Source organism: Heterodontus francisci, unplaced genomic scaffold, assembly GCF_036365525.1.
Source record: "Heterodontus francisci isolate sHetFra1 unplaced genomic scaffold, sHetFra1.hap1 HAP1_SCAFFOLD_1386, whole genome shotgun sequence".
Taxonomy (NCBI): Eukaryota; Metazoa; Chordata; class Chondrichthyes; order Heterodontiformes; family Heterodontidae; genus Heterodontus; species Heterodontus francisci.
The window spans coordinates 8,394-78,079 of NW_027141735.1; the positions used below are offsets into that span (position 1 = coordinate 8,394).

General features: G+C 57.1%; 2 protein-coding genes across 2 annotated transcripts; one reads left to right on the forward strand and one right to left on the reverse strand.

Annotated features, from left to right (window-relative positions):
• Positions 1-22,498: 22,498 nt before the first annotated feature.
• Positions 22,499-26,967, forward strand: LOC137364604 (N-alpha-acetyltransferase 38, NatC auxiliary subunit-like). The gene is made up of 3 exons (XM_068027698.1): positions 22,499-22,612; positions 22,834-23,020; positions 23,751-26,967. The coding sequence occupies exons 1-3, from the start codon at positions 22,499-22,501 to the stop codon at positions 23,861-23,863; spliced, it is 414 nt and encodes a 137-aa protein (XP_067883799.1). The 3' UTR covers positions 23,864-26,967.
• Positions 26,867-43,739, reverse strand: LOC137364605 (pentraxin-related protein PTX3-like). Its single transcript, XM_068027699.1, has 3 exons — positions 43,552-43,739; positions 37,994-38,509; positions 26,867-29,415 (listed from the first exon to the last, which is right to left on the reverse strand). Exons 1-3 carry the CDS (start codon positions 43,673-43,675, stop codon positions 28,811-28,813), a joined length of 1,245 nt encoding a protein of 414 aa, XP_067883800.1. The 5' UTR covers positions 43,676-43,739; the 3' UTR covers positions 26,867-28,810.
• Positions 43,740-69,686: the final 25,947 nt, after the last annotated feature.

Below are 69,686 nucleotides of genomic sequence, written 5' to 3' on the forward strand. Positions count from 1 at the left end.
AGAGATGGGGACGGTGGAGGGGGGGGGGAGGAGAGATGGGGACGGTGGAGGGGGGGGGAGGAGAGATGGGGACGGTGGGGGGGGGGGAGAGATGGGGGCGATGGGGGGGAGAGATGGGGGCGATGGGGGGGAGAGATGGGGGCGATGGGGGGGAGAGATGGGGGCGATGGGGGGGAGAGATGGGGGCGGTGGGAGGGGTAGAGATGAGGACTGCGGGGGGTGGGGGGAGAGATGGACACTGCGGGGGGTGGGGGGAGAGATGGGCACTGCGGGGGGGGAGAGACGGGGACGGCGGGGGGGGGGGGCAGAGAGATGGGAACGGCGGGGGAGAGATGGTGGCTGCGGGGGGGGGGTGGGGAGATGGGGACTGCAGGGGGGGCGGGGAGAGATGGGGACTGCTGGGGGGGGAGGGGAGAGATGGGGAGTGCGGAGTGGGGGGGAGAGATGGGGAGTGCAGGGGGGGGGAGAGATGGGGAGTGCAGAGGAGGGGGAGAGATGGGGACTGCGGTGGGGGGGGGGGAGATGGAGACTGCGGTGGGGGGGGGGGGAGATGGGGACTGCGGAGGAGGGGGGAGAGATGGGGACTGCGGAGGAGGGGGGAGAGATGGGGACTGCGGAGGAGGGGGGAGAGATGGGGACTGCGGAGGAGGGGGGAGAGATGGGGACTGCGGGGGGTGGAGGGAGAGATGGTAGCTGCAGGGGGTGGGGGAAGAGATGGGGACTGCGGGGGAGAGAAATGGGGACTGCACGGGTGGGGAGAGAGAGATGGGGACTGCAGTGGGGGAGATGGGGACTGAGGGGGGCGGGGGGGGGAGATATGGGGCCTGCAGGGTGGGGGGGGAAGAGATGCGGACTGCAGGGGTGGGGGAGATGGGGACTGCGGGGTGGGGTGGGAGAGATGGGGACTGCAGGGGGGAGGGGAGAGATGGGGACTGCAGGGTGGGGGGAGAGATGGGGACGGCGGGGGGTGGGGGGAGAGATGGGGACGGCGAAGGGGGGATTGAGAGATGGGGACTGCCGGGGGGGGGGGGGGGGGAGAGATGGTGACTGCGGGGGGGGGGTGGGGAGATGGTGACTGCGGGGGGTGTGGGGGGGAGAGATGGGGACGGCGGGGGGCTGGGGGGAGAGATGGGGACGGCGGGTGGTGGGGAGAGAGATGGGGATGGCAGGGTGGGGGGAGAGATGGGGACGGTGGGGGGTGGGGGGAGAGATGGGGACGGCGGGGGTGGGGGAGAGATGGGGACGGTGGGGGGAGAGATGGGGACTGCGGGGGGGGGGAGTGATGGGGACTGCAGGTGGGGGGCGAGATGGGGACTGCCGAGGAGGGGGGAGAGATGGGGACTGCGGGGTGGGGGGGGGGGAGAGAGATGGGGACTGCAGGGGGGGGTGATGGGGACTGCAGGGGGGGGTGATGGGGACTGCAGGGGGGGGTGATGGGGACTGCAGGGGGGGGAGATGGGGACTGCAGGGGGGGGAGAAATGGGGACTGCAGGGGGGGGAGAAATGGGGACTGCAGGGGGTGGGGAGAGATGGGGACTGCAGGGGGGGGGGGAAGAGATGGGGACTGCAGGGGGGGGGGGAAGAGATGGGGACTGCAGGGGGGGGGGGGGAAGAGATGGGGACTGCAGGGGGGGGGGGAAGAGATGGGGACTGCAGTGGGGGGGGGGAAGAGATGGGGACTGCAGGGCGGGGGGAGATGGGGACTGCTGGGCGGGGAGGGGAGAGATGGGGAGTGCGGTGGGGGGGGAGGGGGAGATGGAGACTGCGGTGGTGGGGGAGAGATGGGGACTGCGGTGGGGGGGGAGGGGGAGATGGAGACTGCGGTGGAGGGGGGAGAGATGGGGACTGCGGTGGGGGGGGGGGAGAGATGGGGACTGCGGAGGAGGGGGGAGAGATGGGACTGCGGTGGGGGGGGGGGGAGAGATGGGGACTGCGGTGGGGGGGGGGGGAGAGATGGGGACTGCGGAGGAGGGGGGAGAGATGGGGACTGCGGAGGAGGGGGGAGAGATGGGGACTGCGGAGGAGGGGGGAGAGATGGGGACTGCGGGGGGTGGAGGGAGAGATGGGGGCTGCAGGGGGGGGGGGGAAGAGATGGGGAAGAGATGGGGACTGCGGGGGAGAGAAATGGGGACTGCACGGGTGGGGAGAGAGAGATGGGGACTGCAGTGGGGGAGATGGGGACTGAGGGGGGCGGGGGGGAAGATATGGGGCCTGCAGGGTGGGGGGGGGGGAAGAGATGCGGACTGCAGGGGTGGGGGAGATGGGGACTGCGGGGGGGGGTTGGAGAGATGGGGACTGCAGGGTGGGGGGGAGAGATGGGGACTGCAGGGTGGGGGAGAGAGATGGGGACTGCAGGGGGGGGTGATGGGGACTGCAGGGGGGGGTGATGGGGACTGCAGGGGGGGGTGATGGGGACTGCAGGGGGGGGAGATGGGGACTGCAGGGGGGGGAGAAATGGGGACTGCAGGGGGGGGAGAAATGGGGACTGCAGGGGGTGGGGAGAGATGGGGACTGCAGGGGGGGGGGGGAAGAGATGGGGACTGCAGGGGGGGGGGGAAGAGATGGGGACTGCAGGGGGGGGGGGGAAGAGATGGGGACTGCAGGGGGGGGGGGGAAGAGATGGGGACTGCAGTGGGGGGGGGGAAGAGATGGGGACTGCAGGGCGGGGGGAGATGGGGACTGCTGGGCGGGGAGGGGAGAGATGGGGAGTGCGGTGGGGGGGGAGGGGGAGATGGAGACTGCGGTGGTGGGGGAGAGATGGGGACTGCGGTGGGGGGGGAGGGGGAGATGGAGACTGCGGTGGAGGGGGGAGAGATGGGGACTGCGGTGGGGGGGGGGGAGAGATGGGGACTGCGGAGGAGGGGGGAGAGATGGGGACTGCGGTGGGGGGGGGGGGGAGAGATGGGGACTGCGGTGGGGGGGGGGGGAGAGATGGGGACTGCGGAGGAGGGGGGAGAGATGGGGACTGCGGAGGAGGGGGGAGAGATGGGGACTGCGGAGGAGGGGGGAGAGATGGGGACTGCGGGGGGTGGAGGGAGAGATGGGGGCTGCAGGGGGGGGGGGAAGAGATGGGGAAGAGATGGGGACTGCGGGGGAGAGAAATGGGGACTGCACGGGTGGGGAGAGAGAGATGGGGACTGCAGTGGGGGAGATGGGGACTGAGGGGGGCGGGGGGGAAGATATGGGGCCTGCAGGGTGGGGGGGGGGGAAGAGATGCGGACTGCAGGGGTGGGGGAGATGGGGACTGCGGGGGGGGGTTGGAGAGATGGGGACTGCAGGGTGGGGGGGAGAGATGGGGACTGCAGGGTGGGGGGGAGAGATGGGGACTGCAGGGTGGGGGGGAGAGATGGGGACTGCAGGGTGGGGGGGGAGAGATGGGGACTGCAGGGTGGGGGGGAGAGATGGGGACTGCAGGGGGGAGGGGAGAGATGGGGACTGCAGGGTGGGGGGGAAGAGATCGGGACTGCAGGGTGGGGGGGGAGAGATCGGGACTGCAGGGGGGGGGGAGAGATGGGGACGGCGGGGGGTGGGGGGAGAGATGGGGACGGCGGAGGGGGGATTGAGAGATGGGGACTGCCGGGGGTGGGGGGGAGAGATGGTGACTGCGGGGGGGGGGGGGGAGAGATGGTGACTGCGGAGGGGGGGGAGAGATGGGGACTGCGGAGGGGGGGGAGAGATGGAGACTGCGGAGGGGGGGGGGAGAGATGGGGACTGCGGAGGGGGGGGGGAGAGATGGGGACTGCGGAGGGGGGGGGGAGAGATGGGGACTGCGGAGGGGGGGGGAGAGATGGGGACTGCGGAGGGGGGGGGAGAGATGGGGACTGCGGAGGGGGGGGGAGAGATGGGGACTGCGGAGGGGGGGGGAGAGATGGGGACTGCGGAGGGGGGGGGGAGAGATGGGGACTGCGGAGGGGGGGGGGGAGAGATGGGGACTGCGGAGGGGGGGGGGGAGAGATGGGGACTGCGGAGGGGGGGGGGGAGAGATGGGGACTGCGGAGGGGTGGGGGGAGAGATGGGGACTGCGGAGGGGGGGGGGAGAGATGGGGACTGCGGAGGGGGGGGGGAGAGATGGGGACTGCGGAGGGGGGGGGGAGAGATGGGGACTGCGGAGGGGGGGGGGAGAGATGGGGACTGCGGGTGGGGGGGGGAGAGAGAGATGTGGACTGCGGGTGGGGGGGGGGAGAGAGAGATGGGGACTGCGGGTGGGGGGGGGAGAGAGAGATGGGGACGGTGGGGGGGGGGGGGAGAGTGATGGGGACAGCGGGGGGTGGGGGGTAGATGGGGACGGCGGGGACTGTGGCGGAAGAGAGATGGGGACTGTGGCGGGGGAGAGATGGGGACGGCGGGGGGTGGCGGAGAGATGGGGACGGCGGGATGTGGGGGAGAGTTGGGGACGGCAGGGTGGGGTGTGAGATGGGGACGGCGGTGGGGGGGGAGAGAGATGGGGACTGCGGGGGGGGGCAGAGATGGGGACGGCGGGAAACGGGGGGAGAGAGATGGGGACGGGGGGAGAGAGATGGCGACTGCCGCGGGGGAGAGATGGGGACGGCGGGGTGGGGGGGGAGAGAGATGGGGACGGCGGGGGGGGGGCGGGGAGAGATAGGGGGCGGCGGGGGGGGTGCGGGGAGAGATAGGGGGGCGGCGGGGGGGTGGGGAGTGAGACGGGGACGGCGGGGGGGGGGAGAGAGATGGGGACGGTGGGGGGAGAGATGGGGACTGCAGGGGGGGGGTAGTGATGGGGACTGCAGGTGGGGGGCGAGATGGGGACTGCGGGGTGGGGGGGGAAGAGAGATGGGGACTGCAGGGGGGAGGGGAGAGATGGGGACTGCGGGGGGTGGGGGGAGAGATGTGGACGGCGGGTGGGTGGGGGAGAGATGGGGACTGCGGGGGTGGGGGAGAGATGGGGACTGCGGGGGTGGGGGAGAGATGGGGACTGCGGGGGTGGGGGAGAGATGGGGACTGCGGGGGTGGGGGAGAGATGGGGACTGCGGGGGTGGGGGAGAGATGGGGACTGCGGGGTGGGGGAGAGATGGGGACTGCGGGGGTGGGGGAGAGATGGGGACTGCGGGGGTGGGGGAGAGATGGGGACTGCGGGGGGAGAGATGGGGACGGCGGGGGGGGGGCGGGGAGAGAGATGGGGACGGCGGGGGGGGGGCGGGGAGAGAGATGGGGACGGTGGGGGGATTGATGGGGGCGGCGGGGGGGGAGCGGGGAGAGAGATGGGGACTGCGGGGGGGGGTGGGAGAGATGGGGACTGCAGGGGGGAGGGGAGAGATGGGGACTGCAGGGTGGGGGGGGAAGAGATCGGGACTGCAGGGTGAGGGGGGAGAGATCGGGACTGCAGGGGGCGGGAGAGATGGGGACGGCGGGGGGTGGGGGGAGAGATGGGGACGGCGGAGGGGGGATTGAGAGATGGGAACTGCCGGGGGTGGGGGGGAGAGATGGTGACTGCGGGGGGGGGGTGGGGAGATGGTGACTGCGGGGGGTGTAGGGGGGAGAGATGGGGACGGCGGGGGCTGGGGGGAGAGATGGGGACGGCAGGTGGTGGGGAGAGAGATGGGGATGGCAGGGTGGGGAGAGAGATGGGGACGGTGGGGGGTGGGGGGAGAGATGGGGACGGCTGGGGGTGGGGGAGAGAGAATGGGTCTGCGGCGGGGGAGAGATGGGGACGGCGGGGGTGGGGGAGAGATGGGGACGGCGGTGGGGGGGGGGAAAGAAATGGGGACAGCGGGGGGTGGGGAGAGAGATGGGGACGGCGGGGGTGGGGAGAGAGATGGGGACGGCGGGGGGTGGGGGAGAGAGATGGGGACGGTGGGGGGAGAGATGGGGACGGTGGGGGGTGGAGTGATGGGGACTGCAGGTGGGGGGCGAGATGGGGACTGCCGAGGAGGGGGGAGAGATGGGGACTGCGGTTGGGGGGTGGAGAGAGAGATGGGGACTGCAGGGGGGGGGTGGTGAGAGATGCGGACTGCAGGGGTGGGGGAGATGGGGGACTGCGGGGGGCAGGAGAAATGGGGACTGCAGGGGGAGGGGAGAGATGGGGACTGCAGAGGGGGGGGAAGAGATGGGGACTGCAGAGGGGGGGAAGAGATGGGGACTGCAGAGGGGGGGAAGAGATGGGGACTGCAGAGGGGGGGAAGAGATGGGGACTGCCGAGGGGGGGAAGAGATGGGGACTGCGGAGGGGGGGAGAGATGGGGACTGCGGAGGGGGGGAGAGATGGGGACTGCGGAGGGGGGAGAGATGGGGACTGCGGAGGGGGGGAGAGATGGGGACTGCAGGGGGGAGGGGAGAGATGGGGACTGCGGAGGGAGGGGAGAGATGGGGACTGCGGAGGGGGGGGGAGAGATGGGGACTGCGGAGGGGGGGGGAGAGATGGGGACTGCGGAGGGGGGGGAGAGATGGGGACTGCAGGGGGGAGGGGAGAGATGGGGACTGCGGAGGGAGGGGAGAGATGGGGACTGCGGAGGGGGGGGGAGAGATGGGGACTGCGGAGGGGGGGGGGGAGAGATGGGGACTGCGGAGGGGGGGGAGAGATGGGGACTGCGGAGGGGGGGGAGAGATGGGGACTGCGGAGGGGGGGGGGAGAGATGGGGACTGCGGAGGGGGGGGGAGAGATGGGGACTGCGGAGGGGGGGGAGAGATGGGGACTGCGGGGTGGGGGGGAAGAGATGGGGACTGCGGGTGGGGGGGGGAGAGATGGGGACTGCGGGTGGGGGGGGGAGAGAGAGATGGGGACGGCGCGGGGGGGGGGAGAGTGATGGGGACGGCGGGGGGGGGGGGAGAGATGGGGACTGCGGGGGGGGGGCAGAGATGGGGACGGGGGGAGACGGGGGGCAGAGATGGGGACGGCGGGAGACGGGGGGAGAGAGATGGGGACGGGGGGAGAGAGATGGGGACGGCGGGGTCGGGGGAGAGATGGGGACGGCGGGGTCGGGGGAGAGATGGGGACGGCGGGGTGGGGGGGGAGAGAGATGGGGACGGCGGGGGGAGGCGGGGAGAGATAGGGGGACGGCGGGGGGGTGGGGAGTGAGACGGGGAAGGCGGGAGGTGGGGAGAGAGACGGGGACGGTGGGGGGAGAGATGGGGACTGCAGGGGGGGGGTTAGTGATGGGGACTGCAGGTGGGGGACGAGATGGGGACTGCGGGGGGGGGGAGATAGAGATGGGGACTGCAGGGAGGAGGGGAGAGATGGGGACTGCAGGGAGGAGGGGAGAGATGGGGACTGCAGGGAGGAGGGGAGAGATGGGGACTGCAGGGAGGAGGGGAGAGATGGGGACTGCGGGGGGTGGGGGGAGAGATGGGGACTGCGGGGGGTGGGGGAGGGGGAGATGGAGACTGCGGTGGAGGGGGGAGAGATGGGGACTGCGGTGGGGGGGGGGGGAGAGATGGGGACTGCGGAGGAGGGGGGAGAGATGGGGACTGCGGTGGGGGGGGGGGAGAGATGGGGACTGCGGAGGAGGGGGGAGAGATGGGGACTGCGGAGGAGGGGGGAGAGATGGGGACTGCGGTGGGGGGGGAGGGGGAGATGGAGACTGCGGTGGAGGGGGGAGAGATGGGGACTGCGGTGGGGGGGGGGGAGAGATGGGGACTGCGGAGGAGGGGGGAGAGATGGGGACTGCGGAGGAGGGGGGAGAGATGGGGACTGCGGTGGGGGGGGGGGAGAGATGGGGACTGCGGTGGGGGGGGGGGGAGAGATGGGGACTGCGGAGGAGGGGGGAGAGATGGGGACTGCGGAGGAGGGGGGAGAGATGGGGACTGCGGAGGAGGGGGGAGAGATGGGGACTGCGGGGGGTGGAGGGAGAGATGGGGGCTGCAGGGGGGGGTTGGAGAGATGGGGACTGCAGGGTGGGGGGGAGAGATGGGGACTGCAGGGTGGGGGGGAGAGATGGGGACTGCAGGGTGGGGGGGAGAGATGGGGACTGCAGGGTGGGGGGGAAGAGATCGGGACTGCAGGGTGGGGTGGAAGAGATCGGGACTGCAGGGTGGGGGGGGAGAGATCGGGACTGCAGGGGGGGCGGAGAGATGGGGACGGCGGGGGGTGGGGGGAGAGATGGGGACGGCGGAGGGGGGGGAGAGATGGGGACTGCGGAGGGGGGGGAGAGATGGAGACTGCGGAGGGGGGGGAGAGATGGAGACTGCGGAGGGGGGGGGAGAGATGGGGACTGCGGAGGGGGGGGGGAGAGATGGGGACTGCGGAGGGGGGGGGAGAGATGGGGACTGCGGAGGGGGGGGGAGAGATGGGGACTGCGGAGGGGGGGGGGAGAGATGGGGACTGCGGAGGGGGGGGGAGAGATGGGGACTGCGGAGGGGGGGGAGAGATGGGGACTGCGGAGGGGGGGGAGAGATGGAGACTGCGGAGGGGGGGGGAGAGATGGGGACTGCGGAGGGGGGGGGGAGAGATGGGGACTGCGGAGGGGGGGGGAGAGATGGGGACTGCGGAGGGGGGGGGAGAGATGGGGACTGCGGAGGGGGGGGGAGAGATGGGGACTGCGGAGGGGGGGGGGAGAGATGGGGACTGCGGAGGGGGGGGGAGAGATGGGGACTGCGGAGGGGGGGGGGAGAGATGGGGACTGCGGAGGGGGGGGGAGAGATGGGGACTGCGGAGGGGGGGGGAGAGATGGGGACTGCGGAGGGGGGGGGAGAGATGGGGACTGCGGAGGGGGGGGGGGAGAGATGGGGACTGCGGAGGGGGAGGGAGAGATGGGGACTGCGGAGGGGGAGGGAGAGATGGGGACTGCGGAGGGGGGGGAGAGATGGGGACTGCGGAGGGGGGGGGGAGAGATGGGGACTGCGGAGGGGGGGGGGGGAGAGATGGGGACTGCGGAGGGGGGGGGGGGGAGAGATGGGGACTGCGGAGGGGGGGGGGAGAGATGGGGACTGCGGAGGGGGGGGGGGAGAGATGGGGACTGCGGAGGGGGGGGGGGGAGAGATGGGGACTGCGGAGGGGGGGGGGGGAGAGATGGGGACTGCGGAGGGGAGGGGGAGAGATGGGGACTGCGGAGGGGGGGGGGAGAGATGGGGACTGCGGAGGGGGGGGGGGAGAGATGGGGACTGCGGAGGGGGGGGGGAGAGATGGGGACTGCGGAGGGGGGGGGGAGAGATGGGGACTGCGGAGGGGGGGGGGAGAGATGGGGACTGCGGAGGGGGGGGGGGAGAGATGGGGACTGCGGAGGGGGGGGGGGAGAGATGGGGACTGCGGAGGGGGGGGGGAGAGATGGGGACTGCGGAGGGGGGGGGAGAGATGGGGACTGCGGAGGGGGGGGGAGAGATGGGGACTGCGGAGGGGGGGAGAGATGGGGACTGCGGGGTGGGGGGGGGAGAGATGGGGACTGCGGGTGGGGGGGGGGAGAGAGAGATGTGGACTGCGGGTGGGGGGGGGCGAGAGAGATGGGGACGGTGGGGGGGGGGGGGAGAGTGATGGGGACAGCGGGGGGTGGGGGGAGAGATGGGGACTGCGGGGGGTGGGGGGTAGATGGGGACGGCGGGGACTGTGGCGGAAGAGAGATGGGGACTGTGGCGGGGGAGAGATGGGGACGGCGGGGGGTGGCGGAGAGATGGGGACGGCGGGATGTGGGGGAGAGTTGGGGACGGCAGGGTGGGGTGTGAGATGGGGACGGCGGTGGGGGGGGAGAGAGATGGGGACTGCGGGGGGGGCAGAGATGGGGACGGCGGGAAACGGGGGGAGAGAGATGGGGACGGGGGGAGAGAGATGGCGACTGCCGCGGGGGAGAGATGGGGACGGCGGGGTGGGGGGGGGAGAGAGATGGGGACGGCGGGGGGGGGGGCGGGGAGAGATAGGGGGGCGGCGGGGGGGGTGCGGGGAGAGATAGGGGGGCGGCGGGGGGGTGGGGAGTGAGACGGGGACGGCGGGGGGGGGGGGAGAGAGATGGGGACGGTGGGGGGAGAGATGGGGACTGCAGGGGGGGGGTAGTGATGGGGACTGCAGGTGGGGGGCGAGATGGGGACTGCGGGGTGGGGGGGGAAGAGAGATGGGGACTGCAGGGGGGAGGGGAGAGATGGGGACTGCGGGGGGTGGGGGGAGAGATGTGGACGGCGGGTGGGTGGGGGGAGAGATGGGGACTGCGGGGGTGGGGGAGAGATGGGGACTGCGGGGGTGGGGGAGAGATGGGGACTGCGGGGGTGGGGGAGAGATGGGGACTGCGGGGGTGGGGGAGAGATGGGGACTGCGGGGGTGGGGGAGAGATGGGGACTGCGGGGGTGGGGGAGAGATGGGGACTGCGGGGGTGGGGGAGGGATGGGGACTGCGGGGGTGGGGGGAGATGGGGACGGCGGGGGGAGAGATGGGGACGGCGGGGGGGGGGCGGGGAGAGAGATGGGGACGGCGGGGGGGGGGCGGGGAGAGAGATGGGACGGCGGGGGGGGGGCGGGGAGAGAGATGGGGACGGTGGGGGGATTGATGGGGGCGGCGGGGGGGGAGCGGGGAGAGAGATGGGGACTGCGGGGGGTGGGGGGAGAGATGTGGACTGCGGGTGGGTGGGAGAGAGATGGGGACGGCGGGGGGGGGGGGGGAAGAGAGATGGGGACTGCGGGGGTGGGAGAGAAATGGGGGTGGGGGGAGATGGGGACGGTGGGGGGAGAGATGGGGACGGCGGGGGGTGTGTGCGGGGAGAGAGATGGGGACGGTGGGGGGAGAGATGGGGACGGCGGGGGAGGGGCGGGGAGAGAGATGGGGACTGCGGGGGGTGGGGGGAGAGATGGGGACTGCGGGGGGGGAGGGGGGCAGAGAGTTGGGGACTGCCGGGTGCGCTGGGGGGGAGAGATGGGGGGGGTGGGGGGCGAGTTGGGGACGGCGGGGGGTTGGGGGGGGAAGAGAGTGATGGGGACTGCGGGGGGTGAGGGAGAGATGGGGACTGCGGGGGGTGAGGGAGAGATGGGGACTGCGGGGGGTGGGGGGAGAGATGGGGACTGCCGGGGGGGGGGGGAGAGATGGGGACTGCCGGGGGGGTGGGGAGAGATGGGGACTGCCGGGGGGGGTGGGGAGAGATGGGGACTGCCGGCGGGGGTGGGGGCGAGATGGGGACGGCGGGGGGGGGGGGGGGGGGAGAGAGATGGGGACGGCGGGGGTGGGGAGAGAGATGTGGACGGCGGGGGGGGGTGGGAGAGAGACCGGGGGGGGGTGGGAGAGAGATGGGGAGTGCGGAGTGGGGGGGAGAGATGGGGAGTGCAGAGGGGGGGGAGAGATGGGGAGTGCAGAGGAGGGGGAGAGATGGGGACTGCGGTGGGGGGGGGGGAGATGGAGACTGCGGTGGGGGGGGGGGGAGATGGGGACTGCGGAGGAGGGGGGAGAGATGGGGACTGCGGAGGAGGGGGGAGAGATGGGGACTGCGGAGGAGGGGGGAGAGATGGGGACTGCGGAGGAGGGGGGAGAGATGGGGACTGCGGGGGGTGGAGGGAGAGATGGGGGCTGCGGGGGGTGGGGGAAGAGATGGGGACTGCGGGGGAGAGAAATGGGGACTGCACGGGTGGGGAGAGAGAGATGGGGACTGCAGTGGGGGAGATGGGGACTGAGGGGGGCGGGGGGGGGAGATATGGGGCCTGCAGGGTGGGGGGGGAAGAGATGCGGACTGCAGGGGTGGGGGAGATGGGGACTGCGGGGTGGGGTGGGAGAGATGGGGACTGCAGGGGGGAGGGGAGAGATGGGGACTGCAGGGTGGGGGGAGAGATGGGGACGGCGGGGGGTGGGGGGAGAGATGGGGACGGCGAAGGGGGGATTGAGAGATGGGGACTGCCGGGGGGGGGGGGGGGAGAGATGGTGACTGCGGGGGGGGGGGTGGGGAGATGGTGACTGCGGGGGGTGTGGGGGGAGAGATGGGGACGGCGGGTGGTGGGGGGAGAGATGGGGACGGCGGGTGGTGGGGAGAGAGATGGGATGGCAGGGTGGGGGGAGAGATGGGGACGGTGGGGGGTGGGGGGAGAGATGGGGACGGCGGGGGTGGGGGAGAGATGGGGACGGTGGGGGGAGAGATGGGGACTGCAGGGGGGGGGGAGTGATGGGGACTGCGGGGGGGGGGGGGGGAGAGAGATGGGGACTGCAGGGGGGGAGTGATGGGGACTGCAGGGGGGGAGAGAGATGGGGACTGCAGGGGGGGGAGAAATGGGGACTGCAGGGGGGGGAGAAATGGGGACTGCAGGGGGGGGAGAAATGGGGACTGCAGGGGGGGGAGAAATGGGGACTGCAGGGGGTGGGGAGAGATGGGGACTGCAGGGGGGGGGGGGAGAGATGGGGACTGCAGGGGGGGGGGAGAGATGGGGACTGCAGGTGGGGGGGGGGAAGAGATGGGGACTGCAGGGCGGGGAGGGGAGAGATGGGGAGTGCGGTGGGGGGGGAGGGGGAGATGGGGACTGCTGGGCGGGGAGGGGAGAGATGGGGAGTGCGGTGGGGGGGGAGGGGGAGATGGAGACTGCGGTGGAGGGGGGAGAGATGGGGACTGCGGTGGGGGGGGGGGAGAGATGGGGACTGCGGAGGAGGGGGGGAGAGATGGGGACTGCGGAGGAGGGGGGAGAGATGGGGACTGCGGTGGGGGGGGGGGAGAGATGGGGACTGCGGAGGAGGGGGGAGAGATGGGGACTGCGGAGGAGGGGGGGAGAGATGGGGACTGCGGAGGAGGGGGGAGAGATGGGGACTGCGGGGGGTGGAGGGAGAGATGGGGGCTGCAGGGGGGGGGGGAAGAGATGGGGACTGCGGGGGAGAGAAATGGGGACTGCACGGGTGGGGAGAGAGAGATGGGGACTGCAGTGGGGAGATGGGGACTGAGGGGGGCGGGGGGGAAGATATGGGGCCTGCAGGGTGGGGGGGGAAGAGATGCGGACTGCAGGGGTGGGGGAGATGGGGACTGCGGGGGGGGGGTTGGAGAGATGGGGACTGCAGGGGTGGGGGAGATGGGGACTGCGGGGGGGGGGTTGGAGAGATGGGGACTGCAGGGTGGGGGGGAGAGATGGGGACTGCAGGGTGGGGGGGAGAGATGGGGACTGCAGGGTGGGGGGGAGAGATGGGGACTGCAGGGTGGGGGGGAGAGATGGGGACTGCAGGGGGGAGGGGAGAGATGGGGACTGCAGGGTGGGTGGGAAGAGATCGGGACTGCAGGGTGGGGGGGGAGAGATCGGGACTGCAGGGGGGGGGGGAGAGATGGGGACGGCGGGGGGTGGGGGGAGAGATGGGGACGGCGGAGGGGGGATTGAGAGATGGGGACTGCCGGGGGTGGGGGGGAGAGATGGTGACTGCGGGGGGGGGGGGAGAGATGGTGACTGCGGGGGGGGGGGGGAGAGATGGTGACTGCGGAGGGGGGGGGAGAGATGGGGACTGCGGAGGGGGGGGGAGAGATGGAGACTGCGGAGGGGGGGGGAGAGATGGGGACTGCGGAGGGGGGGGGGGGAGAGATGGGGACTGCGGAGGGGGGGGGAGAGATGGGGACTGCGGAGGGGGGGGGAGAGATGGGGACTGCGGAGGGGGGGGGAGAGATGGGGACTGCGGAGGGGGGGGGGAGAGATGGGGACTGCGGAGGGGGGGGAGAGATGGGGACTGCGGAGGGGGGGGAGAGATGGGGACTGCGGAGGGGGGGGAGAGATGGGGACTGCGGAGGGGGGGGGAGAGATGGGGACTGCGGAGGGGGGGGGGGGAGAGATGGGGACTGCGGAGGGGGGGGGGGGGAGAGATGGGGACTGCGGAGGGGGGGGGGGGAGAGATGGGGACTGCGGAGGGGGGGGGGGAGAGATGGGGACTGCGGAGGGGGGGGGGGAGAGATGGGGACTGCGGAGGGGGGGGGGAGAGATGGGGACTGCGGAGGGGGGGGGGGAGAGATGGGGACTGCGGAGTGGGGGGGAGAGATGGGGACTGCGGAGGGGGGGAGAGATGGGGACTGCGGGGTGGGGGGGGGAGAGATGGGGACTGCGGGTGGGGGGGGGAGAGAGAGATGTGGACTGCGGGTGGGGGGGGGAGAGAGAGATGGGGACGGTGGGGGGGGGGGGGGAGAGAGTGATGGGGACAGCGGGGGGTGGGGGGAGAGATGGGGACTGCGGGGGGTGGGGGGTAGATGGGGACTGCGGGTGGGGGGGGGAGAGAGAGATGTGGACTGCGGGTGGGGGGGGGGAGAGAGAGATGGGGACTGCGGGTGGGGGGGGGGGAGAGAGAGATGGGGACGGTGGGGGGGGGGGGGAGAGTGATGGGGACAGCGGGGGGTGGGGGGTAGATGGGGACGGCGGGGACTGTGGCGGAAGAGAGATGGGGACTGTGGCGGGGGAGAGATGGGGACGGCGGGGGGTGGCGGAGAGATGGGGACGGCGGGATGTGGGGGAGAGTTGGGGACGGCAGGGTGGGGTGTGAGATGGGGACGGCGGTGGGGGGGGAGAGAGATGGGGACTGCGGGGGGGGGCAGAGATGGGGACGGCGGGAAACGGGGGAGAGAGATGGGGACGGGGGGAGAGAGATGGCGACTGCCGCGGGGGAGAGATGGGGACGGCGGGGTGGGGGGGGAGAGAGATGGGACGGCGGGGGGGGGGGCGGGGAGAGATTGGGGGGCGGCGGGGGGGGTGCGGGGAGAGATAGGGGGGCGGCGGGGGGGGTGCGGGGAGAGATAGGGGGGCGGCGGGGGGGTGGGGAGTGAGACGGGGACGGCGGGGGGGGGGGGAGAGAGATGGGGACGGTGGGGGGAGAGATGGGGACTGCAGGGGGGGGGTAGTGATGGGGACTGCAGGTGGGGGGCGAGATGGGGACTGCGGGGTGGGGGGGGGAAGAGAGATGGGGACTGCAGGGGGGAGGGGAGAGATGGGGACTGCGGGGGGTGGGGGGAGAGATGTGGACGGCGGGTGGGTGGGGAGAGATGGGGACTGCGGGGTGGGGGAGAGATGGGGACTGCGGGGGTGGGGGAGAGATGGGGACTGCGGGGGTGGGGGAGAGATGGGGACTGCGGGGGTGGGGGAGAGATGGGGACTGCGGGGGTGGGGGGAGATGGGGACGGTGGGGGGAGAGATGGGGACGGCGGGGGGGGGGGCGGGGAGAGAGATGGGGACGGCGGGGGGGGGTGGGAGAGAGACCGGGGGGGGGGGGTGGGAGAGAGATGGGGACGGCGGGGGGGTGGGAGAGAGATGGGGACGGCGGGGGGGGGTGGAGAGAGTTGGGGACGGCGGGGGGGGGGCGGGAGAGAGATGGGGACGGCGGTGGTGGGGAGAGATGGGGACGGTGATGGAGAGATGGGGACTGCGGGGGGTGGGGGGGGGGAGAGATGGGGACTGCCGGGGGGAGGGGAGAGATGGGGACTGCGGGGGCGGGGGGGGGGGGGAGAGATGGGGACTGCCGGGGGGAGGGGGAGAGATGGGGACTGCCGGCGGGGGTGGGGGCGAGATGGGTACGGCGGGGGGGGGGGAGAGATGGGGACTGCCGGGGTGGGGGAGAGATGGGGACTGCAGGGGGTGGGGGGAGATGGGGACGGCGGGGGGAGAGATGGGGACGGCGGGGGGGGGGCGGGAGAGAGATGGGGACGGTGGGGGGATTGATGGGGGCGGCGGGGGGGGAGCGGGGAGAGAGATGGGGACTGCGGGGGGTGGGGGGAGAGATGTGGACGGCGGGTGGGTGGGAAGAGAGATGGGGACGGCGGGGGGGGGGGGAAGAGAGATGGGGACTGCGGGGGTGGGAGAGAAATGGGGGTCGGGGGAGATGGGGACGGTGGGGGGAGAGATGGGGACGGCGGGGGGTGTGTGCGGGGAGAGAGATGGGGACGGTGGGGGGAGAGATGGGGACGGCGGGGGAGGGGCGGGGGGAGAGATGGGGACTGCGGGGGGGGAGGTGGGCAGAGAGTTGGGGACTGCCGGGGGCGCTGGGGGGGAGAGATGGGGGGGGGTGGGGGGCGAGAAGGGGACGGCGGGGGGTGGGGGGGGGGAAGAGAGTGATGGGGACTGCGGGGGGTGAGGGAGAGATGGGGACTGCGGGGGGTGAGGGAGAGATGGGGACTGCGGGGGGTGGGGGGAAAGATGGGGACTGCGGGGGGTGGGGGGTGAGATGGCGGGGGGGGTGGGGGAGAGAGATGGGGACTGCGGGGGGGGGAGGGTGGGGAGAGATGGGGGACTGCCGGGGGGGTGGGGAGAGATGGGGACTGCCGGCGGGGGGTGGGGGCGAGATGGGGACGGCGGGGGGGGGGGCGGGAGAGAGATGGGGACGGCGGGGGGTGGGGAGAGAGGATGTGGACGGCGGGGGGGGTGTGGAGAGATGGGGACGGCGGGGGGGGTGGGAGAGAGATGGGGACGGCGGGGGGGGGTGGAGAGAGTTGGGGACGGCGGGGGGGGGGCGGGAGAGAGATGGGGACGGCGGGGGTGGGGAGAGATGGGGACGGTGATGGAGAGATGGGGACTGCGGGGGGTGGGGGGAGAGATGGGGACTGCGGGGGGTGGGGGGGTGAGATGGCGGGGGGGGGGTGGGGGAGAGAGATGGGGACTGCGGGGGGTGGGGGGTGGGAGAGATGGGGACTGCCGGCGGGGGTGGGGGCGAGATGGGGACGGCGGGGGGGGGCGGGAGAGAGATGGGGACGGCGGGGGTGGGGAGAGATGGGGACTGCGGGGGGTGGGGGAGGAGAGAGATGGGGACATGGGGGGTGGGGGCAGAGAGATGGGGATTGCGAGGGGTAGGGGCAGAGAGATGGGGACTGCGGGGGGTGGGGGGGAGAGATGGGGACGGTGGGGGGGGGAGAGATGGGGACGGTGTGGGGGGGGGGGGGAAGAGGTGGGGACGGTGGGGGGGGGTGGAGAAGTGGGAGCGGTGTGGGGGGAGCGATGGGGACGGTGGGGGGGAGAGATGGTGACTGCGGAGGGGGGGTGGGGGGGGAGAGATGGGGACTGCGGGGGGTGGGGGGGAGAGATGGGGACTGCCGGGTGGGGGGCGGGGAGAGAGAGATGGGGACTGCGGGTGGGGGGGAGAGATGGGGACTGCGGGTGGGGGGGGGTAGAGATGGGGACGGCGGGGGGGTGGGGGGAGAGATGGGGGGTGGGGGGAGAGATGGGGACTGCGGGGGGTGGGGGGTAGAGATGGGGACTGCGAGGGGTGGGGGTAGAGATGGGGACTGCGGGGGGTGGGGGTAGAGATGGGGACTGCGGGGGGTGGGGGAGAGATGGGGACTGCGGGGGGGGGTGGGGGAGAGATGTGGACGGCGGGAGGGTGGGGGGGGTGTGGGAGAGATGTCGACGGCGGGGGGGTGGTAGAGAGATGGGGACGGCGGGGGGGGTGGTAGAGAGATGGGGACGGCGGGGGGGGCGGAGAGAGTTGGGGACGGCGGGGGGGGGCGGGAGAGAGATGGGGACGGCGGGGGTGGGGAGAGATGGGGACGGCGGGGGTGGGGAGAGATGGGGACTGCGGGGGGGTGGGGGAGAGAGATGCGGACGGTGGGGGGGGAGATGGGGACGGCGGGGGGGGTGCGGGGAGAGAGATGGGGACTGCGGGGGGTGGGGGGGAGAGATGGGGACTGCGGGGGGTGGGGGGGAGAGATGGGGACTGCGGGGGGTGGGGGGGAGAGATGGGGACTGCGGGGGGTGGGGGGAGAGATGGGGACTGCAGGGGGGTGGTTGGGTAGAGATGGGGACTGCGGGGGGTGGGGGGGTGAGATGGCGGGGTGGGGGAGAGAGATGGGGACTGCGGGGGGGGGTGGGGGAGAGAGATGGGGACTGCGGGGGGGGGTGGGGGAGAGAGATGGGGACTGCCGGGGGGGGTGGGGGAGAGATGGGGACTGCGGGGGGGTGGGGGGGTGAGATGGCGGGGTGGGGGAGAGAGATGGGGACTGCGGGGGGTGGGGGAGAGATGGGGACTGCGGGGGGGGGTGGGGGAGAGAGATGGGGACTGCCGGGGGGGGTGGGGGAGAGATGGGGACTGCGGGGGGTGGGGGGAGAGATGGGGACTGCCGGTTGGGGGGCGGGGAGAGAGAGAGATGGGGACTGCGGGTGGGGGGGGGGGGGGAGAGAGATGGGGACTGCGGGTGGGGGGGGGGGGGAGAGAGATGGGGACTGCGGGTGGGGGGGGGGGGGGGAGAGAGATGGGGACTGCGGGGTGGGGGGGGGGGGGAGAGAGATGGGGACTGCGGGTGGGGGGGGGGGGAGAGAGATGGGGACTGCGGGTGGGAGGGGGGGGGAGAGAGATGGGGACTGCGGGTGGGGGGGGGGGAGAGAGATGGGGACGGTGTGGGTGGGGGGGGAAGAGATGGGGACGGTGTGGGTGGGGGGGGAAGAGATGGGGACGGTGTGGGGGGGGGGGAGAGAGATGGGGACGGTGTGGGGGGGGGGAGAGATGGGGACGGTGTGGGGGGGGTGGAGAGATGGAGACGGTGGGGGGGGGAGAGATGGGGACTGCGGGGGGGGGGAGTGAGATGGAGACTGCGGGGGGTGGGGGAGAGATGGAGACTGCGGGGGGTGGGGGAGAGATGGGGACTGCGGGGGGGAGTGAGATGGGGACTGCGGGGGGGGGGGGGGAGTGAGATGGAGACTGCGGGGGGTGGGGGAGAGATGGGGACTGCGGGGGGTGGGTGAGAGATGGGGACTGCAGGTGGGGGGTGAGAGATGGGGACTGCAGGTGGGGGGTGAGAGATGGGGACTGCAGGGGGTGGGGGAGAGATGGGGACTGCAGTGGGGGGGGGAGAGATGGGGACTCCAGGGTGGGAGGAGAGATGGGAACTGCGGGTGGGGGGGGGGGGGAGAGAGATGGGGACTGCGGGTGGGGGGGGGGGGGGAGAGAGATGGGGACTGCGGGTGGGGGGGGGGGGGAGAGAGATGGGGACTGCGGGTGGGGGGGGGGGGAGAGAGATGGGGACTGCGGGTGGGAGGGGGGGGGAGAGAGATGGGGACTGCGGGGTGGGGGGGGGGGAGAGAGATGGGGACGGTGTGGGTGGGGGGGGAAGAGATGGGGACGGTGTGGGTGGGGGGGGAAGAGATGGGGACGGTGTGGGTGGGGGGGGAAGAGATGGGGACGGTGTGGGGGGGGGGAGAGAGATGGGGACGGTGTGGGGGGGGGGAGAGATGGGGACGGTGTGGGGGGGGTGGAGAGATGGAGACGGTGGGGGGGGGGAGAGATGGGGACTGCGGGGGGGGGAGTGAGATGGAGACTGCGGGGGGTGGGGGAGAGATGGAGACTGCGGGGGGTGGGGGAGAGATGGGGACTGCGGGGGGGAGTGAGATGGGGACTGCGGGGGGGGGGGGGGGAGTGAGATGGAGACTGCGGGGGGTGGGGGAGAGATGGGGACTGCGGGGGGTGGGTGAGAGATGGGGACTGCAGGTGGGGGGTGAGAGATGGGGACTGCAGGTGGGGGGTGAGAGATGGGGACTGCAGGGGGTGGGGGAGAGATGGGGACTGCAGTGGGGGGGGGGAGAGATGGGGACTCCAGGGTGGGAGGAGAGATGGGAACTGCGGGGGGGGGAGGGGCGGAGGGAGATGGGGACTGCAGGTGGGGGGGGGGAGAGATGGGGACTGCAGCGGGGGGGGGGGGGGGGGAGAGATGGGGACTGCAGCGGAGGGGGGGAGAGATGGGGACTGCAGCGGAGGGGGGGAGAGATGGGGACTGCAGCGGAGGGGGGGAGAGATGGGGACTGCAGCGGAGGGGGGGAGAGATGGGGACTGCAGCGGAGGGGGGGGGGGGAGAGATGGGGACTGCAGGGTGGGGGGAGAGATGGGGACTGCGGGGGGGGGGTGGGGAGATGGGGACGGTCGGGGGGGGGTGGGGAGATGGGGACTGCAGTGGGGGAGTGGGGGAGAGATGGGGACTGCGGGGGGGGGGAGAGATATTGGGTCTGCGGGGGGGGTGGGGAGGTGGGGGGGGTGGGGAGATGGGGACTGCAGTGGGGGAGTGGGGAGAGATGGGGACTGCAGTGGGGGGGGGGGGAGAGAGATTGGGTCTGCGGGGGGGGTGGGGAGGTGGGGGGGGTGGGGAGTTGGGGACGGTGTGAGGGGCAGAGATGGGGAGGGTAGGGGGGGGAGAGATGGGGACTGTAGCGGGGGACAGAGATAGTCCAAGGTTGAAACATATTGCGTAGTGGATTTAATGCTACACACATTAATCAAAGCAATCTTTATACCCATTTTAAAGTTGGGTGTTGCTTCCCACACCAGGTGTCCTTGCTAGTCCCAGTCCTTGGGTATGTTCCTCTTTACCCATTGTGTACACAAGCTGTTTCACATTCTTTATTCTCAGAAACCCCTCCTGGTTTCTCATGGAGCGGTTTGGGTTTGGGGCACGCTGGGCCCATCACAGCTTCCAGTGCCCAGGGGCTGGGGGCGGGCTTCACCTTCCAGCTCCTTTGAGCTCTGCCGCTTCTTTTGCAGGTGCCGTCGTTCCAGCCCTTCCTCGTCCAGTGAGGAGGAGCTGCCATAGTCCGTCTCAGATGGTCACCTCCTCTTGCCATTGGGTTGGGTGGTCACCTGTTCCTTTTCTGGAGATTTTTTTTCTTTGTGGTTTTCCTTTGTCCCACTTGCCACTGACCTCTTTGTCCATCTGCTGCCTCCTCCTGCATTGATTCTGTCCGTAGAGGCGGGGTTTCCGGGCACGGGGCAGGTCACTGGTTGCAGCTACCTCCCTTGTCTTCTTCTCAGGTAGACTTTCCTCACTGCGGACAGGGTTGTTTGTCTCCTTCCCAGCACTAGACGCGTTCACCGTTCCTTCTCCCGGCCTTACCTTGGACCGTGCCGCCTGAGCATAACTGAGGCAACGTTTGGGGCAGGTTTTGTAGAGGTGGCCTGCCTCACCGCACAGGTTGCAGCACTTACTCTGTTTACAGTCCTTGGTCTGATGGCCTTCCTTCTTGCAGACGACTGCGCTGCAGTTGGCTGCCATGTGACCAGATTTGCCATAGGTGCGACAAGCTCTGGGCTGCCCAGCGTAGACCAGGAAACTCACTCTCAGTCTGAAATGAAGATCAATCAGTACAGTCGTGTGTTTGTGTTGTTACCTTCTCTGCAGTCTCTATCTCTGGGCCTATGATCATAGGGATGATGGGGAGAGATTGTGGATGGTGGGAGAGATGGGGATCGTGGGGTGGGGGGAGATGGGGATGGTGGGGGAGATTTGGGGTTGATGGAGGTTCCTCAGCTCTGGTCTGGCTCTGTTCTACAGTAATCGTTAGAGACTGCTGGCTGTCATTCGTCACCAACTCCATTCTCACTGTATAAGGTATATCAGGATGCTAGAGGATGGCCTAATCGTTTTAACAATTTCCAGTTTCCTGGCCCAAACCATCACCTCTTCATGGTGATGATGCAACCATCCATGACAGCGCTTCTGATATGTCTTCCTTTTTCCCTCAACCGAGGATTCCCCCCTGTGATTGACAGGGCCCTCAATCTCTCTACACCTCCATCCCTCACCAGGACGGTTTGAGGGCTCTCTGCTTCTTCCTTGAACAGAGGCCCAACCAGTCTCCATCCACCACCACCCTCCTCCGCCTGGCTGAACTTGTTCTCACATTGAACAACTTCTCCTTCAACTCCCATCACTTCCCTCAAGTGAAAAGTGTTGCTATGGGTACCTGCCTATCTTTTTGTGGGATATGTCAAATATTACTTGTTCCAGTCCTTCTCAGGCCCCCCTCCCCTCACCTCTCTTTCCGGTACATTTATGACTGTATCGGTGCCGTTTCCTGCTCTCACCCTGAACTGGCAAACTTCTTCAACTTCGCTTTCAGTTTCCACTCTTCTCTCACGGTCTATCTCCGACACTTCCTTCCCTTTCTCGACTTCTCTGTCTCCATCTCTGGGGATAGGCTGTCCACTAATAATCATTATAAGCCCGCCAACTCCTACAGCTACCTCGACTACACTTCTTCACACCCTGCCTCCTGTAAGGACTCCATTCCATTCTCCCAGTTTCTCCATCTCCGACACATCTGCTCTGATGATGCTACCTTCCATGACAGCGCTTCTGATATGCCTTCCTTTTTCCTCAGCTGAGGATTTCCCCCACTGTGGTTAACCGTGTCCGGCCATTTCCCACACCTCTACCCTCACCCCCTTCCCCTCCCTCCCAGAACCGTGACAGGGTTCCCCTTGTCCTCACTTTCCACCCCACCAGCCTCTCCATCCAAAGGATCATCCTCCGCCAGTTCCGCCACCTCCAGCATGTTGTCACCACCAAACGCATCTTCCCCCTCCCCTCCCCTTCACTGTCGGCATTCTGAAGGGATCGTTCCCTCCACGACACCCTGGTCCACTCCTCCATCACCCCCTGACACCTCGTCCCCTTCCCGTGTAATCGCAGGAGGTGTAATACCTGCCCTTTTACCTCCTCTCTCCTTACTATCCAAACCCCCCCCCCCCCCCACCCCAATAGGTGAAGCAGCGATTTACTTGTACTTCATTCAATGTACTGTATTTGCTGCTCCCAATGCGGTCGCCTCTACACTGGGGAGACCAAACGCAGATCGGGTGACCGCTTTGCGGAACACCCCCGCTCAGTCTGCAAACCTGGTCCCGAGCTTCCAGTTGCTTGCCATTTTAATTCACCCCCTACTTTCATACCCACATGTCCTCGGCCTGCTGCAGTGTTGCAGTGAAGTTGAAAGCAAGCTCGATGAGCAGCACCTCATCTTCCAATCAGGCTCTCTTCCGCCTTCTGGACTCCATATTGAGTTCAACAGTTTCAGAGCATAAATGCCATTTCTCTCTCCACCGATGCTGCCTGACCCGCTGAGTATTTCCAGCACTTTCTGTTTGTATTTATGGTAGAGGGTGGGCCTTGGTCTTTTCCCAGTTAGTAATATCCATATTCAGACAATGGGAAACAGAAGCAGGCCATTCAGCCCCTCGAGCCTGTTCCACCATTTAGTATCCATCACTTTTCTATCTGTGTGTTCAAAGGAGCAAGAACTACCAGACAGCCGTGGGTCAGCGTACTTGCACACCAGGCAAATGCTGGAGAGCTTGCTGAATAAAAGCATGCGGATCCGAATGACGGACGGCAGGACGCTGATTGGCCTCTTCCTCTGCACCGACCGGGACTGCAATGTCATTTTAGGTTCTGCTCAGGAGTACTTAAAACCAACAGGTAAACAAAGAGCCTGGAAGGGGGTCCAGTGTCGCTGTGTAAATATCTCCCTCTTCAAGTATTTCTCCAATTCTCCCTTTTTGAAAGTTACTATTGAATCTGCTTCCACCGCCCTTTCAGGCAGCGCGTTCCAGATCACAACAACTCGCTGCGTTTAAAAAAAATTCTCATCTTCTCCCCCCTCTGGTTCTTTTACCAATTATCTTAAATCTGTGTCCCTCTGGTTACCGACCCTCCTGCCACTGGAGTTTCTCCTATTTACCCTATCAAAACCCCTTTATAATTTTGAACGCTATCAAATCTCTCTTAACCTGCTCTGCTCTAAGGAGAACAATCCCAGCTTCTTCAGTCTCTCCACATTAACTGAAGTCCCTCATCCCTGGTCCCATTCCAGTAAATCTCCTCCGCACCCCTCTCCAAGGCCTTGACATCCTTCATAAAGTGCGGAGCCCGGAACTGGACACACAACTCCAGCTGATTCTAACCAGTGACTGACGAAGGTTGTTTGACAATACTCATCTGCTCCTCCCCGTACTGCCTTCAGCAGTTGAATATCTCCCTTGTGTCTCTGGTAGCCTGAACCGGCCGCACTCCTCAAGACCTTTGCGCGTTTTGATCACGACTGCCTCCTGGCTTGTATCCTAGTGTTTCCGGAGATTGTGAGAGAAAGAGGAATGAAGTTGGTTGATTAAAAAATTTTTTTTCCCTTCCCTCCTTTGTCTCGCTGCAGATTCCTTGGCGCAGGGTGAACCTCGAGTGCTGGGTCTCGCCATGATCCCCGGACACCATGTCGTTTCCATCGAAGTGGAAATGGACAGTGTGTCGAGCCCGCAGTACATGTGAGGGGGAGGTCGAAGATTCCAAACCAGGCGTGCAGCGGGCGCCTGGACCTGGGTGCCCACCCGCGTTGTTACGCCGTAGCCTCCCCTCCGAAGCTTCCACACGGCAGACCGTTTTGCATCCGTCGCAGTGCGGTGTTTTGTTTTAAATGTAAGTGTGTTTGTTAACTGACATGGGCAGCTTGGGGCAGTGCCACCCTGAGCCAGGGAGTAGATTGTAACAGGAGGTTGAATGAGCAGAGCCCTGGCCTGTTGCTTTTCCGACGCATCTTTTATTTTTTTTTGAAGCAGAGAGCGGACCGATTTGGGAGACTTTGCAACCATTTGTCCCAGTTTGTTCCTCACCCACCCATCAAATGATCGCTCATGAGGCACTCCTGCTTGTGTGTGTGTGTTATATACCCCACCTCTCTCACTGCGGTGCATTCCGCAGCCTTGACAGCTCTCCAGGGTTGTAACAAAATGGCTGCTCGTCGCAGGTAGCGAGCACTGGTGGGCTGTTTGGCCATTCAGGCATCGTAGCCCTGCCTAATCTCACTTTCATGCCCAGTGTCTAAACCGATGCCTTCAAGTCCCTGGGTAACGGGACCCCTGGCTGATGTCAACCCCTCCCCCGCCATCCCCCCGCCCAAACTCCTGTAGCACTGCGGTCGTGTGGAACTCCCCAGTGACGGCCTGCGACAAACAGCTCTCCCACGCTCGCTGGGTTAAGCAAGCTCTTAGTTCGAGCTAAGAGCTCGCAAACACCAGTGGAGCCTTAAAGCCCCCGAACCCTCAGGTAAAGAGTCAGCAGCTTTGGGAGAGGAGGGGCAAGAGGGTGGGGGCCAGGGTAGGATTTTCCCCTTTTTCAGTGAAACCATTGGAAATATGACTTGGAGATGGAGTGGCACAGAATGACGGGGCATCCGTTTTGGGCACCGACTAGTGCCCATTTCCCCGGTGACTTTGGCAGAGTGATGGTTCTTTGAAGCTTTTAACCAGGGGGGGGCGGGTGTGGTAAAGTGAGTGGGATGTTCTCCAAGTGCTGCAGGTTCTGGAACTGCTGGGGGTGTGGGGAGCGAGATGGAATTTCACGTTAATCACTTGTTCCGCTCTCGAACCATAAGGCCGGACAGGGACAAGTGGTTTATTATTGGAATCTGCTCAGGGGGACTACAGGACTGGGGTGGTGGGTGGGTGGTGGGGGGGGGGGGTGATTCGCAAGACTCTTGCTGCGGTACCGTCACGCACGGAAGGCATCGGGTCGCTCTTTGATTGTGACTCCTGTCTGCGCCGTGATCTCTCGGTAATCGCTGCTCGGGTGCAGGAGGGCTGACGGATTATGCCTGCGTCATACCTGCCGTGCCTGTTTGATGCCAGGGCTGAATCCAGCCAGTGCAGAGAGCAAGCTCACACAAGGATGATGCACTCCCCGGGTCCCGGAGCTGTAGGAGCAAATTGGAAGGCCCCTCCCACCCCCCCCCCCCCCCCCCCCCCACGCCCACTTGCTCGAGTGCCACAATCTAGTCTCTGCATCACCTGGTACATGATGCGAAGGGGCACTAACCTTGATTTAAAAGGAACCAGGCGTTTGCAGAGGGGGCGAGTGCGGTTTCTCATCTCTCCTCAGCTCCTCTCCTGATCCAAAAAAAAAACAATGGTCTGCAGCCCAAAGGCTCACAGGAGTATCGCCACTGAGCTTGTAGTTATCCTTGTCTTGACCACGACTCCCGTACTTTCCAACAGGGCTCGGGAACGGGAATGCCACCTGGACTTATTCATCCCCTCGTCCTCCCTTTGGCCGAACATGGTATCCCAGCTGTCCGCGGAGAGAAGCACTGTCAAGTGCTGCCGGTCAGCAGTGGCTCAGTGGGTCGCACTCTCCCGCCTCTGAATCAGAAGGTGTTGGGTTCAAGTCTCACTCCGGAGACACAAGCACATAATCCAGGCTGACACTCCCAGTGCAGTACTGAGGGAGTGCTGCGCTGTCGGAGGTGCTGTCTTTCAGGTGAGACTTTAAACCAAGGTCCCTGTCTGCCCTCTGAGGCAGACGTAAAAGATCCCAGAGTCGCCATTGGAAAAAGAGCAGTATCCTGGGGCCAATGTTTATCCCTGACCAGCATCAAGACAGTATTGGGTCATTTATCTCATTGCTCTTTGTGGGATCTTGCTGTGTGCCACCAAAAGATCCAACTTACAAATAAGTACTTAATCTTACCTGTTTAAGGTTTGTTATGTTTCCCCATTTTATTTGCTCAGGGTTTTCCTGTTTGAACTCTCGACAGTTTTGCTCCTGTTTTCCATTAGGCCTCCTGCCTAACCCCAGTTTCCTTTCCAACGTTACTACGGCACATCCCCAACCAAGGGGCACCGAGGCCATTGCTGGCACCGAAACCGCTTGACCGGCCGAGAGTGGCCAACGCTGCCCAGGCCGTCCGGGCAAACGTAGAGCTCGCTGGAAAGTCATTACTTCCCTGAAAGACTTGTGCCAAACCAGAGCACGTATTTATACGTCAGTAAATTCCTCGTGGTGTCACCATGGTCAGTTGATGAATGTATGATGTCAACGGAGTTGAGGGTGGGGTGAGGTTTCTGAAAGTTGAGGTCCACAGTGCCACCCAGTGGCCGGAGCCTGCAACTGCACCGTGACAGTTGACATAGAAACATTGAATGGGGAAATAATTGAAAATTCTGGCAGGTGTTCGACGGGTCGGGCAGCCTTTGTGGAGAGAGAAACAGTTAATGTTTCAGATCAATATCTGGTGAAAAGTCATTGGCCTGAAACGTTAAGTCTGTTTCTCTCTCTCTATCCACAGGCGCTGTCTGATCTGCTGAGTGCTTTCAGCATTTTCTGTTTTCATTGTAGATTTTTGCCATCCGCAGTATTTTGCATGTGTAAGATTGAATACGAACTGTTTTGAGTGACTAAAACTAGTCACGTGTAAAGTTTTGGGAGCAGAAAGTACATGAGTTTTTAAAATATACATAAACTGAGAGAAAATATGTATTTTGTAATAATTGTCATTTTTATTCAAATAATGTGCATTTAGCAAAAATATTTAAATAGTTGATTATTTGTGTCCACATAAAAATGTACAATAAAATGTATAATGCTGAATTTAAACCAAAAAAAGATCCAAGTTGTTTGCAGCTGAAACACTTCAGGTGCGGGCTATTTTTATGGATGCTGTTGCCGCCGCTTCTTGCCGGGGCACAGATTCACAAGCTGCGCTCGGCCTCAGCAAAGTTACCTGTCCTTCCCCCGTCACCCACCCCCGCCCAATCCCCCCGGAGCCTCGACAGTGATTGTCAGTGGGCAATGCGACCAGATGGGGCATCGCAGCCGAGTCCTCGCCAGCAATGAGCTGCGGGGGAAGCAATACTGGATGCTGGTTTGGGTCGGGAGTTCTAGCTTATTTTAATCCCCACCTCTACCCCATCTTCGCCGACCCCTTCATTCCCTATTCTGGGGTGCTGAAGGGAGATAGTGGTGTCGTGGTAATGTCACTGAACTAGTAATCCAGAGGCTTAGGCTAATGCCCTGGGGACACGGGCTCAAATCCCACCATGGCAGCTCAATTAATAGCAATTAATTGAAAGCTAGTCTCAGTAATGGTGCCATGAAACTATCATCGATTGCCGTAAAAACCCCCATCTGGTTCACTAATGTCCTTTAGGGAAAGGAAATCTGCCATCCTTACCTGGTCTGGCCTACGTGTGAGTCCAGACCCACAACAATGTCATTGACTCTTAACTGCCCTCTGAAATGGCCTAGCAAGCCACTCAGTTGTCAAGGGCAATTAGGGATGGGCAACAAATGCTGGCCTCGCCAGCGATGCCCACATCACGTGAAGGTTTTTAAAAGAAAAGTTATAACCGCCTCTCTAGACTGAGGGGTGAGCTGATGGCGGTCCTTACCCTATCGAACCCCTTTATAATTTTAAACGTAGAGGAGATGTTTCCATTTGGAATGAGGGGGGGTGGCGGGAGTCCAAAACTTGGGGCCATAAATATAGGTGTTAATAAATCCAATAGGGAATTCAGGAGAAACGTCTTTACCCAGAGAGTGGTGAGTATGTGGGACTTTAGAGTAGTTGAGGCAAATAACAAAGAAGCATTTAAGGGGCATGGGTCAGTTGGGCCTGATTTGGTGCTGTAACCTTTCAACACTCATAGGCGTCTTGCGATTAGAGCCCACTGCTACAGAAAATTCATCGTGCGCTTATAGTTTTAAGCATGTTTTACTTAAACTAGAGATAAGCACTAAATTAGGAAACTTTGTATACTATGTTTAAAAAGTGAAATATTTCTTTGTTGTCCTAAATCATTAATATATAGAAAGACCTATACCATCAATGCAGTTGACCATGTGACGGAGGGCATCCAGCCATTTGGAAAAATGGAAACCGGGGAGGGGCAGTAAGCTTTCTTTCTTGACTGGCCGTGTTGTTTTCTTTTTCAGGAAATCAGGCCGTGTGCCTGTGAGCAGACCTCTTACCTGACGCTGCGTGCCCAAGCTGGCGCACAATCTTGTGTACGGCATGCAGTCCGTTAAAAAAATGCCACCGCCCCACCCCCAAACCGAACCAGGTGCTGTCTTGGGCTACGTCCTAACTGGCAGCATTTTTGCAGTTGCCAGATGCAAAATCCAGTAGCTTTTAACTTTTAAGCCATTTTTGTGGTGCACAACTGGTTCTGCAATATAGGATAGGCTATGCAGGTGGAGTGGAGATTTCAAAATGGCTGCCTTGCCCACAATCACATTTCAAAATGGCTGCCTTGCCCACATTCGCATTTCAAAATGGCTGTCTTCTGGCTAATTAAGTCAGTGAAGCTCATTTTGCGTTCCATAAAATAACTGCTGTAAGTTTTTTTTTTCAAAGAAAGGAGAGGAATTAACACAGTTCAGTGTTTTTTTTTGTGATTTTTGTCTGGTGTAAAGCTTCCTTAAACAGTGGGATTGAATGGCTCTCTAGTGGAACAGCACACCGGTACCCACCGTGACTTGAGAGACACCCCACCCCACCACATTCCCCTTAACGTCGCACCCATTGCTTCTCAGCAGAAGGCCCACCTCCATCTCTGTGGAGGCTGTGTCCCACAGGTTGAAGCCCGTCAGCTTTCCGGCGAAGGGGGTGGGTTCCCTGGCGCTCCGGCCCGCTCGACAGTCGGTGCTTCCGTGCCCCAGCAGCACAGCTCCTCCCCTGCCAGCGAATGCGTGCGGCCCATCCGACAGGTTGCGCGAAGCCACCGCCCGCCCGTCCACCATCAGCGTCGCGTTCCCTGATTCGCCGTCCCAGATCCCACAGTAGTGCGTCCACTTTCCAGAGGGGCCTGCGTGACCGTCCACCTCCCTGCCGCCGACTGAGAATTGTACCGAGCCTCGGCTGAGATACAGCTGGAATTCAGTGCCGTTTCCTTTAGTGCAGTAGGAAAAGAGAACTGTGTCCTCCGCTGCACCACTTGGCTTGGCCCAGATGCAGGCAGTGAAGGCGAGGAGGTCGCGGTTGTCCGCAAGGAGGATGCTGGCCTGCATTCCCTTCAGATGAGTGGCAAAACTCAATGCTCGCCGGCACCCTGTACAAACCACAGAGAGAAAGAAAAGACGAGAGTAGTCCTGGGAACATCTGATCCCTTCCTCACACAGCGTCACCTCATAATTATGCTTCAGGGAGGCCATTCAGCCCATCTTAATTCATCCATCCTGAAAGAGCTGACAGTTTCCCCCTTCCCACAGCAATTCCACATCCGATTGTTTCCTCCCGGCTGCCTCCAACCCTTGACCATTTGCGGGTCAGAGATGGACGGTGCCTCTCACTTCACATGACTGGCTGATCTGAATAGGCGTGCCACGGCGGTGAGCTTCAGCTGGCTATTTGACTACATGGGGCTTCACAGCCACACCCAACTCAGCCAAGGGCACAGATGGGTCTTTTTAAGAAAAGAAGGAACCCCACCAGCCTCCTCTCTCTTCCCCACCACCCCCCCCATTCCCAAGACCTATCAGTTTGCCTGGCTTCCTATTTGCCAGAGATCTCCCCCTCTGCACAAGGGTTGGAGACGGAGTTAGGATGTGAGGGCAGCTACAATGAGCAATTGAACGTGACGAGCCCTGCTGCCAATGGTATTGCTCCCTGGTTCAGTGGCAGAGGTGACAGCCTGACGGAAAACGAGCGACACAGGAGGGAAAATGCCTTCTCATATTGCCCACACATGGGTAAAGGAAGGAAATCTTGCATTTATGTAGCGCCTTTCACTACCTCGGGATGCCCCAAAAGCTGCTTCACAGTCAATGAAGTACGCCTGAAGTGTGGTCAGTCGCAACGGAGGGAATGCAGCAGCCAATCTGCGCGCAGCAAGCTCCCACAGCGTGATAACCAGATCGTCTATGGGGGAGACCAGAACTAGGGGGCCGTCAATAGAAGACAGTCACTAATAAATCCAACCGGGAATTCAGGGGAAACTTCTTCACCCAGAGAGTGGTGAGAATGTGGAACTCGCTCCCACAGGGAGTTGTCGAGGTGAATCGTGTCGATACATTTAAGGGGAAGCTGGATAAACACATGAGGGAGAAAGGAGTAGAAGGGGTATGCTCATAACTGCCCTTCAGTAATTGATAAAACTCATTTGAACTTTTTTTCAATCTGACTCAGGACTGGAATGTGATTCAGCACTCGACAGACACATTCTGTCCCAGAGTTACACACAGTAAGGGCAAAGGTTAAAAAGATTGAAGAGAGAATGAACACTCACAGATGCATGACCTTTAAGTACAAACGCTACTTAGTCCTGTATCAGAGACTCGATTGGCGTTGAACAGCTGCGTAAGCAGAACCGGACAGAGCAACGTTTGTTCATTATTCTGCTGTTCCTTTCCACTTCAAAGGCCAACCAAACAGCCAAGTCTGCATTTTATCTCTGTCCAAATGCCGCTCCTTGGCCCTCCAGGGCTCTGAGCTCGACAGAGCCTCCTTCAGCCGCGGCTTAGCGGGTCGAGCTCTTAGAAGGTCGGGGGTTCGAGGCCCGCTCCAGAGAATTCGCCCTACAATCCGGGCCGACGCTCCCAGTGCCAGTACTGAGGGACTGCTGCACCGTCGGAGGTGCCATCTTTTGGATGAGGCCCCGTCTGCACTCAGGCGGGCATAAAAGATCCCATGGCCACTATCTGAAGAGTGGGAGGGGGGGGGTAGTTCTCCCTGGGGCCAATATTTATCCCTCAACCAACTTCATTAAAACGCAAGTGCCAGGCAATGACCATCTCTAACAAGAGAGAATCTAACCATCTCCCCTTGAGAATCAATGGCATTATCATGGCTGAATCCCCCACTGTCAACATCCTAGGGGTTACCGTTGACCAGGAATTTAACTGGAGTAGTCATATAAATACCGTGGCTACAAGAACAGGTCAGAGGCTGGGAATCCTGTGGTGAGTAACTCACCTCCTGACTCCCCAAAGCCTGTCCACCATCTACAAGGCACAAGTCAGGAGTGTGATGGAATACTCTCCACTTGCCTGGATGGGTGCAGCTCCAACAACACTCAAGAAGCACGACACCATCCAGGTCAAAGCAGCCCGCTTGATTGGCACCCCATCTACAAACATTCACTCCCTACACCACCGACGCACAGTGGCAGCAGTGTGTACCATCTACAAGATGCACTGCAGCAACTCTCCAAGGCTCCTTCGACAGCACCTTCCAAACCTGCGTCCTCTACCACCTAGAAGGACAAGGGCAGCAAATGCATGGGAACACCACCACCTGCAAGTTCCCCTCCAAACCACGCACCATCCTGACTTGGAACTATATCGGCCGTTCCTTCACTGTCACTGGGTCAAAATCCTGGAACTCCCTTCCTAACAGCACTGTGGGTTTACCTACCCCACATGGACCACAGCGGTTCAAGAAGGCTGCTCACCACCACCTTCTCGAGGGCAATTAGGGATGGGCAATAAATGCTGGCTGGCAGATTACCTGGTCATGACCACGTTGCTGTCTGTGGGATCTTGCTGTGCACAAATTGGCTGCCACCTTTCCTACATTCCAACAGAGTACACTTCAAAAAGTGCTTCGTTGGCTGGAAAGCGCTTTGGGTCGTCCTGAGGACGTGAAAGGTGCTATGAAAATGCAAGTCTTTTAAAGCACGTTAGGATTGCGAGCTGGTGAAAGTCCACAGTTCATCAAGTTCACCTTCTCGCATCTCCCAGTCACTAATGGCAGGAATCGGTCTCTATCAGTTAGTGTACAACAGATCCAGACATGAGCCAAGGAAACCCCCCCCCCCCCCCCCACCCCCAGTGGCGAAGAGCTTTGGAAACCAATGGCTCAAAGACATCAGTTCCTCCCGAACATGCTACACTCCCCAAGGCTCCTTAACCTTGGTATCACACTGTCACTGGCTGTGGATCCTGGGAGCAAGAGAAGGGCATGGAGGTAATAAGAACAAAGAACAGTACAGCACAGGAACAGGCCATTCGGCCCTCCAAGCCTGCGCCGATCTTGATGCCTGCCTAAACTACAACCTTCTGCACTTCCGGGGACCCTATCCCTCTATTCCCATAATGAATGAGTTACAGTGGGAGATGATGCATCGAATCCGATTTCCACATAGGGAGCAGCCGGATTGTGTGGGCCAGGATATTTGGAATTTTCCTGAGAACGACGAAACAGAGTCCAGGAAAGTTTGGCACACAGGAACTGGTGTTAATTTATATCCAAGCTGATTCAGCACTGGCCCAACTGTGTGACTCAAGGCACTCTGTTTCATGTGTGTGTGTGTGTGAGAGAGGGGGTGGGGGAGAAGAGTCACTGAATGAAGACTCGACAACAAATCGCATTTATATAGCACCTTTAAAGTAGTAAAACGGCCCACCACGTTATCAAACCAAATATGACACCGAGCCACAGCAGGAGACCCACATTGGGATGGGTGACCAAAAGCTCGGGTCAAAAGGGTACGTTTTGAGGAGTGTCTTAGAGGAGGGAGGCAGAGTGGCTTAGGGAGGGAACTCCAGGCAGCTGAAGACACGGCGATGAACCTTGAGGATGCACAGGAGGCCGGAATTGGAGGAGTGCAGATACCTTGGAGGATTGTAGGGCTGGAGGAGGTTACAGAGATAGGGATGGGGGGGTGAGGCTATAGAGGGATTTGAGGACATGAGGATAAGAATTTCAAAGGGCGAGGCATTGCTGGACTGAGTACTGGTGGGCACAGCGGGCGATGGGGGGGGGGGCTCGAGTTAGGAGACAGGCAGCGAGGAAGAAAAGCACTGAAGGGAGTTGTTGCCTGCGTCCAACTCTTGGCAACCCCCAACAAAAGCCTAACACCAATAGCAGACACTCCCCCACTCTCAGTCAGGCCTGGACTCAGTCACAGCAAAAATAAATACTTGCGGGGGGTGGGGTACGTGGGGAATAAACGATACTTAGAATATCTGCACCGACAGACAGATCCATTCAAGATCAGAGCAGCTAGCTTTGAAGTTTAATCAGCTGTAATCTCCAGCACTCAAAAAAAAAGTTGAATCTCTGCAGAGCGGGTGACTGTCGCTTTACGAGTTCAAACTGTCGAAGTTTGGGCACAAGCCTCTTGTCCAGTGGTTTAAACACATCTGGTTTCTATTGATGTCAGAGCTGAGTGTTAAAACATCTCCTCCTCACTGTAAACAAATACTAGCTGGCGGTTTCACGAGGAACCCCCCCCTCCTCCCACTGGCCCCACTCCACAGGGGGAGGCGGACTATTAAAAAAAGAAACAAATCTTTGGCTCAAACGTTTTCTCTCTGTAGGAAGTATGAAGAAAACAGGGGGGAAAAACAATCACTGCGGGAGCATCTGAAGGCAAAGCCAGGGAGTGCTGGCAAGCGCTATCAGCATCTGGGAAGTGAACAAGGCCCTTTGACATTTCGGAGCATCAGAACTGTTGGGATGAAAGAGAAGACTTGCATTTCTGTAGCGCCTTTCACAGCTTCAGGGCATCCCAACGCGCTTTACAGCCAGTGCAGTACTTTTTGAAGAGTAGTCACTGTTGTAGAACACACGGCAGCCAATTTCTGCACAGCAAGATTCCACAAGCAGCCACGAGACGAAATGACCCCATAATCTGTTTTTTTTTTATTTGGCGATGTGGTTGTGGGAAATGTCCCCAGGTTAACGCTGCTCTTCCGGATGAGGGGATCTCATGATGGACTGGAGAAGCTACAAATCTTCTCCTACAGAGAAGGAAAGGTCAGGAGGAGATTTGATCTCCCATCTCGCTCATTTTTTTAAAAATTACAAATTCATTTTAATTTGATTTCAAGTTTTGCAGGCTGTCCACAGTGGGATTTGAACTCGCGGTAACCGGTTCAATAACATAGCCACTGCGTCTGCATAACCTGTGAGTGTCGCCGACGTGCTGGGTACAGCAGCTACAGCCTACCAACCTGCAACCTCTTTGCAGCTAAACAGTGTATTACAGGGTTGTTTGGTGCATTCCTACAGATTTCCTGACTTGCCCAGTGTCCAGGAGTTTGGTTTTTAATTCCTGGAGACTCCAGTGGGACGGGACTCCCTCTGTGTCCCCGCTGCCCTGTGTGGGAACGTTCTGCCTTTCGCTTAGCACTCCAGTCAAGAACGCATCAGGTCCCAGAATCTGGTGCCAAACATTGTGCAAACAGCGGAAGGCTCCCAATGGACTGATTCAGGCTCCAACTCACTTTGAGGAGGGAGTGGATCTCTCAGCTCATTTGAAGCCCCCTTTTTATGCCTCTTTTTGTAAGGAGGACAGATTTGGGGGGGGGTGGGGGTGGGGTGGTGTTTAGTGGCCTGGAAAGGCCGGGAAGGTGCGCACCCCATGGTGGAAGAGCCCACCACTGGTGAAAGGAGTGCAAACAGGCGTCACGATGGGCGACGATCAGATTGGGGGGCCTTAAGAGGCTCGTAGAGGGCTGTACATGTCTGTGTCCGTGTGCGTGTCCGTGTGCGTGCCCGTGTGTGTGTCTATGTGTGTGTCTTGCCAAGCGCACATTTCTCCTTTACTGTGTCACTCACTGTTCCTGCCTGTGTGTGTCTCTCTCTATCTCTCTCTGATCTCTTTCTCTCACACTATTACAGAATCGATTCGTCTGTCTTACTGTGTGTGTCTGTGTTACGTTTATCTTTCCGAAATCCGAGACCTGCCAGGGGGGAAATCAAACGGGACGAGGTTAGCGGGAAACAATCCCCGTGGGAAAGCCGACAGAGAAACAAAAGACCCTTTTTATGATTTTATGTGAACACATGATTTAATTTTAATCCGGGTATAATGGCCTCAAGAGGCTTTGGTTTGGGCACATTCCCATCCTGCACTGGAATTCTATGGGAAGCATGGATATCCCGGGAATACAGTGCGACACACAGTCTCCTATGTGTGTCTTTATTTTGTGGATCGTTGATTCTGCCATGTCTCCTGGGTTGCATTTGATATAATCAGTTTCTTAAGGAGCTTGTACTTTCCCACACACAGCCTGTCTCTCAGTCCTTCCCACTTCAGTGCTATACAGATATGTGCCAGTGAGAAAGCTTTGTGCTCCATCGCCTTGTTGCCATCAAACTGCTCCCATTTACCAAGCAAGATATCTCTGACCCTGTGTAGGCCCTGTTGCAAGAAAGACGCAGACGCACACACACACAGATATTTGCACAGGATTCCCCCAGTTGTCAGCCAGCACCTTTGTGCTTCCTGCAGTGGGCGAAAGGTCACCGAGCAAGAGAGAGAGAGAAAGACCCCAGAAAGGGAAATGTCAGGCTGACACAGAGCAGTGACCAGGCCCGGCGTCTGAGGTCGCTGGGGGTCAGATGACTCACAGCAATGCTAACCAGTTTTCCACACTTTGACTTTCCTGTGCTTTCACAATCTTTAATATTTAATTTCGAAGGGAGAGTGGGACAAGCTTCAAACTATTAAATGGTAAATTTAGAACCGGCTCTGGCAAAAGAACCAGAGGGGGGTGGGGGGGGAGATGAGGAGAATCATTTTTTAACGCAGCGAGTTGTTGTGATCTGGAACGCGCTGCCTGAAAGGGCGGTGGAAGCAGATTCAATAGTAACTTTCGAAAGGGGAATTGGAGAAATATTGCGGGACTGCGGGAGAAAGGACGGGGGGGCTGACTGGTTAGCACTTTCAAAGAGCCAGCACAGGCACGGTGGGCCGAATGGCCTCCTTCCCAGCTGTATGATTCTATGATTGTGGGAGTTCTTCACACAGAGAGTCATCAATACATTGGATGGACTCCAGATTCGAGTGGAGGAGGCAGAATGCTGGTATCATAGAGTCATTACGGCACAGAGGAGGCCATTCGGCCCAGCGTTCCTGTGCCAGCTCTTTGACAAAGCTCTTCAATCAGTCCCGCTCCCCCCTGCTCTTCCCCTCCCACCCCCCCCCTCCACAATCACCCTGCAAATTTTTCTCCTTCGTGTATTTCTCCAATTTCCCATTCTGGCACCGATTTTAAAATTCACCGTCATTTTCATATGCTTCCATCCTCGCTTAATCTTGCCCCCATCTCTGTAACCCTCCTCCAGCCCTACAATCCTCCGCGATCTCTTGCCCTCCTCCAATTCCAGCCGCTTGAGCATCCCCCCGATTCCCATCGTTCCGCCATTGGCGGCCGTGCCTTCAGCTGCCTGGGGTCCCGAGCTCTGGAATCCCCCTCCCTAAACCCTCTCCGCCTCGCTCTCTCCTCCTTTAAGACGCTCCTTAAAACCGAGCTCTTTGGCCGGTTTTTGGTCACCTGTCCCTAATATGTGATTCGTGTCCAATTTTTATCAGATAATGCTCCAGTGAAGCACCTTGGGACGCTGCAGTATTAAAGGTGCTAGATAAATGCAAGACGTTGTTGCTGAGGTAGCACATTTATACTTTAGGAGGACGGGAGGAACAGTTAAAGAGCTGAAGAGCTGACCGTAGTGGTCCCGACTAATTAGAGAGAAGGTTACAGTACAGAACAATGTTACCGAGGTGTCTCGGTGAGTATCACTCTCATCTTTGAGTCAACAGTCAAGCCCCACTCCGGTGATATAAAATCCTGGCTGACACTCCCACTGCAGTCCTGAGGGAAAGCTGCACTGTTGGAGGTGCTATCTTTCGGTTAACCTGCCCTCAGGTAGATGTCAAAGATGCTCTGGCTACTATTGGAAGCAGAGCAGTTGGGGGGCGGGGGGGGGGGTGGGGGGGTGTTCTCCCTGGGGCCAATATTTTCCTTCAACCAACAGCATTATCCGGTCATTATCACAGTGCTGTTTGTGGGATCTTGCTGTGTGCAAAATGGCTGCTGCATTTCCCACATTACAACAGTGACGACACTTCAAAAAGAACTCCATTGGCTGTAAAGTGCTTTGGGATGAAGCACGGTTGTGAAAGGCATTTATCGAATTTAATTCCTTCCTGTCCTGACCCTTCGACTGAGGATTGAGCTAAACCCTACGGGAGGGGAAGAATATAAAACCTGGATCCGATGAGAATTGCAGTCATTTATTGTGCTCAAGAAAAATTGGATTGCCCAATCCCATTTGATTTAAGCAAAACACAGCAATTTAGTGTTAACATAGTGAAACTGTTTGATCATTAAATCGGAGATGGTGCAAGAAAGACTTACAAGAATGATACCAAAAATGAGAGGATATGCTTAGCAGGAAAGCCGAACAAGGCTGGGGCTCTTTTCTCTAGGAAAGAGAAGGCTGAGGGGTGACCTGATTGAGGGCTTTAAAATGATGAAGGGGTTTCGATCGGGTAGACGTAGAGAAGATGTTTCCACTTGTGGGGGGAGACCAGAACTAGGGGGTCATCAATATAAGACAATCACTAATAAATCCAATGGGGAATTCAGGAGAAACTTCTTTCCCCAGGGAGCGGGGAGAATGTGGAACTCGCTCCCACAGGGAGTGGTTGAGGTGAATAGTGTCGATACATTTAAGGGGAAGCTGGATAAACACGTGAGGGAGAAACGAATAGCTGATAGGGTGAGAGGAAGTAGGGGGGAGGGAGGAGGCTCGTGTGGAGCAGAAACACCAGCACGGAGCAGATGGGCCGAATGGCCTGTTTCTGTGCTGCACATTCAATGTAATTCTCTGAATGAATTGAATGTGAATGAAAGGGGTGGAGTCTCCATGTAGTTATGGTCAACCTGGCCTCTTACCTGCCGGAGGTGCCTCGGTTGACATCACCAGTGGTCGAGCAGGCAGCTGAAGCCTCAAGGTACGGAGTTCAGCTCTGGTTTGCTGCAGCTCCTCGATCAGAGTTGGGCACAGGGCCCCCTCGCCATCAGAGCCTGGCATCATCCCGCTGGGCCCTGCATTCTCCAGCTGCTCCTCCGGTGCCCCGATCCTGTCGTGTACACCCAGAACCAACAAGAAGACCTCCTGCAGCTTCTTGGCGTTCTCCTGCTGCCACTTGACCATGCCCTCGTGCCTGAGCTCCGCCAGCTTGGTGAGGCGGGCGCTCGCTGTGTCCGCTGGGTGATGGTGGGCATGTCCGCAGGTGCCAGTGGGCTGGGCCAGTGCCCGGTGCAGCTCGGAGCGCATCGCCTTGAGCTCGCCAGCCAGGGTCTCGTCGACAGAGTGCAGGAGCATGTTCTGGCGCATCTGCGAGTCTTCCAGCATCACAAAGGCCTTGTCCCAGTGAGAGAGTTCATTGCGGCATGGGCAGCTCTCAGCTGTGTGATTGGGATAACACCGCACTTTAACCAGGAGCACTCAGGAGGAGCATCAAGAGACACCTTACCCCAAAGACTGTCTCTGAATCCCCGCTCAACACTGGCTCCTCACTCCCTCTCACTCCTCACTCCCTCTCACTCCTCGCTCCCTCTCACTCCTCGCTCCCTCTCACTCCTCACTCCCTCTCACTCCACGCTCCCTCTCACTTCTCGCTCCCTCTCACTCCTCACTCCTTCTCACTCCACGCTCCCTCTCACTCCCTCTCACTCCACGCTCCCTCTCACTCCTCGCTCCCTCTCATTCCCCGCTCCCTCTCACTCCTCACTCCCTCTCACTCCACGCTCCCTCTCACTTCTCGCTCCCTCTCACTCCTCACTCCTTCTCACTCCACACTCCCTCTCACTCCTCACTCCCTCTCACTCCTCACTCCCTCTCACTCCACGCTCCCTCTCACTCCTCACTCCCTCTCACTCCACGCTCCCTCTCATTCCCCGCTCCCTCTCACTCCCCGCTCCCTCTCACTCCCCGCTCCCTCTCACTCCCCACTCCCTCTCACTCCTCACTCCCTCTCACTCCATGCTCCCTCTCACTCCACGCTCCCTCTCACTCCACGCTCCCTCTCATTCCCCGCTCCCTCTCACTCCTCACTCATTCTCACTCCTCACTCCCTCTCACTCCATGCTCCCACTCACTCCTCGCTCCCTCTCACTCCACGCTCCCTCTCACTCCACGCTCCCTCTCACTCCTCACTCCCTCTCACTCCATGCTCCCTCTCACTCCTCACTCCCTCTCACTCCTCACTCCCTCTCACTCCATGCTCCCTCTCACTCCTCTCTCCCTCTCATTCCCCACTCCCTCTCACTCCTCACTCCCTCTCACTCCATGCTCCCACTCACTCCTCACTCCCTCTCATTCCCCGCTCCCTCTCACTCCTCACTCCCTCTCACTCCTCACTCCCTCTCACTCCACGCTCCCTCTCACTCCACGCTCCCTCTCACTCCACACTCCCTCTCACTCCTCACTCCCTCTCACTCCTCACTCCTTCTCACTCCACGCTCCCTCTCACTCCACGCTCCCTCTCACTCCACGCTCCCTCTCCCTCCACGCTCCCTCTCACTCCTCACTCCCTCTCACTCCACGCTCCCTCTTACTCCTCACTCCCTCTCACTCCATGCTCCCTCTCACTCCTCACTCCCTCTCATTCCCCGCTCCCTCTTACTCCCTGCGCCCTCTCACTCCTCACTCCTCGCTCCCTCTCACTCCTCACTCCTCACTCCCTCTCACTCCCCGCTCCCTCTCACTCCTCACTCCCTCTCACTCCCCGCTCCCTCTCACTCCCTCTCACTCCTCACTCCCTCTCACTCCCCGCTCCCTCTCACTCCACTCTCACTCCTGACTCCCTCCTCACTCCCTCTCACTCCTCACTCCCTTTCATTCCCTGCTCCCTCTCCTCACTCCCTCTCACTCCCCGCTCCCTCCCACTCCTCACTCCATGCTCCTTCTCACTCCCCGCTCCCTCTAACTCCACACTCCCTCTCACTCCTCGCTTCCTCTAACTCCTCGTTCCCTTTCACTCCTCGCTCCCTCTCACTCCCCGCTCCCTCTCACTCCACTCTCACTCCTGACTCCCTCCTCACTCCCTCTCACTCCTCACTCCCTTTCATTCCCTGCTCCCTCTCCTCACTCCCTCTCATTCCCCACTCCTCACTCCATGCTCCTTCTCACTCCCCGCTCCCTCTAACTCCACACTCCCTCTCACTCCTCGCTTCCTCTAACTCCTCGTTCCCTTTCACTCCTCGCTCCCTCTCACTCCTCGCTCCCTCTCACTCCCCACTCCCATTCACTCGTCGTTCCCTCTCACTCCTCACTCCACATTCCCTCTCACTCCACGCTCTCTCTCACTCCACGCTCCCTTTCACTCCAGGGTCCCTCTCACTCCCTGCTCCCTCTCACACCACATTCACTCTCACTCCACATTCCCTCTCACTCCACATTCCCTCTCACTCCTCGCGCCCTCTCACTCCCTGCTCCCTCTCACTCCACATTCCCTCTCACTCCACATTCTCTCTGACTCCTCGCTCCTTCTCACTCCTCGCTGCCTCTCACTCCCCGCTGCCTCTCACTCCACACTCCCTCTCACTGCCTGCTCCCTCTCACTCCACACTCCCTCTCACTCCACACTCCCTCTCACTCCACGCTCCCTCTAACTCCACGCTCCCTCTCACTCCTCGCTTCCTCTCACTCCTCGTTCCTTCTCACTCCCCGCTCCCTCTCACTCCTCGTTCCTTCTTACTCCCCGCTCCCTCTCACTCCTCGTTCCTTCTCACTCCCCGCTCCCTCTCACTCCCCACTCCCATTCACTTGTCGTTCCCTCTCACTCCTTGCTCCCTCTCACTCCACATTCCCTCTCACTCCACATTCCCTCTCACTCCACATTCCCTCTCACTCCATGCTCCCTCTCACTCCACGCTCCCTTTCACTCCAGGCTCCCTCTCACTCCACGCTCCCTCTCACTCGTCGTTACCTCTCACTCCACCTTCACTCTCAACTGCACATTCCCTCTCAACTGCACATTCCCTCTCACTCCCCGCTCCCTCTCACACCACATTCCCTCTCACTCCACATTCCCTCCCACTCCTCGCTCCCTCTCACTCCTCGCTCCCTCTCTCTCTCTGTGTCTCTTTGCCCCCTTCTTCCCATTACTCTTCCCCTTCTTATCTCTTCACTTCCTTCTCCCTCTCGCTTTTTGTCCCCTCTCTCCCTTCCCAATATCTTTCTCTCCATTCCTTTCTCTCACCCCCTCCTTCCCCTTCTCTTCAACTCCTTCTCTCCCTCCCTTCCCGCCACTTTCATTAACTCGTCCTTCCCCATATCTCTCCATTTCTCTCTGGCTCCCTCTCTCTCTGTAAGAAGAACAGTCATTATTATCAGTATCCTATTTAACACTTAATTGCAAAATAATATAATTGGGAAAGGTACAGCACGGAGTTAGATACAGAGTAAAGCTCCCTCTACACTGTCCCCATCAAACACTCCCAGAACAGGTACAGCACGGAGTTAGATACAGAGTAAAGCTCCCTCTACACTGTCCCCATCAAACACTCCCAGGACAGGTACAGCACGGAGTTAGATACAGAGTAAAGCTCCCTCTACACTGTCCCCATCAAACACTCCCAGGACAGGTACAGCACGGAGTTAGATACAGAGTAAAGCTCCCTCTACACTGTCCCCATCAAACACTCCCAGGACAGGTACAGCACGGAGTTAGATACAGAGTAAAGCTCCCTCTACACTGTCCCCATCAAACACTCCCAGGACAGGTACAGCACGGAGTTAGATACAGAGTAAAGCTCCCTCTACACAAAAAAAACGGGGTTAGATACAGAGTAAATTGTCCCTTTACTGTGACTTAAGACCATAGGAACAGTGAAAATGTACAGCACAGAAGGAGGCCATTCGGCCCATCATGTCTTTGCCAGCTGGAGTAAAGAGCTTTCCCGGCCAGTCCCTGTTTCCGGCCCTTGCTCTGTATCCCTGTAGGTTGCTGCACTTCAAATGCATGTGCAATTTTATCTTTTAAATGTGGTGAAGGTTTCCACCTCGACCAACTTTCAGGCAGTGAGTTCCAGAATCCGTCTGTGTGAAAATAATGTGGAGGAGTTCCCCCCGACTGCATTACTGTGGACATTCCCAATTCCTGAATCAGCCTCCCTGGACCAGAACGTTTCCCCATTGGGGGATCAAAAGCAAATCACTGTTAAACCTCTAATTAAGAGACATAACCACTAATTTGTCTCCCAGGGGTCATTCCAACCTCTTCTGAAAACACTAATGATTTCTGTCTGGGAATATCATAAATAGGAACAGATCTCCGTTCGAGGCCATTGAACGGGCTGGGGGGGAGGGGTGCTAGTCCACTCATGGATCCACCAAAGCTGGGCTGACATGTGAAAATCTGCCTTTGCTCTGATGGCCCTGTTTGTGCATTGAGTCTCCCGCCCACACATCATCGACCGCAGGGTGGGGAGCGGTCTACTCACCCCTGGTAATCAGACGGTGAATACTTTCCCCTCACGAGTAACACTGACTGTAAACGCCTCTGAGATTGACATTCCGAGTAAGAGGATGGAGAAACGGAGATACCACATTTACACAGTGAGGATGGGAGACAGAAAAGCAATTACCCTGCGAATAAACCGTGACTCTGTACAGTTACACAGTGAGTGATCCTTACCCTGCGAATAAACAGTGACTCTGTACAGTTACACAGTGAGTGATCCTTACCCTGCGAATAAACAGTGACTCTGTACAGTTACACAGTGAGTGATCCTTACCCTGCGAATAAACAGTGACTCTGTACAGTTACACAGTGAGTGATCCTTACCCTGCGAATAAACCGTGACTCTGTACAGTTACACAGTGAGTGATCCTTACCCTGCTGAATAAACCGTGACTCTGTACAGTTACACAGTGAGTGATCCTTACCCTGCTGAATAAACAGTCACTGAGATTGGACCAATAAGCAGTTACTTCCGTCTCTCCCATATCTGTTCATCTATATTCTTCTTGCTCTCTCTTTTTCTTCCCTCCTCTCCCTCCATCTCACTCAGAATTAGTGTTCTCCTGGAGTTTCCCCTCTTTTGTACCCTCTTACACCACATATCACCCTCTGCCATACCAGATCCTCCCCACATCCTCCCGTGCTCAAAAACCCCTGCCAACTCCGTCACTTGCAGCACCTCAGAGCCGTGGGTCTCCTCTGCTTCCCCCTGCGGCCCCCCTCGCCCTGCCCCCAGCCCTTCCTCCCTCAGGGGTCCCTTGGCGCCCAGAGCCTTTGAAAACCCGAGGGTGGCTCCGTCTTCCCACAGACCGGCATCCCCCCCCCCCACCCCACCAACTTCGCGCCCCCAAACCACCCCCCCGCCCCGCCAAGTGACGATCGACCCTTGCCCTTCCCCTCTGACCTCTGACCGCGGCCCTGGTTACGCGGAGGCTCACGATCCCCTTCTTCCACGGTCAGGCAAAGCAAGGCGGCTCTCACCTTCCTCCTCGTGGCTGTCATCAAGCCAGTCGGAGTACAACATGAAGTTGTCGTCCTCCTTGACAACGCGGCCGGCCACGAAGGGGAAGGTCACGGCGAGGAGAAAGAAGCAGAAACCGGCCATTTTAATGCGAACCTTTCTCCCCCGCCCCGTTCCTGTCAGCCGGGCTTTCACCAGCAGCTCCCTGCCTGACAGCTCTCAGAGTCAGCACACTGCTCTGCTCCCATTATAAAGCTGCCGATGACACAGTGGCCCCTCCTCAGCACAACACAGTATAAGACGTAACACAAGCTTCCCCCTCAGGGAACGAGTGGGCGACTTCTTGCAGAAAATTGCTAGTTCCAGTCTGAGGAAAGCAAGGCAAACATTCGGTGACAACACAGGAACCCCCCCCCACCCTGCCCCTGCACCTCGGAATTCACCGCTGCCCCATTAGATCAAGTGCACTTAGCCCCGGACTCCATCCCACTCACTGTGTCACCAAAGTCACCAAAAAAAACCATTCACTAACGTTAGACCAGTTCGAAAGCTCACTGCATCGATTGTCCATGATGTTTCAATGGAGCAGTGGGTCCCAACTGTGGGTTTCAGGCGACTGAGAGGGCAATACGTGTGTGGGCCAATGGATACAGGAAGAATTCATCCCCCATTTTCAAAGCAAACAGACCTTCTTATTTTTCGAAATCTGTCATAAATTCTTTCATTGATATATCCAACAAATGCTGCCTGTGTCACACAATCACACTCTGATAACAGCCTTCATCTTGATGATGAGTGAGGCCTTTCCCATTAGTGAGGGGTGTGGGGTATATCAGTGTGCGACAGTGAGGGGTGTGGGGTATATCAGAGTGTTTCAGTGAGGTGTGTGGGGTATATCAGAGTGTTACAGTGAGGGGTGTGGGGTATATCAGTGTGCGACAGTGAGGGGTGTGGGGTATATCAGAGTGTTACAGTGAGGGGTGTGGGGTCTATCTGAGTGTTACAGTGAGGGGTGTGGGGTATATCTGAGTGTTACAGTGAGGGGTGTGGGGTATATCAGAGTGTTACAGTGAGGGGTGTGGGGTATATCTGAGTGTTACAGTGAGGGGTGTGGGGTATATCAGAGTGTTACAGTGAGGGGTGTGGGGTATATCTGAGTGTTACAGTGAGGGGTGTGGGGTATATCAGAGTGTTACAGTGAGGGGTGTGGGGTATATCAGAGAGTGTTACAGTGAGGGGTGTGGGGTATATCTGAGTGTTACAGTGAGGGGTGTGGGGTATATCAGAGTGTTACAGTGAGGGGTGTGGGGTATATCTGAGTGTTACAGTGAGGGGTGTGGGGTATATCAGAGTGTCACAGTGAGGGGTGTGGGGTATATCAGAGTGTCACAGTGAGGGGTGTGGGGTATATCAGAGTGTTTACAGTGAGGGGTGTGGGGTATATCAGAGTGTCACAGTGAGGGGTGTGGGGTATATCAGAGTGTTTACAGTGAGGGGTGTGGGGTATATCAGAGAGTGTTACAGTGAGGGGTGTGGGGTATATCAGAGAGTGTTACAGTGAGGGGTGTGGGGTATATCAGAGTGTTTACAGTGTGGGGTATATCAGAGAGTGTTACAGTGAGGGGTGTGGGGTATATCTGAGTGTTACAGTGAGGGGTGTGGGGTATATCAGAGTGTTACAGTGAGGGGTGTGGGGTATATCAGAGAGTGTTACAGTGAGGGGTGTGGGGTATATCTGAGTGTTACAGTGAGGGGTGTGGGGTATATCAGAGTGTTTACAGTGAGGGGTGTGGGGTATATCAGAGAGTGTTACAGTGAGGGGTGTGGGGTATATCTGAGTGTTACAGTGAGGGGTGTGGGGTATATCAGAGAGTGTTACAGTGAGGGGTGTGGGGTATATCAGAGTGTTTACAGTGAGGGGTGTGGGGTATATCAGAGAGTGTTACAGTGAGGGGTGTGGGGTATATCAGAGTGTTGACAGTGAGGGGTGTGGGGTATATCAGAGAGTGTTACAGTGAGGGGTGTGGGGTATATCAGAGAGTTACAGTGAGGGGTGTGGGGTATATCTGAGTGTTACAGTGAGGGGTGTGGGGTATATCAGAGTGTTACAGTGAGGGGTGTGGGGTATATCAGAGTGTTACAGTGAGGGGTGTGGGGTATATCAGAGAGTGTTACAGTGAGGGGTGTGGGGCATATCTGAGTGTTACAGTGAGGGGTGTGGGGTATATCAGAGTGTTACAGTGAGGGGTGTGGGGTATATCTGAGTGTTCCAGTGAGGGGTGTGGGGTATATCTGAGTGTTACAGTGAGGGGTGTGGGGTATATCAGAGAGTGTTACAGTGAGGGGTGTGGGGTATATCTGAGTGTTACAGTGAGGAGGGGTGTGGGGTATATCAGAGTGTTACAGTGAGGGGTGTGGGGTATATCTGAGTGTTACAGTGAGGGGTGTGGGGTATATCAGAGTGTTACAGTGAGGGGTGTGGGGTATATCAGAGAGTGTTACAGTGAGGGGTGTGGGGTATATCTGAGTGTTACAGTGAGGGGTGTGGGGTATATCAGAGTGTTACAGTGAGGGGTGTGGGGTATATCAGAGTGTTACACTGAGGGGTGTGGGGTATATCTGAGTGTTACAGTGAGGGGTGTGGGGTATATCAGAGTGTTACAGTGAGGGGTGTGGGGTATATCTGAGTGTTACAGTGAGGGGTGTGGGGTATATCAGAGTGTTACAGTGAGGGGTGTGGGGTATATCAGAGAGTGTTACAGTGAGGGGTGTGGGGTATATCTGAGTGTTACAGTGAGGGGTGTGGGGTATATCAGAGTGTTACAGTGAGGGGTGTGGGGTATATCTGAGTGCTACAGTGAGGGGTGTGGGGTATATCAGAGTGTCACAGTGAGGGGTGTGGGGTATATCTGAGTGTTACAGTGAGGGGTGTGGGGTATATCAGAGAGTGTTACAGTGAGGGGTGTGGGGTATATCTGAGTGTTACAGTGAGGGGTGTGGGGTATATCAGAGTGTTACAGTGAGGGGTGTGGGGTATATCTGAGTGTTACAGTGAGGGGTGTGGGGTATATCAGAGTGTTACAGTGAGGGGTGTGGGGTATATCTGAGTGTTACAGTGAGGGGTGTGGGGTATATCAGAGAGTGTTACAGTGAGGGGTGTGGGGTATATCTGAGTGTTACAGTGAGGGGTGTGGGGTATATCAGAGTGTTACTGTGAGGGGTGTGGGGTATATCTGAGTGTTACAGTGAGGGGTGTGGGGTATATCAGAGAGTGTTACAGTGAGGGGTGTGGGGTATATCAGAGTGTTACAGTGAGGGGTGTGGGGTATATCAGAGTGTTACAGTGAGGGGTGTGGGGTATATCAGAGAGTGTTACAGTGAGGGGTGTGGGGTATATCAGAGTGTTACAGTGAGGGGTGTGGGGTATATCAGTGAGTGTTACAGTGAGGGGTGTGGGGTATATCAGAGTGTTTACAGTGAGGGGTGTGGGGTATATCAGAGTGTTACAGTGAGGGGTGTGGGGTATATCAGGGTGTTTACAGTGAGGGGTGTGGGGTATATCAGAGTGTTTACAGTGAGGGGTGTGGGGTATATCAGAGTGTTTACAGTGAGGGATGTGGGGTATATCAGAGAGTGTTACAGTGAGGGGTGTGGGGTATATCAGTGTGCTACAGTGAGGGGTGTGGGGTATATCAGAGAGTGTTACAGTGAGGGGTGTGGGGTATATCAGAGTGTTACAGTGAGGGGTGTGGGGTATATCAGAGTGTTTACAGTGAGGGGTGTGGGGTATATCAGAGTGTTACAGTGAGGGGTGTGGGGTATATCAGAGAGTGTTACAGTGAGGGGTGTGGGGTATATCAGAGTGTTACAGTGAGGGGTGTGGGGTATATCAGAGAGTGTTACAGTGAGGGGTGTGGGGTATATCAGAGTGTTACAGTGAGGGGTGTGGAGTATATCAGAGAGTTACAGTGAGGGGTGTGGGGTATATCAGAGAGTTACAGTGAGGGGTGTGGGGTATATCAGAGTGTTACAGTGAGGGGTGTGGGGTATATCAGAGAGTGTTACAGTGAGGGGTGTGGGGTATATCAGAGAGTGTTACAGTGAGGGGTGTGGGGTATATCAGAGAGTGTTACAGTGAGGGGTGTGGGGTATATCAGAGTGTTACAGTGAGGGGTGTGGGGTATATCAGAGAGTGTTACAGTGAGGGGTGTGGGGTATATCAGAGTGTTACAGTGAGGGGTGTGGGGTATATCAGAGAGTGTCACAGTGAGGGGTGTGGGGTATATCAGAGTGTTTACAGTGAGGGGTGTGGGGTATATCAGAGAGTGTTACAGTGAGGGGTGTGGGGTATATCAGAGAGTTACAGTGAGGGGTGTGGGGTATATCAGAGAGTTACAGTGAGGGGTGTGGGGTATATCTGAGTGTTACAGTGAGGGGTGTGGGGTCTATCAGAGTGTTACAGTGAGGGGTGTGGGGTATATCAGAGTGTTACAGTGAGGGGTGTGGGATATATCAGAGTGTTACAGTGAGGGGTGTGGGGTATATCAGAGAGTGTTACAGTGAGGGGTGTGAGGTATATCTGAGTGTTACAGTGAGGGGTGTGGGGTATATCAGAGTGTTACAGTGAGGGGTGTGGGGTCTATCTGAGTGTTACAGTGAGGGGTGTGGGGTATATCAGAGTGTTACAGTGAGGGGTGTGGGGTATATCAGAGAGTGTTACAGTGAGGGGTGTGGGGTATATCTGAGTGTTACAGTGAGGGGTGTGGGGTATATCAGAGTGTTTACAGTGAGGGGTGTGGGGTATATCAGAGAGTGTTACAGTGAGGGGTGTGGGGTATATCTGAGTGTTACAGTGAGGGGTGTGGGGTATATCAGAGTGTTTACAGTGAGGGGTGTGGGGTATATCAGAGTGTGTTACAGTGAGGGGTGTGGGGTATATCAGAGTGTTACAGTGAGGGTTGTGGGGTATATCAGAGTGTTACAGTGAGGGGTGTGGGGTATATCTGAGTGTTACAGTGAGGGGTGTGGGGTATATCAGAGTGTTACAGTGAGGGGTGTGGGGTATATCAGAGTGTTACAGTGAGGAGTGTGGGGTATATCAGAGAGTGTTACAGTGAGGGGTGTGGGGTATATCTGAGTGTTACAGTGAGGGGTGTGGGGTATATCAGAGTGTTACAGTGAGGGGTGTGGGGTATATCTGAGTGTTACAGTGAGGGGTGTGGGGTATATCAGAGTGTTACAGTGAGGGGTGTGGGGTATATCAGAGAGTGTTACAGTGAGGGGTGTGGGGTATATCTGAGTGTTACAGTGAGGGGTGTGGGGTATATCAGAGTGTTACAGTGAGGGGTGTGGGGTATATCTGAGTGTTACAGTGAGGGGTGTGGGGTATATCAGAGTGTCACAGTGAGGGGTGTGGGGTATATCTGAGTGTTACAGTGAGGGGTGTGGGGTATATCAGAGAGTGTTACAGTGAGGGGTGTGGGGTATATCTGAGTGTTACAGTGAGGGGTGTGGGGTATATCAGAGTGTTACAGTGAGGGGTGTGGGGTATATCTGAGTGTTACAGTGAGGGGTGTGGGGTATATCAGAGTGTTACAGTGAGGGGTGTGGGGTATATCTGAGTGTTACAGTGAGGGGTGTGGGGTATATCAGAGAGTGTTACAGTGAGGGGTGTGGGGTATATCTGAGTGTTACAGTGAGGGGTGTGGGGTATATCAGAGTGTTACAGTGAGGGGTGTGGGGTATATCTGAGTGTTACAGTGAGGGGTGTGGGGTATATCAGAGAGTGTTACATTGAGGGGTGTGGGGTATATCAGAGTGTTACAGTGAGGGGTGTGGGGTATATCAGAGTGTTACAGTGAGGGGTGTGGGGTATATCAGAGAGTGTTACAGTGAGGGGTGTGGGGTATATCAGTGAGTGTTACAGTGAGGGGTGTGGGGTATATCAGAGTGTTTACAGTGAGGGGTGTGGGGTATATCAGAGTGTTACAGTGAGGGGTGTGGGGGATATCAGAGTGTTTACAGTGAGGGGTGTGGGGTATATCAGAGTGTTTACAGTGAGGGGTGTGGGGTATATCAGAGAGTGTTACAGTGAGGGGTGTGGGGTATATCAGTGTGCTACAGTGAGGGGTGTGGGGTATATCAGTGAGTGTTACAGTGAGGGGTGTTGGGTATATCAGAGTGTTACAGTGAGGGGTGTGGGGTATATCAGAGTGTTTACAGTGAGGGGTGTGGGGTATATCAGAGTGTTACAGTGAGGGGTGTGGGGTATATCAGAGAGTGTTACAGTGAGGGGTGTGGGGTATATCAGAGTGTTACAGTGAGGGGTGTGGGGTATATCAGAGAGTGTTACAGTGAGGGGTGTGGGGTATATCAGAGTGTTACAGTGAGGGGTGTGGGGTATATCAGAGAGTGTTACAGTGAGGGGTGTGGGGTATATCAGAGTGTTTACAGTGAGGGGTGTGGGGTATATCAGAGAGTGTTACAGTGAGGGGTGTGGGGTATATCAGAGAGTTACAGTGAGGGGTGTGGGGTATATCAGAGAGTGTTACAGTGAGGGGTGTGGGGTATATCAGAGAGTGTTACAGTGAGGGGTGTGGGGTATATCAGAGTGTTTACAGTGAGGGGTGTGGGGTATATCAGAGAGTGTTACAGTGAGGGGTGTGGGGTATATCAGAGTGTTACAGTGAGGGGTGTGGGGTATATCAGAGAGTGTTACAGTGAGGGGTGTGGGGTATATCAGAGTGTTACAGTGAGGGGTGTGGGGGATATCAGAGTGTTTACAGTGAGGGGTGTGGGGTATATCAGAGTGTTTACAGTGAGGGGTGTGGGGTATATCAGAGAGTGTTACAGTGAGGGGTGTGGGGTATATCAGTGTGCTACAGTGAGGGGTGTGGGGTATATCAGTGAGTGTTACAGTGAGGGGTGTTGGGTATATCAGAGTGTTACAGTGAGGGGTGTGGGGTATATCAGAGTGTTTACAGTGAGGGGTGTGGGATATATCAGAGTGTTACAGTGAGGGGTGTGGGGTATATCAGAGAGTGTTACAGTGAGGGGTGTGGGGTATATCAGAGTGTTACAGTGAGGGGTGTGGGGTATATCAGAGAGTGTTACAGTGAGGGGTGTGGGGTATATCAGAGTGTTACAGTGAGGGGTGTGGGGTATATCAGAGAGTGTTACAGTGAGGGGTGTGGGGTATATCAGAGTGTTTACAGTGAGGGGTGTGGGGTATATCAGAGAGTGTTACAGTGAGGGGTGTGGGGTATATCAGAGAGTTACAGTGAGGGGTGTGGGGTATATCAGAGAGTGTTACAGTGAGGGGTGTGGGGTATATCAGAGAGTGTTACAGTGAGGGGTGTGGGGTATATCAGAGTGTTTACAGTGAGGGGTGTGGGGTATATCAGAGTGTTACAGTGAGGGGTGTGGGGTATATCAGAGTGTTACAGTGAGGGGTGTGGGGTATATCAGAGAGTGTTACAGTGAGGGGTGTGGGGTATATCAGAGTGTTACAGTGAGGGGTGTGGGGTATATCAGAGAGTGTTACAGTGAGGGGTGTGGGGTATATCAGAGTGTTTACAGTGAGGGGTGTGGGGTATATCAGAGAGTGTTACAGTGAGGGGTGTGGGGTATATCAGAGAGTTACAGTGAGGGGTGTGGGATATATCAGAGTGTTACAGTGAGGGGTGTGGGGTATATCAGAGAGTGTTACAGTGAGGGGTGTGGGGTATATCTGAGTGTTACAGTGAGGGGTGTGGGGTATATCAGAGTGTTACAGTGAGGGGTGTGGGGTCTATCTGAGTGTTACAGTGAGGGGTGTGGGGTATATCTGAGTGTTACAGTGAGGGGTGTGGGGTATATCAGAGTGTTACAGTGAGGGGTGTGGGGTATATCAGAGAGTGTTACAGTGAAGGGTGTGGGGTATATCTGAGTGTTACAGTGAGGGGTGTGGGGTATATCAGAGTGTAACAGTGAGGGGTGCGGGGTATATCTGAGTGTTACAGTGAGGGGTGTGGGGTATATCAGAGTGTTACAGTGAGGGGTGTGGGGTATATCTGAGTGTTACAGTGAGGGGTGTGGGGTATATCAGAGTGTTACAGTGAGGGGTGTGGGGAAAATCAGAGTGTTACAGTGAGGGGTGTGGGGTATATCAGACAGTGTTACAGTGAGGGGTGTGGGGTATATCTGAGTGTTACAGTGAGGGGTGTGTGGTATATCAGAGTGTTACAGTGAGGGGTGTGGGGTATATCTGAGTGTTACAGTGAGGGGTGTGGGGTATATCAGAGTGTCACAGTGAGGGGTGTGGGGTATATCAGAGTGTTTACAGTGAGGGGTGTGGGGTATATCAGAGAGTGTTACAGTGAGGGGTGTGGGGTATATCAGAGAGTGTTACAGTGAGGGGTGTGGGGTATATCAGAGTGTTTACAGTGAGGGGTGTGGGGTATATCAGAGAGTGTTACAGTGAGGGGTATGGGGTATATCTGAGTGTTACAGTGAGGGGTGTGGGGTATATCAGAGTGTTTACAGTGAGGGGTGTGGGGTATATCAGAGAGTGTTACAGTGAGGGGTGTGGGGTATATCAGAGTGTTACAGTGAGGGGTGTGGGGTATATCAGAGAGTGTTACAGTGAGGGGTGTGGGGTATATCTGAGTGTTACAGTGAGGGGTGTGGGGTATATCAGAGTGTTTACAGTGAGGGGTGTGGGGTATATCAGAGAGTGTTACAGTGAGGGGTGTGGGGTATATCTGAGTGTTACAGTGAGGGGTGTGGGGTATATCAGAGAGTGTTACAGTGAGGGGTGTGGGGTATATCAGAGTGTTTACAGTGAGGGGTGTGGGGTATATCAGAGAGTGTTACAGTGAGGGGTGTGGGGTATATCAGAGTGTTTACAGTGAGGGGTGTGGGGTATATCAGAGTGTTACAGTGAGGGGTGTGGGGTATATCAGAGTGTTTACAGTGAGGGGTGTGGGGTATATCAGAGTGTTACTGTGAAGGGTGTGGGGTATGTCACAGTGTTGCAGTGAGGGGTGTGGGGTAAATCAGAGAGTGTTTACAGTGAGGGGTGTGGGGGTAGATCAGAGAGTGTTACAGTGAGGGGTGTGGGATATATCAGAGTGTTACAGTGAGGGGTGTGGGGTATATCAGAGTGTTACAGTGAGGGGTGTGGGGTATATCAGAGTGTTACAGTGAGGGGTGTGGGGTATATCAGAGTGTTTACAGTGAGGGGTGTGGGGTATATCAGAGTGTTACAGTGAGGGGTGTGGGGTATATCAGAGTGTTACAGTGAGGGGTGTGGGGTATATCAGAGTCTTTACAGTGAGGGGTGTGGGGTATATCAGAGTGTTTACAGTGAGGGGTTTGGGGTATATCAGAGTGTTTACAGTGAGGGGTCTGTGATATATCAGAGTGTTCACAGTGAGGGGTGTGGGGGTATATCAGAGAGTGTTACAGTGAGGGGTGTGGGGTATATCAGAGTGTTACAGTGAGGGGTGTGGGATATATCAGAGTGTTACAGTGAGGGGTGTGGGATACATCAGAGTGTTTCAGTGAGGGGTGTGGAGTATATCAGAGTGTTTCAGTGAGGGGTGTGGGGTATATCAGAGTATTACAGTGAGGGGTGTGGAGTATATCAGAGTGTTTCAGTGAGGGGTTTGGGGTATATCAGAGTGTTTCAGTGAGGGGTGTGGAGTATATCAGAGTGTTTCAGTGAGGGGTGTGGGGTATATCAGAGTGTTTCAGTGAGGGGTGTGGGGTATATCAGAGTGTTTCAGTGAGGGGTGTGGGGTATATCAGAGTGTTTCAGTGAGGGGTGTGGGGTATATCAGAGTGTTACAGTGAGGGGTGTGGAGTATATCAGAGTGTTTCAGTGAGGGGTGTGGGGTATATCAGAGTTGTTCAGTGAGGGGTGTGGGGTATATCAGAGTGTTTCAGTGAGGGGTGTGGGGTATATCAGAGTGTTACAGTGAGGGGTGTGGAGTATATCAGAGTGTTACAGTAAGGGGTGTGGGGTATATCAGAGTGTTCCAGTGAGCGGTGTGGGGTATATCAGAGTGTTCCAGTGAGCGGTGTGGGGTATATCAGAGTGTTACAGTGAGGGGTGTGGGGTATATCAGAGTGTTACAGTGAGGGGTGTGGGATATATCAGAGTGTTTCAGTGAGGGTTGTGGGATATATCAGAGTGTTCCAGTGAGGGGTGTGGAGTATATCAGAGTGTTTCAGTGAGGGGTGTGGGGTATATCAGAGTGTTTCAGTGAGGGGTGTGGGGTATATCAGAGTGTTTCAGTGAGGGGTGTGGGGTATATCAGAGTGTTACAGTGAGGGGTGTGGAGTATATCAGAGTGTTTCAGTGAGGGGTGTGGGGTATATCAGAGTGTTACAGTGAGGGGTGTGGAGTATATCAGAGTGTTACAGTAAGGGGTGTGGGGTATATCAGAGTGTTATAGTGAGGGGTGTGGGGTATATCAGAGAGTGTTACAGTGAGGGGTGTGGGGTATATCAGAGTGTTACAGTGAGGGGTGTGGGGTATATCAGAGAGTGTTACAGTGAGGGGTGTGGGGTATATCAGAGTGTTTACAGTGAGGGGTGTGGGGTATATCAGAGAGTGTTACAGTGAGGGGTGTGGGGTATATCAGAGAGTTACAGTGAGGGGTGTGGGGTATATCTGAGTGTTACAGTGAGGGGTGTGGGGTATATCAGAGTGTTACCGTGAGGGGTGTGGGGTATATCAGAGTGTTTACAGTGAGGGGTGTGGGGTATATCAGAGTGTTACAGTGAGGGGTGTGGGGTATATCAGAGTGTTACAGTGAGGGGTGTGGGGTCTATCTGAGTGTTACAGTGAGGGGTGTGGGGTATATCTGAGTGTTACAGTGAGGGGTGTGGGGTATATCAGAGTGTTACAGTGAGGGGTGTGGGGTATATCAGAGAGTGTTACAGTGAAGGGTGTGGGGTATATCTGAGTGTTACAGTGAGGGGTGTGGGGTATATCAGAGTGTAACAGTGAGGGGTGCGGGGTATATCTGAGTGTTACAGTGAGGGGTGTGGGGTATATCAGAGTGTTACAGTGAGGGGTGTGGGGTATATCTGAGTGTTACAGTGAGGGGTGTGGGGTATATCTGAGTGTTACAGTGAGGGGTGTGGGGTATATCAGAGTGTTACAGTGAGGGGTGTGGGGTATATCAGACAGTGTTACAGTGAGGGGTGTGGGGTATATCTGAGTGTTACAGTGAGGGGTGTGTGGTATATCAGAGTGTTACAGTGAGGGGTGTGGGGTATATCTGAGTGTTACAGTGAGGGGTGTGGGGTATATCAGAGTGTCACAGTGAGGGGTGTGGGGTATATCAGAGTGTTTACAGTGAGGGGTGTGGGGTATATCAGAGATTGTTACAGTGAGGGGTGTGGGGTATATCAGAGAGTGTTACAGTGAGGGGTGTGGGGTATATCAGAGTGTTTACAGTGAGGGGTGTGGGGTATATCAGAGAGTGTTACAGTGAGGGGTATGGGGTATATCTGAGTGTTACAGTGAGGGGTGTGGGGTATATCAGAGTGTTTACAGTGAGGGGTGTGGGGTATATCAGAGAGTGTTACAGTGAGGGGTGTGGGGTATATCAGAGTGTTACAGTGAGGGGTGTGGGGTATATCAGAGAGTGTTACAGTGAGGGGTGTGGGGTATATCTGAGTGTTACAGTGAGGGGTGTGGGGTATATCAGAGTGTTTACAGTGAGGGGTGTGGGGTATATCAGAGAGTGTTACAGTGAGGGGTGTGGGGTATATCTGAGTGTTACAGTGAGGGGTGTGGGGTATATCAGAGAGTGTTACAGTGAGGGGTGTGGGGTATATCAGAGTGTTTACAGTGAGGGGTGTGGGGTATATCAGAGAGTGTTACAGTGAGGGGTGTGGGGTATATCAGAGTGTTTACAGTGAGGGGTGTGGGGTATATCAGAGAGTTACAGTGAGGGGTGTGGGGTATATCAGAGTGTTACAGTGAGGGGTGTGGGGTATATCAGAGTGTTTACAGTGAGGGGTGTGGGGTATATCAGAGTGTTACTGTGAAGGGTGTGGGGTATGTCACAGTGTTGCAGTGAGGGGTGTGGGGTAAATCAGAGAGTGTTTACAGTGAGGGGTGTGGGGGTAGATCAGAGAGTGTTACAGTGAGGGGTGTGGGATATATCAGAGTGTTACAGTGAGGGGTGTGGGGTATATCAGAGTGTTACAGTGAGGGGTGTGGGGTATATCAGAGTGTTACAGTGAGGGGTGTGGGGTATATCAGAGTGTTTACAGTGAGGGGTGTGGGGTATATCAGAGTGTTACAGTGAGGGGTGTGGGGTATATCAGAGTGTTTACAGTGAGGGGTGTGGGGTATATCAGAGTGTTTACAGTGAGGGGTTTGGGGTATATCAGAGTGTTTACAGTGAGGGGTCTGGGATATATCAGAGTGTTCACAGTGAGGGGTGTGGAGTATATCAGAGTGTTTCAGTGAGGGGTTTGGGGTATATCAGAGTGTTTCAGTGAGGGGTGTGGAGTATATCAGAGTGTTTCAGTGAGGGGTGTGGGGTATATCAGAGTGTTTCAGTGAGGGGTGTGGGGTATATCAGAGTGTTTCAGTGAGGGGTGTGGGGTATATCAGAGTGTTTCAGTGAGTTGTGGGGTATATCAGAGTGTTACAGTGAGGGGTGTGGAGTATATCAGAGTGTTTCAGTGAGGGGTGTGGGGTATATCAGAGTTGTTCAGTGAGGGGTGTGGGGTATATCAGAGTGTTTCAGTGAGGGGTGTGGGGTATATCTGAGTGTTACAGTGAGGGGTGTGGGGTATATCAGAGTGTTACAGTGAGGGGTGTGGGGTCTATCTGAGTGTTACAGTGAGGGGTGTGGGGTATATCTGAGTGTTACAGTGAGGGGTGTGGGGTATATCAGAGTGTTACAGTGAGGGGTGTGGGGTATATCAGAGAGTGTTACAGTGAAGGGTGTGGGGTATATCTGAGTGTTACAGTGAGGGGTGTGGGGTATATCAGAGTGTAACAGTGAGGGGTGCGGGGTATATCTGAGTGTTACAGTGAGGGGTGTGGGGTATATCAGAGTGTTACAGTGAGGGGTGTGGGGTATATCTGAGTGTTACAGTGAGGGGTGTGGGGTATATCAGAGTGTTACAGTGAGGGGTGTGGGGAAAATCAGAGTGTTACAGTGAGGGGTGTGGGGTATAACAGACAGTGTTACAGTGAGGGGTGTGGGGTATATCTGAGTGTTACAGTGAGGGGTGTGTGGTATATCAGAGTGTTACAGTGAGGGGTGTGGGGTATATCTGAGTGTTACAGTGAGGGGTGTGGGGTATATCAGAGTGTCACAGTGAGGGGTGTGGGGTATATCAGAGTGTTTACAGTGAGGGGTGTGGGGTATATCAGAGAGTGTTACAGTGAGGGGTGTGGGGTATATCAGAGAGTGTTACAGTGAGGGGTGTGGGGTATATCAGAGTGTTTACAGTGAGGGGTGTGGGGTATATCAGAGAGTGTTACAGTGAGGGGTATGGGGTATATCTGAGTGTTACAGTGAGGGGTGTGGGGTATATCAGAGTGTTTACAGTGAGGGGTGTGGGGTATATCAGAGAGTGTTACAGTGAGGGGTGTGGGGTATATCAGAGTGTTACAGTGAGGGGTGTGGGGTATATCAGAGAGTGTTACAGTGAGGGGTGTGGGGTATATCTGAGTGTTACAGTGAGGGGTGTGGGGTATATCAGAGTGTTTACAGTGAGGGGTGTGGGGTATATCAGAGAGTGTTACAGTGAGGGGTGTGGGGTATATCTGAGTGTTACAGTGAGGGGTGTGGGGTATATCAGAGAGTGTTACAGTGAGGGGTGTGGGGTATATCAGAGTGTTTACAGTGAGGGGTGTGGGGTATATCAGAGAGTGTTACAGTGAGGGGTGTGGGGTATATCAGAGTGTTTACAGTGAGGGGTGTGGGGTATATCAGAGTGTTACAGTGAGGGGTGTGGGGTATATCAGAGTGTTTACAGTGAGGGGTGTGGGGTATATCAGAGTGTTACTGTGAAGGGTGTGGGGTATGTCACAGTGTTGCAGTGAGGGGTGTGGGGTAAATCAGAGAGTGTTTACAGTGAGGGGTGTGGGGGTAGATCAGAGAGTGTTACAGTGAGGGGTGTGGGATATATCAGAGTGTTACAGTGAGGGGTGTGGGGTATATCAGAGTGTTACAGTGAGGGGTGTGGGGTATATCAGAGTCTTTACAGTGAGGGGTTTGGGGTATATCAGAGTGTTTACAGTGAGGGGTCTGGGATATATCAGAGTGTTCACAGTGAGGGGTGTGGGGGTACATCAGAGAGTGTTACAGTGAGGGGTGTGGGGTATATCAGAGTGTTACAGTGAGGGGTGTGGGATATATCAGAGTGTTACAGTGAGGGGTGTGGGATACATCAGAGTGTTTCAGTGAGGGGTGTGGAGTATATCAGAGTGTTTCAGTGAGGGGTGTGGGGTATATCAGAGTATTACAGTGAGGGGTGTGGAGTATATCAGAGTGTTTCAGTGAGGGGTTTGGGGTATATCAGAGTGTTTCAGTGAGGGGTGTGGAGTATATCAGAGTGTTTCAGTGAGGGGTGTGGGGTATATCAGAGTGTTTCAGTGAGGGGTGTGGGGTATATCAGAGTGTTTCAGTGAGGGGTGTGGGGTATATCAGAGTGTTTCAGTGAGGGGTGTGGGGTATATCAGAGTGTTACAGTGAGGGGTGTGGAGTATATCAGAGTGTTTCAGTGAGGGGTGTGGGGTATATCAGAGTTGTTCAGTGAGGGGTGTGGGGTATATCAGAGTGTTTCAGTGAGGGGTGTGGGGTATATCAGAGTGTTACAGTGAGGGGTGTGGAGTATATCAGAGTGTTACAGTAAGGGGTGTGGGGTATATCAGAGTGTTCCAGTGAGCGGTGTGGGGTATATCAGAGTGTTCCAGTGAGCGGTGTGGGGTATATCAGAGTGTTACAGTGAGGGGTGTGGGGTATATCAGAGTGTTACAGTGAGGGGTGTGGGATATATCAGAGTGTTTCAGTGAGGGTTGTGGGATATATCAGAGTGTTCCAGTGAGGGGTGTGGAGTATATCAGAGTGTTTCAGTGAGGGGTGTGGGGTATATCAGAGTGTTTCAGTGAGGGGTGTGGGGTATATCAGAGTGTTTCAGTGAGGGGTGTGGGGTATATCAGAGTGTTACAGTGAGGGGTGTGGAGTATATCAGAGTGTTTCAGTGAGGGGTGTGGGGTATATCAGAGTGTTACAGTGAGGGGTGTGGAGTATATCAGAGTGTTACAGTAAGGGGTGTGGGGTATATCAGAGTGTTATAGTGAGGGGTGTGGGGTATATCAGAGAGTGTTACAGTGAGGGGTGTGGGGTATATCAGAGTGTTACAGTGAGGGGTGTGGGGTATATCAGAGAGTGTTACAGTGAGGGGTGTGGGGTATATCAGAGTGTTTACAGTGAGGGGTGTGGGGTATATCAGAGAGTGTTACAGTGAGGGGTGTGGGGTATATCAGAGAGTTACAGTGAGGGGTGTGGGGTATATCTGAGTGTTACAGTGAGGGGTGTGGGGTATATCAGAGTGTTACCGTGAGGGGTGTGGGGTATATCAGAGTGTTTACAGTGAGGGGTGTGGGGTATATCAGAGTGTTACAGTGAGGGGTGTGGGGTATATCAGAGTGTTACAGTGAGGGGTGTGGGGTCTATCTGAGTGTTACAGTGAGGGGTGTGGGGTATATCTGAGTGTTACAGTGAGGGGTGTGGGGTATATCAGAGTGTTACAGTGAGGGGTGTGGGGTATATCAGAGAGTGTTACAGTGAAGGGTGTGGGGTATATCTGAGTGTTACAGTGAGGGGTGTGGGGTATATCAGAGTGTAACAGTGAGGGGTGCGGGGTATATCTGAGTGTTACAGTGAGGGGTGTGGGGTATATCAGAGTGTTACAGTGAGGGGTGTGGGGTATATCTGAGTGTTACAGTGAGGGGTGTGGGGTATATCTGAGTGTTACAGTGAGGGGTGTGGGGTATATCAGAGTGTTACAGTGAGGGGTGTGGGGTATATCAGACAGTGTTACAGTGAGGGGTGTGGGGTATATCTGAGTGTTACAGTGAGGGGTGTGTGGTATATCAGAGTGTTACAGTGAGGGGTGTGGGGTATATCTGAGTGTTACAGTGAGGGGTGTGGGGTATATCAGAGTGTCACAGTGAGGGGTGTGGGGTATATCAGAGTGTTTACAGTGAGGGGTGTGGGGTATATCAGAGAGTGTTACAGTGAGGGGTGTGGGGTATATCAGAGAGTGTTACAGTGAGGGGTGTGGGGTATATCAGAGTGTTTACAGTGAGGGGTGTGGGGTATATCAGAGAGTGTTACAGTGAGGGGTATGGGGTATATCTGAGTGTTACAGTGAGGGGTGTGGGGTATATCAGAGAGTGTTACAGTGAGGGGTGTGGGGTATATCAGAGAGTGTTACAGTGAGGGGTGTGGGGTATATCAGAGTGTTACAGTGAGGGGTGTGGGGTATATCAGAGTGTTTACAGTGAGGGGTGTGGGGTATATCAGAGTGTTACTGTGAAGGGTGTGGGGTATGTCACAGTGTTGCAGTGAGGGGTGTGGGGTAAATCAGAGAGTGTTTACAGTGAGGGGTGTGGGGGTAGATCAGAGAGTGTTACAGTGAGGGGTGTGGGATATATCAGAGTGTTACAGTGAGGGGTGTGGGGTATATCAGAGTGTTACAGTGAGGGGTGTGGGGTATATCAGAGTGTTACAGTGAGGGGTGTGGGGTATATCAGAGTGTTTACAGTGAGGGGTGTGGGGTATATCAGAGTGTTACAGTGAGGGGTGTGGGGTATATCAGAGTGTTTACAGTGAGGGGTGTGGGGTATATCAGAGTGTTTACAGTGAGGGGTTTGGGGTATATCAGAGTGTTTACAGTGAGGGGTCTGGGATATATCAGAGTGTTCACAGTGAGGGGTGTGGAGTATATCAGAGTGTTTCAGTGAGGGGTTTGGGGTATATCAGAGTTGTTCAGTGAGGGGTGTGGGGTATATCAGAGTGTTTCAGTGAGGGGTGTGGGGTATATCAGAGTGTTACAGTGAGGGGTGTGGAGTATATCAGAGTGTTACAGTAAGGGGTGTGGGGTATATCAGAGTGTTCCAGTGAGCGGTGTGGGGTATATCAGAGTGTTCCAGTGAGCGGTGTGGGGTATATCAGAGTGTTACAGTGAGGGGTGTGGGGTATATCAGAGTGTTACAGTGAGGGGTGTGGGATATATCAGAGTGTTTCAGTGAGGGTTGTGGGATATATCAGAGTGTTCCAGTGAGGGGTGTGGAGTATATCAGAGTGTTTCAGTGAGGGGTGTGGGGTATATCAGAGTGTTTCAGTGAGGGGTGTGGGGTATATCAGAGTGTTTCAGTGAGGGGTGTGGGGTATATCAGAGTGTTACAGTGAGGGGTGTGGAGTATATCAGAGTGTTTCAGTGTGGGGTGTGGGGTATATCAGAGTGTTACAGTGAGGGGTGTGGAGTATATCAGAGTGTTACAGTAAGGGGTGTGGGGTATATCAGAGTGTTATAGTGAGGGGTGTGGGGTATATCAGAGAGTGTTACAGTGAGGGGTGTGGGGTATATCAGAGTGTTACAGTGAGGGGTGTGGGGTATATCAGAGAGTGTTACAGTGAGGGGTGTGGGGTATATCAGAGTGTTTACAGTGAGGGGTGTGGGGTATATCAGAGAGTGTTACAGTGAGGGGTGTGGGGTATATCAGAGAGTTACAGTGAGGGGTGTGGGGTATATCTGAGTGTTACAGTGAGGGGTGTGGGGTATATCAGAGTGTTATCGTGAGGGGTGTGGGGTATATCAGAGTGTTTACAGTGAGGGGTGTGGGGTATATCAGAGTGTTACAGTGAGGGGTGTGGGGTATATCAGAGTGTTACAGTGAGGGGTGTGGGGTCTATCTGAGTGTTACAGTGAGGGGTGTGGGGTATATCTGAGTGTTACAGTGAGGGGTGTGGGGTATATCAGAGTGTTACAGTGAGGGGTGTGGGGTATATCTGAGTGTTACAGTGAGGGGTGTGGGGTATATCAGAGTGTTACAGTGAGGGGTGTGGGGTATATCTGAGTGTTACAGTGAGGGGTGTGGGGTATATCAGAGTGTTACAGTGAGGGGTGTGGGGTATATCTGAGTGTTACAGTGAGGGGTGTGGGGTATATCAGAGTGTTACAGTGAGGGGTGTGGGGTATATCTGAGTGTTACAGTGAGGGGTGTGGGGTATATCAGAGTGTCACAGTGAGGGGTGTGGGGTATATCAGAGTGTTTACAGTGAGGGGTGTGGGGTATATCAGAGAGTGTTACAGTGAGGGGTGTGGGGTATATCAGAGAGTGTTACAGTGAGGGGTGTGGGGTATATCAGAGTGTTTACAGTGAGGGGTGTGGGGTATATCAGAGAGTGTTACAGTGAGGGGTGTGGGGTATATCTGAGTGTTACAGTGAGGGGTGTGGGGTATATCAGAGTGTTTACAGTGAGGGGTGTGGGGTATATCAGAAAGTGTTACAGTGAGGGGTGTGGGGTATATCAGAGTGTTACAGTGAGGGGTGTGGGGTATATCAGAGAGTGTTACAGTGAGGGGTGTGGGGTATATCTGAGTGTTACAGTGAGGGGTGTGGGGTATATCTGAGTGTTACAGTGAGGGGTGTGGGGTATATCAGAGTGTTACAGTGAGGGGTGTGGGGTATATCAGAGAGTGTTACAGTGAGGGGTGTGGGGTATATCAGAGTGTTTACAGTGAGGGGTGTGGGGTATATCAGAGAGTGTTACAGTGAGGGGTGTGGGGTATATCAGAGAGTTACAGTGAGGGGTGTGGGGTATATCTGAGTGTTACAGTGAGGGGTGTGGGGTATATCAGAGTGTTACCGTGAGGGGTGTGGGGTATATCAGAGTGTTTACAGTGAGGGGTGTGGGGTATATCAGAGTGTTACAGTGAGGGGTGTGGGGTATATCAGAGTGTTACAGTGAGGGGTGTGGGGTCTATCTGAGTGTTACAGTGAGGGGTGTGGGGTATATCTGAGTGTTACAGTGAGGGGTGTGGGGTATATCAGAGTGTTACAGTGAGGGGTGTGGGGTATATCAGAGAGCGTTACAGTGAAGGGTGTGGGGTATATCTGAGTGTTACAGTGAGGGGTGTGGGGTATATCAGAGTGTAACAGTGAGGGGTGCGGGGTATATCTGAGTGTTACAGTGAGGGGTGTGGGGTATATCAGAGTGTTACAGTGAGGGGTGTGGGGTATATCTGAGTGTTACAGTGAGGGGTGTGGGGTATATCTGAGTGTTACAGTGAGGGGTGTGGGGTATATCAGACAGTGTTACAGTGAGGGGTGTGGGGTATATCTGAGTGTTACAGTGAGGGGTGTGTGGTATATCAGAGTGTTACAGTGAGGGGTGTGGGGTATATCTGAGTGTTACAGTGAGGGGTGTGGGGTATATCAGAGTGTCACAGTGAGGGGTGTGGGGTATATCAGAGTGTTTACAGTGAGGGGTGTGGGGTATATCAGAGAGTGTTACAGTGAGGGGTGTGGGGTATATCAGAGAGTGTTACAGTGAGGGGTGTGGGGTATATCAGAGTGTTACAGTGAGGGGTGTGGGGTATATCTGAGTGTTACAGTGAGGGGTGTGGGGTATATCTGAGTGTTACAGTGAGGGGTGTGGGGTATATCAGACAGTGTTACAGTGAGGGGTGTGGGGTATATCTGAGTGTTACAGTGAGGGGTGTGTGGTATATCAGAGTGTTACAGTGAGGGGTGTGGGGTATATCTGAGTGTTACAGTGAGGGGTGTGGGGTATATCAGAGTGTCACAGTGAGGGGTGTGGGGTATATCAGAGTGTTTACAGTGAGGGGTGTGGGGTATATCAGAGAGTGTTACAGTGAGGGGTGTGGGGTATATCAGAGAGTGTTACAGTGAGGGGTGTGGGGTATATCAGAGTGTTTACAGTGAGGGGTGTGGGGTATATCAGAGAGTGTTACAGTGAGGGGTATGGGGTATATCTGAGTGTTACAGTGAGGGGTGTGGGGTATATCAGAGTGTTTACAGTGAGGGGTGTGGGGTATATCAGAGAGTGTTACAGTGAGGGGTGTGGGGTATATCAGAGTGTTACAGTGAGGGGTGTGGGGTATATCAGAGAGTGTTACAGTGAGGGGTGTGGGGTATATCTGAGTGTTACAGTGAGGGGTGTGGGGTATATCAGAGTGTTTACAGTGAGGGGTGTGGGGTATATCAGAGAGTGTTACAGTGAGGGGTGTGGGGTATATCTGAGTGTTACAGTGAGGGGTGTGGGGTATATCAGAGAGTGTTACAGTGAGGGGTGTGGGGTATATCAGAGTGTTTACAGTGAGGGGTGTGGGGTATATCAGAGAGTGTTACAGTGAGGGGTGTGGGGTATATCAGAGTGTTTACAGTGAGGGGTGTGGGGTATATCAGAGAGTTACAGTGAGGGGTGTGGGGTATATCAGAGTGTTACAGTGAGGGGTGTGGGGTATATCAGAGTGTTTACAGTGAGGGGTGTGGGGTATATCAGAGTGTTACTGTGAAGGGTGTGGGGTATGTCACAGTGTTGCAGTGAGGGGTGTGGGGTAAATCAGAGAGTGTTTACAGTGAGGGGTGTGGGGGTAGATCAGAGAGTGTTACAGTGAGGGGTGTGGGATATATCAGAGTGTTACAGTGAGGGGTGTGGGGTATATCAGAGTGTTACAGTGAGGGGTGTGGGGTATATCAGAGTGTTACAGTGAGGGGTGTGGGGTATATCAGAGTGTTTACAGTGAGGGGTGTGGGGTATATCAGAGTGTTACAGTGAGGGGTGTGGGGTATATCAGAGTGTTTACAGTGAGGGGTGTGGGGTATATCAGAGTGTTTACAATGAGGGGTTTGGGGTATATCAGAGTGTTTACAGTGAGGGGTCTGGGATATATCAGAGTGTTCACAGTGAGGGGTGTGGAGTATATCAGAGTGTTTCAGTGAGGGGTTTGGGGTATATCAGAGTGTTTCAGTGAGGGGTGTGGAGTATATCAGAGTGTTTCAGTGAGGGGTGTGGGGTATATCAGAGTGTTTCAGTGAGGGGTGTGGGGTATATCAGAGTGTTTCAGTGAGGGGTGTGGGGTATATCAGAGTGTTTCAGTGAGGGGTGTGGGGTATATCAGAGTGTTACAGTGAGGGGTGTGGAGTATATCAGAGTGTTTCAGTGAGGGGTGTGGGGTATATCAGAGTTGTTCAGTGAGGGGTGTGGGGTATATCAGAGTGTTTCAGTGAGGGGTGTGGGGTATATCAGAGTGTTACAGTGAGGGGTGTGGAGTATATCAGAGTGTTACAGTAAGGGGTGTGGGGTATATCAGAGTGTTCCAGTGAGGGGTGTGGGGTATATCAGAGTGTTCCAGTGAGCGGTGTGGGGTATATCAGAGTGTTACAGTGAGGGTGTGGGGTATATCAGAGTGTTACAGTGAGGGGTGTGGGATATATCAGAGTGTTTCAGTGAGGGTTGTGGGATATATCAGAGTGTTCCAGTGAGGGGTGTGGAGTATATCAGAGTGTTTCAGTGAGGGGTGTGGGGTATATCAGAGTGTTTCAGTGAGGGGTGTGGGGTATATCAGAGTGTTTCAGTGAGGGGTGTGGGGTATATCAGAGTGTTACAGTGAGGGGTGTGGAGTATATCAGAGTGTTTCAGTGTGGGGTGTGGGGTATATCAGAGTGTTACAGTGAGGGGTGTGAGTATATCAGAGTGTTACAGTAAGGGGTGTGGGGTATATCAGAGTGTTATAGTGAGGGGTGTGGGGTATATCAGAGAGTGTTACAGTGAGGGGTGTGGGGTATATCAGAGTGTTACAGTGAGGGGTGTGGGTATATCAGAGAGTGTTACAGTGAGGGGTGTGGGGTATATCAGAGTGTTTACAGTGAGGGGTGTGGGGTATATCAGAGAGTGTTACAGTGAGGGGTGTGGGGTATATCAGAGAGTTACAGTGAGGGGTGTGGGGTATATCTGAGTGTTACAGTGAGGGGTGTGGGGTATATCAGAGTGTTACCGTGAGGGGTGTGGGGTATATCAGAGTGTTTACAGTGAGGGGTGTGGGGTATATCAGAGTGTTACAGTGAGGGGTGTGGGGTATATCAGAGTGTTACAGTGAGGGGTGTGGGGTCTATCTGAGTGTTACAGTGAGGGGTGTGGGGTATATCTGAGTGTTACAGTGAGGGGTGTGGGGTATATCAGAGTGTTACAGTGAGGGGTGTGGGGTATATCTGAGTGTTACAGTGAGGGGTGTGGGGTATATCAGAGTGTTACAGTGAGGGGTGTGGGGTATATCTGAGTGTTACAGTGAGGGGTGTGGGGTATATCAGAGTGTTACAGTGAGGGTGTGGGGTATATCTGAGTGTTACAGTGAGGGGTGTGGGGTATATCAGAGTGTTACAGTGAGGGGTGTGGGGTATATCTGAGTGTTACAGTGAGGGGTGTGGGGTATATCAGAGTGTCACAGTGAGGGGTGTGGGGTATATCAGAGTGTTTACAGTGAGGGGTGTGGGGTATATCAGAGAGTGTTACAGTGAGGGGTGTGTGGTATATCAGAGAGTGTTACAGTGAGGGGTGTGGGGTATATCAGAGTGTTTACAGTGAGGGGTGTGGGGTATATCAGAGAGTGTTACAGTGAGGGGTGTGGGGTATATCTGAGTGTTACAGTGAGGGGTGTGGGGTATATCAGAGTGTTTACAGTGAGGGGTGTGGGGTATATCAGAAAGTGTTACAGTGAGGGGTGTGGGGTATATCAGAGTGTTACAGTGAGGGGTGTGGGGTATATCAGAGAGTGTTACAGTGAGGGGTGTGGGGTATATCTGAGTGTTACAGTGAGGGGTGTGGGGTATATCAGAGTGTTTACAGTGAGGGGTGTGGGGTATATCAGAGAGTGTTACAGTGAGGGGTGTGGGGTATATCTGAGTGTTACAGTGAGGGGTGTGGGGTATATCAGAGAGTGTTACAGTGAGGGGTGTGGGGTATATCAGAGTGTTTACAGTGAGGGGTGTGGGGTATATCAGAGAGTGTTACAGTGAGGCGTGTGGGGTATATCAGAGTGTTGACAGTGAGGGGTGTGGGGTATATCAGAGAGTGTTACAGTGAGGGGTGTGGGGTATATCAGAGAGTTACAGTGAGGGGTGTGGGGTATATCTGAGTGTTACAGTGAGGGGTGTGGGGTATATCAGAGTGTTACAGTGAGGGGTGTGGGGTACATCAGAGTGTTACAGTGAGGGGTGTGGGGTATATCAGAGAGTGTTACAGTGAGGGGTGTGGGGTATATCTGAGTGTTACAGTGAGGGGTGTGGGGTATATCAGAGTGTTACAGTGAGGGGTGTGGGGTATATCTGAGTGTTCCAGTGAGGGGTGTGGGGTATATCTGAGTGTTACAGTGAGGGGTGTGGGGTATATCAGAGAGTGTTACAGTGAGGGGTGTGGGGTATATCTGAGTGTTACAGTGAGGGGTGTGGGGTATATCAGAGTGTTACAGTGAGGGGTGTGGGGTATATCTGAGTGTTACAGTGAGGGGTGTGGGGTATATCAGAGTGTTACAGTGAGGGGTGTGGGGTATATCAGAGAGTGTTACAGTGAGGGGTGTGGGGTATATCTGAGTGTTACAGTGAGGGGTGTGGGGTATATCAGAGTGTTACAGTGAGGGGTGTGGGGTATATCTGAGTGCTACAGTGAGGGGTGTGGGGTATATCAGAGTGTCACAGTGAGGGGTGTGGGGTATATCTGAGTGTTACAGTGAGGGGTGTGGGGTATATCAGAGAGTGTTACAGTGAGGGGTGTGGGGTATATCTGAGTGTTACAGTGAGGGGTGTGGGGTATATCAGAGTGTTACAGTGAGGGGTGTGGGGTATATCTGAGTGTTACAGTGAGGGGTGTGGGGTATATCAGAGTGTTACAGTGAGGGGTGTGGGGTATATCTGAGTGTTACAGTGAGGGGTGTGGGGTATATCAGAGAGTGTTACAGTGAGGGGTGTGGGGTATATCTGAGTGTTACAGTGAGGGGTGTGGGGTATATCAGAGTGTTACAGTGAGGGGTGTGGGGTATATCTGAGTGTTACAGTGAGGGGTGTGGGGTATATCAGAGAGTGTTACAGTGAGGGGTGTGGGGTATATCAGAGTGTTACAGTGAGGGGTGTGGGGTATATCAGAGTGTTACAGTGAGGGGTGTGGGGGATATCAGAGAGTGTTACAGTGAGGGGTGTGGGATATATCAGAGTGTTACAGTGAGGGGTGTGGGGTATATCAGTGAGTGTTACAGTGAGGGGTGTGGGGTATATCAGAGTGTTTACAGTGAGGGGTGTGGGGTATATCAGAGTGTTACAGTGAGGGGTGTGGGGTATATCAGGGTGTTTACAGTGAGGGGTGTGGGGTATATCAGAGTGTTTACAGTGAGGGGTGTGGGGTACATCAGAGAGTGTTACAGTGAGGGGTGTGGGGTATATCAGAGTGTTACAGTGAGGGGTGTGGGGTATATCAGAGTGTTACAGTGAGGGGTGTGGGGTATATCAGAGTGTTTACAGTGAGGGGTGTGGGGTATATCAGAGTGTTACAGTGAGGGGTGTGGGGTATATCAGAGAGTGTTACAGTGAGGGGTGTGGGGTATATCAGAGTGCTACAGTGAGGGGTGTGGAGTATATCAGAGAGTTAAAGTGAGGGGTGTGGGGTATATCAGAGTGTTACAGTGAGGGGTGTGGGGTATATCAGAGTGTTACAGTGAGGGGTGTGGGGTATATCAGAGAGTGTTACAGTGAGGGGTGTGGGGTATATCAGAGAGTGTTACAGTGAGGGGTGTGGGGTATATCAGAGTGTTTACAGTGAGGGGTGTGGGGTATATCAGAGAGTGTTACAGTGAGGGGTGTGGGGTATATCAGAGTGTTACAGTGAGGGGTGTGGGGTATATCAGAGAGTGTTACAGTGAGGGGTGTGGGGTATATCAGAGTGTTACAGTGAGGGGTGTGGGGTATATCAGAGAGTGTTACAGTGAGGGGTGTGGGGTATATCAGAGTGTTTACAGTGAGGGGTGTGGGGTATATCAGAGAGTGTTACAGTGAGGGGTGTGGGGTATATCAGAGAGTTACAGTGAGGGGTGTGGGGTATATCAGAGAGTTACAGTGAGGGGTGTGGGGTATATCTGAGTGTTACAGTGAGGGGTGTGGGGTATATCAGAGTGTTACAGTGAGGGGTGTGGGGTATATCAGAGTGTTACAGTGAGGGGTGTGGGATATATCAGAGTGTTACAGTGAGGGGTGTGGGGTATATCAGAGAGTGTTACAGTGAGGGGTGTGAGGTATATCTGAGTGTTACAGTGAGGGGTGTGGGGTATATCAGAGTGTTACAGTGAGGGGTGTGGGGTCTATCTGAGTGTTACAGTGAGGGGTGTGGGGTATATCAGAGTGTTACAGTGAGGGGTGTGGGGTATATCATAGAGTGTTACAGTGAGGGGTGTGGGGTATATCTGAGTGTTACAGTGAGGGGTGTGGGGTATATCAGAGTGTTTACAGTGAGGGGTGTGGGGTATATCAGAGAGTGTTACAGTGAGGGGTGTGGGGTATATCTGAGTGTTACAGTGAGGGGTGTGGGGTATATCAGAGAGTGTTACAGTGAGGGGTGTGGGGTATATCAGAGTGTTACAGTGAGGGGTGTGGAGTATATCAGAGAGTTAAAGTGAGGGGTGTGGGGTATATCAGAGTGTTACAGTGAGGGGTGTGGGGTATATCAGAGTGTTACAGTGAGGGGTGTGGGGTATATCAGAGAGTGTTACAGTGAGGGGTGTGGGGTATATCAGAGAGTGTTACAGTGAGGGGTGTGGGGTATATCAGAGTGTTTACAGTGAGGGGTGTGGGGTATATCAGAGAGTGTTACAGTGAGGGGTGTGGGGTATATCAGAGTGTTACAGTGAGGGGTGTGGGGTATATCAGAGAGTGTTACAGTGAGGGGTGTGGGGTATATCAGAGTGTTACAGTGAGGGGTGTGGGGTATATCAGAGAGTGTTACAGTGAGGGGTGTGGGGTATATCAGAGTGTTTACAGTGAGGGGTGTGGGGTATATCAGAGAGTGTTACAGTGAGGGGTGTGGGGTATATCAGAGAGTTACAGTGAGGGGTGTGG

Coding starts and splice junctions, on each gene's coding strand:
- LOC137364605 (XM_068027699.1), bottom strand. CDS start 43,675: ATGGCCGGTTTCTGCTTCTTTCTCCTCGCCGTGACCTTCCCCTTCGTG. Junction 38,510..43,551: donor TGACAGCCACGAGGAGGAAG/GTGAGAGCCGCC, acceptor CCAATCACACAG/CTGAGAGCTGCCCATGCCGC. Junction 29,416..37,993: donor AACCGAGGCACCTCCGGCAG/GTAAGAGGCCAG, acceptor TGGTTTGTACAG/GGTGCCGGCGAGCATTGAGT.
- LOC137364604 (XM_068027698.1), top strand. CDS start 22,499: ATGTCCTCGGCCTGCTGCAGTGTTGCAGTGAAGTTGAAAGCAAGCTCG. Junction 22,613..22,833: donor ACTCCATATTGAGTTCAACA/GTTTCAGAGCAT, acceptor GTGTGTTCAAAG/GAGCAAGAACTACCAGACAG. Junction 23,021..23,750: donor GGAGTACTTAAAACCAACAG/GTAAACAAAGAG, acceptor GTCTCGCTGCAG/ATTCCTTGGCGCAGGGTGAA.